Source organism: Microchirus variegatus (assembly GCF_963457635.1).
Source record: "Microchirus variegatus genome assembly, chromosome: 15".
NCBI lineage: Eukaryota > Metazoa > Chordata > Actinopteri > Pleuronectiformes > Soleidae > Microchirus > Microchirus variegatus.
This window is the reverse complement of record NC_139816.1, coordinates 21,810,881-21,882,969: the sequence shown is the minus strand read 5'-3', so window position 1 is coordinate 21,882,969 and position 72,089 is coordinate 21,810,881. Positions and strand designations below refer to the sequence as shown.

The following is a 72,089-nucleotide window of genomic DNA, read 5'->3' as shown; positions in this document are numbered from 1 at the left end:
GTAATGTCTTGTGTCACGGAGTCTCATTCTACATAAGTAAGCCTGACTAAAACAACACCAACTTTTTTGGTGCCTTTTGGTAAAGAATGCCTTTCTCTCCCTCTCTTTTGTTTCCCTAAATTTCAGAAATGACTCTACCGCTGAGCTTCTTGCTACAAAACACAGAAATTACACATTACTTTTAAATAATACAATAAGCAAGTTTCTATCAACAGCGAAATTTAGGAGACATCACATCAATATTAAACTGGGAAAACAACATAGCACTGTAATGTGTTTGAATACAGGCACACAGGTAAGATGCTTAACATATTTTCTAAGTTCAATTTTCTATAAAATAATTTTACCTGTGTTAGGTTGTGCATTACTGGCTGTGCTAGTGGTTGGCACCTCCTCTGCTTCATTTGACCAACTTTATGTTTCTCCCACACTGTGGACAAAAGCCAGGGGCAGAAGCCAGAGTCAGAGTTCCACCACAGAATGGACAGTACATCTCTGAAAAAAGGAATATGAGTGTTGGCAAAACATGACCTGTGACTATTTATTTTCTGTATATCTAAATGAAAAATATATACTATTACATAGCTTCAATGCATGAATTACAGTAGAATTAGGGGTCTAAAATGTGTCATGGAACTAGTAGCCTTACTAATATTAATATGTAACTATAATAATAATAATATAGTTTCTATCTTATAGCTTTCATTATGTTATATTTATCAATCAATCAATCAATCAATCAATCTTTATTTGTATAGCCCACAGTTTACAAAACATAGTTTGTCTCACGGGACTTCACAGGGTTGGTAACATCCTCTGTTATGAAGACAAACTGTACTTTCGACCATCTACCGTTCTGAAATCTACGTGTTTCAAAAATATCCTGTCAACAGCGGGTGCTTAAGTACTTCGCTACTACGTATACCATTGTAGTATTGCCAGAAGAAGTGCGTCCGGCAAGTATCTTCCAAAAGTTCCTTCACTTAGCCTCTCGGCAACTCAATAGTTTTTTGATAGTCGCCTAACAGTTCCTGTTAAATGGTATACCAGGAAAACACACTCTTTCACTACAAAACTATCACCTCTTTTATACATTCGGGAAAAACGAAAGCCACGTTTACTTAAAAGACACATTTTCATCACCTTTATCCATCACTTACCGGTATTTCAGTTTGGCCCAACACTGCGAGTGAAGAGGAAGGTCGAAGACCTGCACGACAGCGCCCCCACAGACCCGGAGCACTTCCGTTATGTTACTTGCTGGCATTTTGTTACTTGCTGGCGTTTTCTTATTTGCTGGCGTTTTCTTATTTGCTGGTGTTTTCTTATTTGCTGGCGTTTTGTTATTTGCTGGTGTTTTGGGGTTTGCAGTGCGTTTGCCCCTGTCGGCCACCGTACAAAAAAGCCCAAAATAAAGCTAGAGCTGCTTCTTCTTCTTCTTCTTTAATTGAAGAAAATAAGAATAATCACAGGTTTCTTTTCAGCACTGTAGCCAGGCTGACACAGAGCCACATCTCTACTGAACCATCTATTCCTTTAACACTGAGCAGTAGGGGTGTGACGAGATCTCGTGCCACATGATCTCACCAGATTAAACTTGAGGATATTTCTCGTCGCGGTAAAAAACTGTCCCGCGAGATTTGTGACCTAAAGAAGGAGAAGGAAAATAAGAATTTTTGTTTCAATTTGTGGAAGAAGAAGTTTATTAAAAGCTCATCCTTACATCAGGGTTTCCCCCAGTGTATTATAAGCCTGGCGGGTCGCCAGCGTTGCTTGTTTATTTATTTAAAATGGATTTTTTTTATACACCTCGGCTTTTTCTATACCGGGGAACAAGAGCGCACGTTCCCCCATGTAATCAGCGCAGCGCACGCTTGTCCAGGTGCCGATTGAAACCCTAGTCACCCTATCAAGTCCGTCATTATTAAGGTTACATTGTTCTTGTCAATAAAGATGTTATATTTAGGGATGCAGCGATAATTCGGCAGTCGAAACACGCACCTGTTAAACGCTGGAAAGTCTCTGCGCAAAAGTGAAACTTGGCTGCGTGCGGAGCAGATTATGAACTCCGCAACATTCACTTCACAGCAGAGAACATTCTCTCTCTTTGAGCAGTTAACTAAAGACATCAGCTCATCTGATGCATCTGTTATTCCCTTAATTACAGCGTTAAAGCGTCTTCTTTCACAAAGATTAAGACCACGGAGTGAAAACGATGAAAAGTGTGTTCTGCTCTTCAGAGTCTGTCACCATGTTTTACTCAGATCACCTGCACTTCATCATCGTCATAAAGATCATTATTCTTATGTGGGGATAAAACACGTAGAGAAATTATCCAGTCTGCTTTGGAAGAGACCGCTTGGAGACGCAGCAGCGCAGAGCGAGGAACAGCGCAGGGGCGGTGCGCAGAAATAAAACATAATTAAACATTTCCAGTGAACTTTTAATTTTTATTTTTTCTACAAAAAAACGGCTGCCAGTGGGCCTGAGAGATACCACAAGGCTTAGCCGGTTTTCTGGGGGGAACCCTGCGTTCATCATGCATGTAAAGAGTTATACATTTCAAAATGCATGTGCAACTTGTTTAAATAAATCTGTTGGTCCAGTCATATATATTGCCATTGTAATTTTCTCAAAATCTCGTCTCGTCTCGTTCTCATGAACCCAATATCCTGTCTCGTCTCGTCTCGTGAGCTGAGTGTATCGTCACAACCCTACTGAGCAGTAACCACTTTATGAACTTTTTGTGCATAAAATAACATCAATTCGAGAAAAAATCGATCATCTCCTCCTTTATAGTGGCACTGACTCATCTTTTAGCACAAGAGCTTTAGAAGCACCAGGTCTACAGACAGTTTCTCCCCTATAGATCTCCCTGAGTTAACATCATTAGTATAGTTTCATCATCCAAACCATCAACCTATCAGTTAGATCCCATCCCCACTAAACTGTTTAAAGATATTTTTCCTTTAATTAATAGCTCTATATTAAATCAAATTAATCTATCCTTGTTAACTATCCTTTAAAGTAGCAGTGATTAAACCCTCCTTAAAAAAGCGACCCTTGACCCAGATGTTTTAGCTAATTACAGACCTATATCTAATCTTCCCTGTATTTCTAAAATCTTAGAAAAGGCAGTTGCCAATCAATTATGTGAATATTTGCACATTAATGACACACAGTTATATTTATTAATGAGGCCGAATGAAATAAATCAGGTTGTTCAACTCCGGGAATGTCTCAGAGACATTAAGTCCTGGATGACCTGTAACTTTCTATTTTTAAACTCTTAAAAAGAAATAACTGAGGTCGTTAGACTCTGCCCTTACCCTGGATTTCCACTGGACGCGGAACGGCCGCGGAACGGCAGCGGCGCGGTCGCCATTGCAAATCGCTTCCATTCTAATCAATGAGAGCATTCCCACCGGCCGAGCTGCGTCGCGTCTCAGCAGCGGCCCAGAAGCGGCTCGCCGCGCCGCAGCGCTATCGATAGGAATCAGTTCTATTTTTTCCGTTGCCGCTGCTGAACCTCGTAAATTTCAACGAAGCAGATCGCACAAGACAGGAAGTCCGACACAGAATCAAAGTAAAACATTTCCGCCCCCCTTTCAAAATAAAACACAATACGCAGGTCATATAGCCTGTCACAACTTCGCATCAACATTACGTCGTGACCGGTGCTACCAGGTAAACAGTCAATTAATCAGAGCGTCTCTGAGAGTCATAATGTACGACGAGAGACTGATTGTTGAAGTGGAGAAACATAAATTCATTTATGACACCAGATCAACAGTTCTTCCACGTCGGAGAATGAAAAGAAGCTGTGTTGTTGTTGTTTACTTTATACACACAGTCTATCGCTGGATCTCGCGAACTCGCGTCCGTTCGAGATTATCACGCGATCTGTCGTGAATACCGCCGGCTCCCAAGGCTCCACGCCGCTGCCGTAACGCGCCCGGTTGGTATTGATGCCGGGCAGAGGACGAAGCAGAACCGCGCCGCTGCCGTTCAGCGGCCGTTCCGCCGCCGTTCCGCCGCCGTTCCGCGTCCAGTGGAAATCCGGGGTTAGAGAAAAACTCTCTGACCACACTGTCACTTTAGATGACATCACCATGGCTTCCAGTTCCACTGTGAGGAACCTTGGAGTAATTTTTGACCAGGACATGTCATTTGATTCACACATAAAACTAATTTCCAGAACAGCCTTCTTCCACCTACAGAACATTATGAAAATAAGAAACATCCTGTCCTTAAAGGACGATGAAAAACTAGTTCATGCCTTTGTCACATCTTGACTAGATTACTGTAATGCCTTATTATCAGGATGTTCCAACAAGTCTATTCAAAACCTTCAGTTAAAATAAAATGCTGCAGCACGAGTTCTGACAGGAACTAGAAAGAGAGACTATATATGTCCAGTGCTAGCTTCTCTACACTGGCTCCCTGTACAGTTTAGAATTCAATTTAAAATCCTCCTCCTCACGTACAAAGCACTTAATGGTCAGGCCCCTTCATACCGGAAAGACCTAGTTTTACCTTATCACCCTAACAGATCACTTAGGTCCCAAAATTCAGGCTTACTTGTGGTTCCCAGAGTCTGTAAGAACAGAATGGGAGGCAGAGCCTTCAGTTACCAGGCTCCTCTCCTGTGGAACCAGCTCCCAATGACAGTTCGAGAGGCGGACACTCTCTCTGTAAAGTTAGACTTAAAACTTTCCTTTTTGATAAATCTTAGTTAGTTAATTAGATAGTTAGAGCTGGCTCAGGGAAACTGGGACCATCTCTTAGTTATGCTGCTATAGACCGAGACTGCTGGGAGAATTCCTGTGGTGCACGCTCACTCACTCTCTCACACTCGGGGTATGAATATGAATATGACTTCATTGAGATTACTTGACTTGACTAATGTCGGGTGCCATTCTCCATCCGTCACCCGAACCACTGTAGCCGCCCAGAAGTTCCTGTCCTGCATAGCCTTCCCCATGCCATCAGCTTGTATACCGGTGTCTCTTTTCAGGACATCTATGTATGTTAGGGGAGGTCTTCCTCGCCTTCTTCTCCCATGTGTTGGGGACCATAACACTAATTCAGAGACTATTTCCTTGTTTCTAAGGCAGTGTCCGGCAAACCTTAAACGTCTGGCCCGTATCTTGTCTGATACTTTTGGGAGACCAGCGTAGAGTTCCTTGTTTGTCCAGTGCTGCTCCCATGTTATGTTGTGTACTCGTCTTAGCATCCTGGTATAACAGCCGTCCAGCTGCTTCTTTAGTTTAGGGGTGACTGTCCAGGCTTCACAGCCGTACAAGAGCACCGACTCCACTGTTGAAAGAAAAAGAGTATCTTGAGTTTCCTCGGTAGGTCCGACTTCCAGATCTTCTCAAGCTTGTTACAGGCTCTCCATGCTGCTGCCTTGCGAGAGTTGATGTAGAGTTGCTTTCCATGTGGGACCCCAGATACCTGAAGTCCTCCACTTTCTCAAGTGTGGTTCCATCTGTGGTCTTCAAACATACTGGATTCTGCTGGTTGTAGGCCATGAACTTGGTTTTCCCTGCATTCATCTGAAGGCCTACTCTTGCAACTGAGGATTATACCTTCCCGAGTAGTTCCTGGGCTTACTGGACTTGCTCAGAAATGAGTGCGATGTCGTCAGCAAAGTCAAAGTCCATCACTGTTCTTGACCCAATTCTCCTACTCCTTCTCCTCACCAGTTGGAAGCCTAACTCCTCTTCTCTCCCTTCTATGGCCACCCTGAGTGTGTAGTCCAACACTATTACAAACAGGTATATTGCCAGGGTGTCTCCTTGCAGCACTTCTGCTTGTATCTCAAAAGGCCTGGTGTCCCCGTCTGGAGTTGTCACTTTTGCTCTTGTGCCTTCATATAGACTGCCAATGGCGCTGACGATCCGTTCTGGGGTACCGTAAGCTTTCAAAATCCTCAGCATCTTGTTCCTATGTATGGTATTGAATACCTTCCTAAAGTCTATGAAGGTGATAATGGCAGGTAGGTTGTGACTTCTTATCCCCTCTATCAGTCTGCATAGAGCAAGTATGTGCCCCATTGTCGACCTTCCTTCTCGGAAAACCCGTTTTGGTTGCATCTCAGTAGTTCATCCACAGCTGGCCTTATTCGGTTTAGTATCATCTTGTTGAAGGTTTTGGCTACAAGTGAGCTCAGGCTGATTCCCCTGTAGTTGCTACCCAGTCTAAGGTCTCCCGATTTGGGTATGGGAACGATGTTTAGCAAGGACCACTGCTCCGGCTGTTCCCCCTTCTTCAGTACTCGGTCACAAAAGTCCAGGATGACCTTGTCCAACCCTTCACATCTCTTCAGAAAAACTTTCTGAAGATTCTGAAGAATTGAGATTAACCTTGTTCTTTCTCTACCAAGTTTGTGTTTTTCCTTCCTTTCCCATCTCTCTCTCTCTCTGTGTCCTCATCTCGCAGGTTGCAGGATTCAGATCCAGTTTTGAGGCTACTACTACTATTATTATTATTACCATACATGTCATCACCATGGCCCTGTGATGGACTGGCGAACTGTCCAGGGTGTTCCCTGCCTATCGCTCTATGTCAGCTGAGATAGGCACAGCGAACCTCCAGTGGAGCATAAAGCGGTAGATGATAGATGGATGGAGTTAAATGCAGAGATTAAATTCACTGTCACTAATTGGTGTGTGTGCAAAATAACTAATTATAATTCTACTTCTGAATATGTTTGCCATTGTATCTTACTATAGGATAGCCTTATCTGACTGGTAAGTCACTGATTTTACATCACAGCATGCAGGGGTAGGTGATCTAATGTTGCCTTCTCTGGTAAGTTTCAATGTATATTTCTGTGACTTAGGTGTGTGAAATATTTAATAAAAATTTTGAAGTGATGCAGACTTATCAAAGGAGACGGCAGTACACCAGCTTTCTGTGTCTCAGAAAGCTAAAATTGCAGATTTCCTCTATTTCTTTTGTATGGAGTGTGCAAAATGCTGGTTTGGTCTGGTAGAGTGAGTGGATTTCAAACTTCAGTTTCCAGTCAGTCTCGTGGTGAGATGAAGTCCATCCAGCCGATAGGCGGGGTACACCCTGGACAGTTCGCCAGTCCATGGGCCACATAGAGTGTAACAAATATCTTAAGTAGGTGCAGATTATATCCGTTTGTTAGTAGCAAATAACAGTTTTTTTCAAGTGTGATATTAGTGTGTCGAGAAAAGCACAAGTTCATGAGCATAACTTATTTCGTTTTATTTTGTTAAAGAGTTTTTTAAGTTAAAGATTTTGTCAATAAAATTTCAAAAGTCATTAAACTGGTTTTCGTGATAATTCAGGTTCAGTATCACTACACTTAGGGTTTCGCTTTCACAAAACTAAAGTGCAAATTAATACAAGAAAAAAACAAGAGTGATACTGTTTTGGTATAAATATCACAACCACAATATAGTGTTATATTTATATCAATAATAGTCAAGTACCGGCTAGTTTGAGGTGGTAGGCCCCCAAATCAAATTCAGCCTTGAGCCCCATAAAGGCTTTGGCCAGCACTGGTAATAACACATCGATAGCATAGTATCTACTGTTTTTCAGAGCAGAGGAGAGAAGGAGGAGGAGGAGGCGGAGGAGGAGGAGGAGGAGGAGGATGCCATCCCAGAAGACTCCTCAGTCTGAAGCAGAGTCTTCTCCATGATGCAGTCCTCACACCATCTGAAAATCGTGTTGACGCAGTTGAGGAGAAGAAGGGAGATTCACGTCAGGAGGAGAATCAATGAAAATGTTGCAAGAGCTTCAGTTTTTACTCAGAACATGGACTGAGAACACTGACGATGGACTAGCCATCACTGGATGCATCTGTGTGAAATCACCATGAGAAGTTCCAATTTCTTATTTAAAGGACCTTAAGGTAAGAATAAAAGTGTATTATCTGATGATCTTCTTTATAATATATATATATATATGCATTGTCCATTTTTAGTATGGTGTTAATCATTTTATTTATTCTTTTGTATGTTTTGGTGTGTAAAATTGTGAATTAGATTTGTTACTGCATGTCAACAAACAAAAACTCCAACTGCCTAAATCAGATAATTATTGATTTGCAATTAAAAGTAAGTCTTTTGAAATGTTACTAAAATTTCACTGTAAATGACAAAAACACATGCCTGTAATTACTATTAATTATTAAGTTCATTATGAATTTAACCGGCAGGAATTTAAATGTACTTATTATCGACATCATTTTATCATTTGCTTGCCTGCTGGTCTACATCACACACGTAAGTCATTGAATTAATCATGTAAATATAGGCAGATTAGAAGGTTTTATTTTATATTCATTTCCTCGGAAAACATGAATACAAAATGTGTTACAAAAACTAAAAGATGAACAGCATTTTCACCTCTCACTCACAGAAATAAGACGCATAAATAAAAGTATTTCTGATAAATTAGTACATTTAAGGGGGATTTCACAGATTTTTATAAACGGCACTTTATAAAGGACATAATACACATTCTGGTTTCCTGAGAGATGTGAATCTTGAGGGAGAGCAGCTGAATGGCTCACTAAGCCACAGAGCCTGTGTGCGTGTGCGCGCTTGTGTTTGTTGTCGTTAATGATCCACCAATTAGTCACACAATGATAACAGTCGTCTAACACCTGTCTGCACTGCGAAGGGTTGAAAGCGTATCCCTGCCCCTATAGATGTGAGGACTGTCTATATGGACATGTGATAGAGACACACATATGTAGATTTTGCCTCATATTATTATTAACATATGAAATATCCATCTATTAAATACTATTGTTAAAAGTTTCTGTACATACAGAACATCAGAAATAGGAATATTTTAGTGAGGACACTCATTGACATAATTCATTCCCGAGCTCCTTACCATAACCTTAACCATCACAACTAAATGCCTAAGCCTAACCCTAAACCCTAAGATCTCGAGGACCAGACAAAAAGATCAGTTTGTAGGTTTTTTTGGACCTCGCAAAGAAATGAATACTTGTACATACACATAGTACATAACAGGCCTAACAATTCAAAAGTCACTGCAGCATGTGACTGTGATGAATTCCCGTTGTAGTTTGCTTTTGTTGCCACAACAACCATCTGCTGTGTGTCGGACCAGTTGAGTTAAGGGACTGTGGCAGACAGTCCCAGTCGTTCCCCAGTCTATTGTCAGTCCCCTGACAATAATCTGTCACATACACCATAAACACTGAGGCTGTAAACTGTAAACACATCCCTATCTCCTACTACTGCATCTTCTACTGACAAGTCAACCACAAACAGGGCTGTTATGTTATGTTATTATTTTTCATTAAATTTCTAGAGCGCTTTTCTAGACACGGAAAGCGCATACAAATTACCCATTATTAATGAACACATTCTCACTGGTGGTGATAAGCTATGGCTGTAGCCACAGCTCCTCTGGAGCAAACTGATGGAAGCGTGGCTGGCAATGTGTTTTTTTTTTATGTTGACTTTTCTGTAATTCTATTGGATTTTACTTTTTGGAAGATAAGAAAGCAATGGGAAAAAATGTGAATAGTTAGTTGATTTGTTATTACACAATGAGTTAAAACATGTATGATATGACAGAGCTGTGTGAAAGTCTTAGGTCACCTCTGGCTTTGATCCTGCTTTACTGACGCAAAATGACCAATTAGTGTCTGTGAAATTCAGGGGTCCTTGGCATTTTTATTAGCATGATGTGGTTGAAAGCTGGCCTGTTTCAACAATCTTCCAATGAGTTGAACTCATTGGAAGATTGTTGTACATGTGTATGTGATGCTCAGGCATGTTTTGAATAAACCTGGATGGTGTAATAGAGCTTTTGACATGCAGTTTTTTTGCATGAAATAATAGAACAAATGCTATGATATATAGATTAGGTTTGAAAGAGCCAAAGTCCTGCTATCATTCATGTGCAAGAGTGAGGTTGCATTAAATACTTAACACTTAAGCCTTTTAAAAGTTATTTTGATTCGGTATTCATATTTCCTCTATATTCTAGTTGTATTCTAATTAATTTAAAATGTTAACTGATGAAAATATCATTGTCATTGCACAGAGAACACAACAGTGAAAAACTGGCAACGAAATGCCGGTGTTTTGAGGTGTTACTGTTAAAACAATTAATCAAGAGAAAATAAAACAAAACAAAAACAACATTAACAAACAAATATTGCTAAAACAAAATAAAAAATCAAATTTCTAATCTAAGACTACACAGTACTGTACAAAACATTTCTTTTTTTAACCTGTCCTGCCCAGTACCTGGGACATGTAGTATGGTTAACTGCATGACCTGTGGTGTTATGCAGATTTGCTGTGCACAGGGCAAGTCTCTGATACTTGGCCTGCAGTGTTTTTATTCTTATTTATTTGTCTTATGATCGTGGTAACCGGACCAGACAGGGGGACGGGGAGTGGACAGACGAGGGAAGGGATTAGGTGGGGGGGGGAGGAAGAGAGAGAGAGAGAGAGAGATGTGCAGACAACATTAACAGTGACAGTGTAGTACAGTGCAGACAGAACATACTTCACATAAACAACACTAAACAATTAAGGTACTACAAAATAGACAGAACATGCTTCACAGGACAGAACATAAACAACATTAAACAATTAAATTAATACTGAACATACTTCACAGAACATAACATTTGACTGACATTCATTTGTATAACAGGTATGGTTTCTAATAATCGTTAACGACCATATCAAGAGAGGGTATCCAGGTTTGCAACAGCTACATCAGTTCAGTTTCATCTTATAGTGTAGTGGGGTGCGTGTGTGTGTGTGAGCATGAGCGCACACGTGTGTAAAATGTGCAGGTGTTGTCATTAGATGTGGTTGGAATCTGAGTGGGGGACATTGTCAGAGTCATTGTCCGACCAACCCTCAGCAGCGAGCCAGAAAGGACCCCGATGCCCGGGACACCCAGCGGTCGTGCAGGGCAGGAGGAGCCCGCTGCCATGGCCCCCAGGATAGCCACGCATCCACCCCACAGGAGACCAGCCGGAGGGGTGCGGGGCGGAAGCCCCCCCATGCAGGGTCAGCCCACGAGGGCAGACGGCGGCAAAGCTACGGACAGAGGCCCAGCCACCCCACACCCAGGTAGATCGAAGAGGTCCAGGCCTCCCGCACCCAGAGCCCACTAGCGCCCCGGGGCGGGGGCGGCCCACCACCGGTGGGGGCAGAGCCCCCCCAGACCGCCCACCGGGAAAGCGGGGAAGAGCAACCACAACCACCCCCGCCACCCAACAGTGACCGACCGCAAGCCCCCCATCCCCAGGAGGGGCAGGTAGAGGCCCACACAGGACCCCGAAGACGGAAGACCCCCAAGCCAGTCCAGGGCAGAGCTCCCAATCATAGGTGGGGGCAGAGGTCCGAGGAACTGCCATGTCCAAGCCCGCGGCGCCCCAGCCAGGGGCCCCACCAAACATCCAAGAGTGCCGATGCCCAGCGCCAGCCCCCGCGGGTAAGCAGTCAGCCGCCCACCACCGCACCTTCCAGGAGGTGCGCCGTGATGGACAGCAGCAGTGCCCCCCAGTCGCCCCCCAGTCCCCCCCCAGCCGAGCGTAGGCGACCTGGTCCCCCACATCCAGTGATACCCCCAAGCCACCGTAGCCACCCCCCACCCAAACAGCCAGCCCCCAACTCGACCGAAGAGTGAGCAGGGGTCAGGTAACCGGGAGAGTACTCATGCCCAAGCCCCCAGCCCCCGCCCTCCAGGGATGACTTGGTGGTGAGTGTGTGTGTGATATAGGGTATGGGATATGAGGTATGTTGGAAACTAGTGTGAAATTAAAAAGGAGGGGGAAGGCATGGCACGGACGCCCCACTGCTGGCGGACAGTGGACGTCAACGTGCTCCCTCACCCACCAGACCCTGTTGTCTATGATTCGATAAAATTAGGGGGAGAGCGGCAGATCGTCAGGGGCCGTGGAGAGGGGCCCCACCATGGACATGTATTTCTAATATAATATGTACAGTTTTACGATAGGTATTTTATATGTTTTAAACCTGTATCCCCATATACAGAGGATGAATATTTAAAGAAACACAATATGAAAATGTCTTTAAATTATGGTCCGAAATCTTAAATGTTTTCCTTTTTTAAATTCACAATTGCTAAACATTTAGAAGTTCAGAAATACTACCCAATTGAAATATAAAAAATAGCTTCTGTCTGAAGTTTACCTCAACAGATTATGACACACAATATAATGGTATGAGATCACTAATTTTAGAAAGAATAGCATTAGATTTAGACGAATTCACTTTGATTTATTCTGTTAGTCCTTGATCTATGTATAATGACTCCCAATTATTTTGGGAATTATTTTTGTCTCATAATCTTTCAATTCAACTCCATGTAATATCACAATTTGCACATGAACATGAAATATAATACATTTAGTTTTGAATTTAATTGAATATTAACTCATTATTCAATTATTCTTTTTTTTATTTCAATGATTTTACGATTCCGTCATGTCATCACCAGTATGTTACTTTTGTTTATCTATTTTTTCTTGGTGATTGGTTTCCTATTGTTTACCTCGAATTCATTCATTCTTCATCATCGTCATCTTCATTAGATCTGAAGATGACGGGCCAGACAGCAGAGAAGGATCGCTCTCCCCACAATCTGTCAGTGAAGACCACGCTGGAGGAGGAGATCGAGAGAGCTGAGAGTATTCTCAGCAGGTGAGACCCACACATGCATGTTGGGATGTACTTATAATTTGAAGAGAACTTTGTTCCTTCATTATTCAATCAAACAGAATAGATTTGAAACCAAATTAGTGACTATCAAAAAAAATGTTTTAAGATCGAAACAGGACAGGTTGTAATTGAAAAAAAAAAATATATACATACATATATATATATATACATATATATATATGTATATATATGAGAGAATACTTCAAATTCAATCAAAAATAATGTTTGTAAGTAAAAACATACAACAATTTTGCTTATAAATCAGTGCTTTCAATTTAAAAGCCTTTGTTTGCAAATCAGTCAAATTCAAAAGTTTTGGTTGCAAATTCAACTGCACTTGATGGGCGGGCCTACGCTGGTGGATGAGAGAAGAGCTTCTATTGGTTGGTTTGACCTGGCTCTAGCGCTACGTCTTCCACATTACACCCACTTCTCCCTTGTGCTGTGCTGCTACAACGAAGGGCTGTGATCTAAGCATTTAATGTTGCATGGTACTCACGGTAGTGAAGGGAACGGCAGTTCATCTGAGTGTACTGAATCCCTAGAATCCATTCATTACAATGATTCGTTCAAAAGAATTGTTCACCGAATCGTTCAGTGCTTAGCAGGAGCCCAGTGCCCTGCTACGTGACTCACGTGCTCCCTGAGTGCAGTACGTCCGTGGGTCAGTAAGTGAGTGACAGCGCGAACAAGATTCACCTCTGCAGCCACAGTTCTCCAGTGTCAGTACGTTTGCGAACGAGATTCACGTCCTCAGCCCACAGTTCTCTGTGTCAGTACGTTTCGCGAGCGAGATTCACGTCCTCAGCCACAGTTCTCCAGTGTCAGTACGTTTCGCGAACGAGATTCACGTCTTCAGCCCACAGTTCTCTGTGTGTCAGTACGTTTCGCGAGCGAGATTCACGTCCTCAGCCACAGTTCTCTGTGTGTCAGTACGTTTGCGAACGAGATTCACGTCCTCAGCCCACAGTTCTCTGTGTGTGTCTGTGTCAGTACCTGCAACGGGTTAGTAAGTGAGTGACAACGCGAACGGAATTCACCTTCTCAGCCCACAGTTCTCCTGTGCCAGTCATGGATGTATAATATGAACTGGATAGAGCACTCTGCCTTAAACACAATTTTTACATGGTGGCCACTGTGGGTACTGCAACAAAAAATCCCATTGACCACAATAGTAAAAGAGATGCCTGTAAAAGTGTCCAAAGGACTTCTCGAGATGTGGACACAGGTTTTTATAGATATTTCTATTCTTTATTTTTAATTCATGGAGTTTCATATTTGAAAAACATTCCTAAAGGCCATAAAAATCCCAGACAAATCTTATTTCCCAGAGTGACGTCACAGCTGTGTACGAGCACAGCAAAGTGTGGTCATGTGGCTTCTCAGTAACAGCACTACTGTCAGTGAAACGTGACATGAAAACTTTATGAGAAATGTGAATAAAGACGATAAGGGTCTTTCATTTATATTTTTTTAAATATTATGACAAAGCAGGTTGTAGTATTTTATTCGTTGCTCATTAGCATTTATTTTCAAACTTATTATCTATGTATTAGGGTCAATGACATGACGTGTATATTTTTGTGTCCAAGTCCATTATATATAAAAAAACATAATTTAATCTTTTTATGACATCTATCACTTTATTCTATAAAACCTATTAATTTTCATAATTTTTTCAGTAAATTCAAATAATTATATTATTTTATGTTTTGGCTTCTCAAACCCCTACGATATCAGGTGATGCAGCTGTCCGAGCAAGTGAGCAGACTAAGAAAACTATTAAAAAAATGTTTTAATAATGTTAAAACTTTCCCTAATATCAATAGTTTTAAAGCTGCTAAATTAACTGCAAGACTTTTGTCCAGCAATTTACATTTCCTAAATATCAGGGTGATGCAACCATAAACATTGGACTTAGGTAGATAGATAGATAGATAGATAGATAGATAGATAGATAGATAGATAGATAGATAGATAGATAGATAGATAGATAGATAGATAGATAGATAGATAGATAGATAGATAGATAGATACTTTATTCATCTCACAGAGAAATTCACAAGTCAAGACACAGTAGCTGTAAACTAAATGTTGCATCAGCCAGAGGAACCCCAGAGACCCTGGGACTAAGCTAAAAGGTTTGTAGATCTCTGTCAAATACTGATACTGAAAAAAAAACTACTTTCAACTATATGTAGGTTGGTACACTTTCCATGTCAGGTGGAAAACTAATGCAAACCAATGTAAAACAAGAAAAAAATTATTTTATCATAAAACTCTTTGTTTGTTAAAAAAGTGTTCTGTGTGAACTTCATGACAAGGGTAGAAAATAATGCCTGCATCCAAACAGAAGCTGTTTAATTTGAGTTTAGTTGCAATTGTCAGGTGGCACAACTGTTAATCAGGTGGCACAACTGCAAGGAATGTCACTATATAATGCTATTCAAAGCTCTAAGGTTATCCATGACACTTCTATAATGTTTATTAGTTTTGAATGGAAAGATATTACACACTTTAAATCATTTTGCATGATAATTTGTACATTTTAGATGCCACTATCACTATCAAAATTAGCATGACACAGGGCAAGTATTAACAATGATCCAGCTGATAACTGTGCTTTCATTACGAACTACACATGGTCCATGGACTTAGTCAAAACATCTAGCACATATAGTTTCACCTGCTGGAAAATCTACAACAGTTATTATTATTATTACAGGGTTTCCCCCAGTGCATTATAAGCCTGGTGGGCCGCCAGGGTTTACTTGCCCCCCACCAGGCTAAGAGTTGTTGTTTATTTATTTTAAATAAAAAAAATTTATACACCACACATTTTTCTAAACCGGTGATTAAGGCCGCTGCACCCCCATGTAATTTGCAAGCGCTCTCTTGTCCATGTGCTGATTGAAACTCAAGTCACACCATCAAGTATGTCATTATTACGGTTACATTGTTCTTGTCAATAAAGATTTTAAATTTAGGGATGCACTGATAATTAGGTGGCCGAAACACAGCAAGTTCACTGTGGAACAGCACCTATTCAATGCTGGAACGTCTCTTTGTGCTAAAGCGAAACTTACGGAGCAGATTATGAACTCCCTGCGACATTGACTTCACACCAGAGAACATTCTCTCTCTTTGAGCAGTTAACTAAAGAGATCAGCTCATCTGATGCATCTGTTATTCCCTTAATTGCAGCGCTAAAGTGTCTTCTACACAAAGATTGACAAAATGGAGTTAACACAATGAAAAGTGAGCTCTGCTCTTTAAGAGTCTGTCACCACGTTTTATTAACATCTACCCAGATCCCCTGCACTTCATCACGACTGTACTCGATCATCATAAAGATGTAATGTTATGTGAATTGTTTTTGATGGGTTAGGGTTAGGTTTAACTGATGACTAAAACACATGTTACTATTTGAAATGAAAATGCATTTTTTCACCATATTTCATGTCATAACTAATAGGTTTAGGTGGTGCAACCAATATATGTCAAGTGGTGCAACCAATTTAAACCAATAAATGATACGTCAAAGTGACCAAATGGTTTATAAATGTAATTTGTGTAGTTATTATACTGAATATATGAATTTGTGTATCTATATATTATTTTCCTGTCTTTAAATGTAAAATTGGATGTTAAGGAGGCTTAAAACCTGACCTTCAGAGAGCAAAAATCTTAAATTATTGTAAAAAAAAACCCACAATGATAAAAATAATAATGTTTATGTATATATTTTTTTTATAAATGGTTGGTTGTGCCACCTGACATTTATTATGTTGTGAAGTTAAAAATACTGTTAAAAAAAACGAGTTAAAACAGTTAGAATAGTTATTCAATATATGAGAAATGTTAAAACACATTGTTCAGGACTCAAAAATATGCATTACATCCATTTCGAAAAATACTTAAAAAAATACCTTTTTAGAAGCTTTATTTGTCATTGACCCATTAAGGAGCTGCTGTGTGGATTCATTGAGGAGAGGAGACTGACATGCTGCACTTTATAGTGCAGCACTAGTGTTGTGTCGTTCATGAATGATTTGTTGGACTGGGATCCCTTCATGAACTGATTCGTTCCTTTCTTAGTTCAGTTGAGCTCAGCAGCGAGCGTGGTGGCCGGGAGTGGAACTGCTGCGTTCTGCGAATCACTTGTGAAGTCGTTCGCCGGCGCTCACTCGTGAATCTTCGGCAAACGCCGCCAGGCAACGTGTTGTTAGATGATTAACAGTCCTTCTTGTGTCCACTAGATGGCAACTTGATAAACAAAAATGTCTAAACAAACAGTTCAGCCACTGCTGAGAACGCTGTGTTTTATTGTAATCTCGGGCTCAGCGAGATCTCTGAAAAATCCCGGTCCGGTTACGTAAACATCGGTTCTCCTGAACAGCAGATCCTCCTGCTCCGGGCACTAGTCCGGGCACATCCGGTTGCGTACATTGAACCGCAGAAAAAGAATAACGTCCGTTGTGGAGGTGTTTCACGAGCGACAGTGTCTTCTGACTCTGGGTCTGACTCCGGGTCAAAGTCATAAAAGGGACTAAGGCGGGGAGTCGTGAAGAAGCTTTTTTTAAACACTGTTAAAACAATGTTTTCATAATGAGGAGCAGTGCATCCACCGTTCCAGAGGGGGGAGCTGTACTTCTGAGAGCTGGTGTGCTGAATAGTACTGGCCAATCACAAGACTCTGTCTTCTGTCTTGCGGCTTGGAAACACCATCAGAAAAGCGGATTTCTATCGGCTCGTTTACAGCAACTAGGAGGTTTTTGACCATAAAAACAAGTTAATGTATGTAAGTAGACCTCCATAACTAACATATATATGCAACAGGACCACTCTTTTTTTTCAATTGCAACCTGTTCTGTTTCGATCTCAAAATGTTTGTTTTTTTTGATTGCCACTCACAGTTTTTTGTTGACAAATCTTTTTTTTGGTTTCAAATCTATTCTATTTGATTGAAGTATAAAGGAACACAATTATCTCCATACATACCAGGAACTGATAAAATGTTACAACGACACTGACATTTCAAACTGTTACTGTTCGGGTTTTTCAAGTATGAATGCATGAGATCTTAATACATAGGCTGCATTTACACTGCATGGTGGTGCAAGTGACCCAATTCTGATCTTTTCCACCTTTGTGGCACAAATCAGATATGACTTTTGACAGTGTAAGCAGGGAAAAAGCATGGATTTAGATATCGTCCTGTCAATATTCTCAAACAACACTTTTCACAAATCAAACAACACTATTCAGAAGCAAAAAAATTATTGATTTAATAATTCAAAAATATATTCTTTTATTGTTTGGAAATACATTTGTTCTTTGCCCTCCCTGATATGTTATTTGCGCTCCCAAACTTGTTCTTTGCTCCGTGGTTTTTTGTCTGCAGGCAGGCCTTAGGAAGCTGTCTGCTGATTGGCTACTGAGTAACAGCACAATGGACTGGAAACCGTCACAGGCTCGGTGTTGCAGAGATTAAAAGTTTTAAATATATACGAGAAATAAAGTCGCAGATTTATGAGATTAAAAGTACATTTCCATATACAGTATATATTGAAATATAGTGACTCACACCCGCGATTTCTCCCACTGTCTATGTGTTTTAAACATATGAGCCGTATCTATATTGACTGATCAGTTCAGTCTGTGTGTGTCACATGCTGCTGGCCCTCACTCACTGCGCAGGGTGAAGAAATAAAGTCAATTAATTAGTTAAACACTCAAACAGAGTATGACCACAGTCCTGTTAATACTCTATACACCTGATTTACAGTTCCAGTCAGAGCTCTGTCACATGCAGAAATACTCAGACGATAGTGTGATAATGGGATGCATTCAGGGTGGAGAGGAGGGGGAGTATAGGAGGGGGAGTATAGGAGGGGGAGTATAGGGGCCTGGTGGAGGATTTTGCTGAATGGTGCAGGGCTAACAAGCTGCAGCTCAACACGTCAAACACCAAGGAGATGGTGGTCGACTTCAGGAGGAACAGACTCCGTCCCACACAGGTCTCCATTAAGTGGTCAAGACTTACAAGTACCTGGGTCTGCAGCTGGATGACAGACTGGACTGGTCAGTGAACACCAACACCATCTACAGGAAGACACAGAGTTGTCTGTAATTCCTGGGGTTGCTGGGGTCCTTTAACATCTGCAAACAAACAGCTGCTGATGTTCTACCAGACTGTTGTAGCCAGTGTCCTCTTCTATGCCATGGTTTGCTGGGGAGGCAGCATCAAGAAGAGGGACGCAAAGAAAAAGAAAGGACGGCTGGCCAGACTGGTGCGGGGGGCAGGATCTGTGGTAGACACAGAGCTCGACTCTATGGTGTCAGTGGCAGAGAAAAGGATAAGATCCTGTCCATCCTGGATTACGCCTCCCACCCTCCGCATAGGACTGATCAGTCAGAGGAGTGTGTTCGGCGCCAGGCTGTTGTCTCTGACCTGCTCAACAAACAGACTCAGGAACTCATTTGGTCCCCTTTGCCATTCGACTCTACAACACATCTCTAGGTGTTCAGGGGTCACGATCCCAGCGACAGCCTGAGCCCGTTTTTTGCACAATTTAACGGCACTTAACCCATGTTGTGGGTAGTAATCTGTTTTTCATCTGTTTACGATATGATACGTTATACCTTTATTGTCCCACAATGAGGAAATTCCCAGTGTTACAGCAGCAAAGTACGGAGCCCCGGACATGACATGGTCAAAAAAAAATTAATTGTGGCCACGAAATGCTATTTTGAGGCCACAAAGTAGGTATAATGTGCGAACTAAGTAATATTATTATCATTCCTGGACAGCTGGGTAAGCAAATTGAGTGCACCTTCTCAAACGTCTCAGGTAGAGGCAGAGGGGCGACAGCTACGCGATGGAAAGGGAAAAACGTTAATATGATTGAATTTTATTTTAGGCTGGGAATGAGCTACAGAGATATTCTAAAAAGCCTGGCATTGCAAAGAACCATTTTTATCGAGAGATATTTAAACAGAGCCTGGTTGCTTTACCAGTGGAGGTACGACTTGGACGCCGGGATAGATTTCATTGTTGACCAACTGTAAGGGCCTGGAAAGGATCATGGTTACCGGGTGGATGTATACAAAGTGTAAATAACACGGCATTTCTATCAGGAAAGAAGACATGAGGATCCTCCTCTCTCTGCTGGACTCATGGATGTATAATATGAACTGGATAGAGCTCCGCCCCCTCAGCCTTGAAGACAATTTTTACATTGTGGCCACTGTGGGTACTGCAACAAAAAATCCCATGGGGCCCAAAAAGCAATTTTCCCATTGACCGCAATAGTAAAAGAGACGCCTGTAAAAGTGTCCACAGGACACCTCGAGACATGGACACAGCCTTTTATAGATCTTTATATATATAATAAAATAGTAAATGGTAGGTGATATATATATATAATATAGAATATTATAGAGGAGACTGACATGCTGCACTTTATCAGTGTTCAGTCCCGGACAACGGACACTGATGACGGTGTGGACTCCGGAGCTGTGACCGTGTGATGCACTGAGACCTGCGGTCACTTCACCACTGATTCCCGTCTTGTCTTATCGCTACTATCGGTTCATGAAGTAACTGAAGTTCACCTGAGAACAACTTTCAATTAAGGAGACATTTACAGAAAAAAAAAGTATAAAATTTGCTTGACAGAATTTGATAACTAGCTCAAAAATGTTGTATGTAATGACATTCAGACTATTAGTTTTATTGGGAACGACTATTCCGCATGCATAAGTATAGTTTCATTTGACTGACATGACATAAGCAAATGATAATGTTATAAAACAGCAGAGAATTGTATGAAAGCAACTGATACATGTCCAAAAGCATTTGCAATTTGTTCAGAGGAAGGAGAAATTGCTACTATGGTGTGCACAAATGACTTATGAGAATTTTCATTCAGATCTGAGAAAAGCATCAAAGCAACTGAGAAAAACTGGAAAAACGTGAGCCACTTCATCTCACTGAAAACTCGCACTCTCATGCCATACTAAGTCGAGAAAATCAGTGTTTGTGACTTGGTCTTTTTCTGCCTTGTGTAGTCTGTTTGTGTCACTAAGGTAAATCCAAACGCAAGGATTTCAAACATTGATGTGACAATATGACACATTTGAAAATACTGATGGAGGCAGCAGAGGATCAACAACTCCTGTGTGCTGTGTTGCAAAATTGCTCATTCTCTCGATAGAGAGGTTTACAAATGCCAGTTTTCAGTCAGAAAGTTTCTTACAACAAAATTAAGCAGTGAACATATGCTTAATATTCTGCAGTTCAAAGTCCATTCATTCTAATCATTACTTCCTCATGTTGGCCCATTGCAGAACAAGGTCTCCTTTATCCTTATCCGTGTTCCTTAATCCCTCCTGGATTCTTCATCTCTATTAAAGCTCCTCTTGTGTCTCTAGTCCCAGATCCTTCCCTATTTTATTTAAATTAGTTCACACAGTCTGAATAAGCCTGTCAGCTCCACACACATCACTCTCTGATACTTCGTGCACCGGTTAGTGAGACAGGGACACCACCACCCCACCGCGTCGATCCGGTCAGCAGGCACAGGCAGCACCGAAGAGCCCTGCAGGGCAGAGCAGACCCGATGGCAAACCATCCCGCGGATAACCACATCCCGCCACCAGGGCAGAACAGCAAAGGACCACCAAGGGGGTTCCTGCAGCAAAAGGGACCAGCACCAGATGGGTAGGGACCGCACATTCCCAGCCCCTCCAGAAGCCAGGCACCCCAAGGACTGGCATGCCAGGGCACGAGGCCCCACCAGTCCGAGAGTGCACACCCCCCCGACCCGGGGCCCGCCACCACCAGAGAAGCCGGACCAGACCACGGCCCAAGGGAGAGAGCAAGGGCCCAACCCAAGAGCCCTGCGGCACCCAGGATGCCACATGCTGCCCGCCCAATGGGAGGGGTGGCGAGACGAGAGAGCCAACTTATACACACTCAAATCACAAACACCCATTCACAACACATTCACACCACATGTGTCTTCTCATACTAACCACACACACACACACACACACACACACACACACACACACACACACACACACACACACACACACACACACACACACACACACGCACACGCACACTCTCTCTCTCTTAATCCACCCCAACACAGGGATTTTGGTGGAGCAGCACTGCACCCCGAGCTCCACAGTGCACCAGTAGAGGCCCCCACCCTCCCCCCAAGGACAGAAGTCCGCAGGCCCCGGCCCCCCCAATGCAGACAGGCCCCCGGCCCGGGGGAAGCACGACCTCCGGCCAAGCGGGGCAACCCCGCCCGGACACACCCGCACCCAGAGATGCAGGCAATCCAAGAGAGGCCAAGAACACAGGCCCCCCCCCACCCGGACCTGCACCCACCTGCGATCACCCACCCCAGCCATCCCCCACCCCAAGTTACGGACCCAGGCCGCCACGTGACTGCAACCCCCCACAAAGCCACCAGACAACCCCGATCCCCCCACGCCACACATCGCCAGCCACCCAGACCAAAAGCAGCAAGGCCGATCCGTCCCCTTCCCCTTATGGAAGAGACAATTGGGGACCAGAGAATTTGAAATTCTTCAAATTTATTCTTTGAGACAGCTGATATTCTCTTTAAGCTAATATGGTCTAATAAAAGACTCCTGAACTGGGTACTAGTAAGTTTTTTCCTTGATTTCCAGTTCATGAGGATAGTTTTCTTAGCGATGCAGAGTGTAGTGAGAAGTAAATTTGATATTTTTGCACCCATGTCAGAGAAATTTAGGACACCAAGCACACATGGAGGGGGAAGCTGTTACAGGCTGTCGGAACCAGTCCGAGAGGTCCTCACATACCACATGCCAGAACCTATTGACAGGTGGGCAGTTCCACATAGCGTGCATGTAGCTGTTGGGAATATTTTCAGTGCAGTGTTCACAGATGTCAGAATCTCTCAGACCCATTTTGAACATTCTTTGTCCTGTGTAATGAACTCTGTGTAGAATGTTGTATTGTACAAGTTGAAGATTTGGATTTTTAGTCATTTTAAATGTGTTTACACATACATTCGTCCAAAAGTCTTGGTCTGGTCTGATGGATAAATCCATCTCCCATTTCAAATATGGTAGTGATAGAGATATATCTATGCTGGATATTATGTGAATAATTTTTGATATTATTTTCGGATCCGATAAACTTAAAAATGTTTTAGTTATTGGAGAAAGTTCTAGGCTGGTTTTATTATTCATAAACCTCTTATTAATTATAGATTTTATCTACTCATAAGGTTTAAGTCATAACAGAGCAGGCCAGGTAGAAGCATTGTAGTGGTCATTACTTAGAGATAAAGGTTACCAACTGGAACTTTTTTGTGCACAATCACATGATTGTATAAATTTTCGTTTTTCATTACCCCAGAATGAGCCATTTATATTTATGTGATTCGGCTTAGCGCTACTGAGGCCGCCATTTTGAACCGCCATGTGTTTACAATAGCCCAATCAACAAACTAAACATTTGTTGAGTTTTGATGCTAACTAAAGTCTACATAGGTTATGTTCTCCAACTCACTTGGAAGGGTGAGTGAGCTATTGGTGCTTTCTATTTTTAGTTGGAACTTCAAGGAATTCTGAGTTAGAATGTTGTTATCGACTGCTGTTGCTAACCATGGCTTACGATGGTTAGCCCGAGGTATGTTTGCGTTTCCGACTACTGAACTGAAATATGGCAAACTCAGGGGTGACAACAACCCCAGGTTTTTTGGTGTAAATGGAATACAGTGTATAGCTCCAGCAGTCAACCTTTTAACTTCCTACGACACACAAAGCAATCGAAAATCCTCCTGTAGGTCATCACAGACCATTCTATGGTCTAGCTTTCAAGACAAAGGTGAGCAAGGCTTTTTGTTTTCGGCCCCACAATTGTGGAATGTCCTGATGGAAGAAGACACGTCTTTTGTTTGACATGCTTTTTATTGATGATTGTATGTTTTGTTTTTATTATCATTTAACTTCTTTGTCAAGTGCTTTATAATTTAAATAGATAAATGTAATATTTGTTTTATTTATTATGGGTCACACACCCCCAGGGGCCCTGGACCCCCATTGTGAGAACAACTGTTTTATGAGAAGCAAACTCACAAGTGTGTGTTCATCTGGTTTGTTATCCCAGGGTGCCATCTGTGTGTGATGACACATCCTCAGAGCTACAAAGAGTCGCTGCTCTCGACCCTCGTGGAAACAATTCCCGCAATTCTTTTCAAAGGATTGGTGCTGTCTCAAGGTAAAACTGCAAAAAGGCTTATGAACCCAGCGATTATTATGTTGCTTCTGCTGTATTCTTTCAAGCAAGAAGATAATTATTCTGGCATTGTGGCATTTTGTATCCCAAAGTCTTCAGAAAGTAATACCTTTTTGTTTGCTTCATTTGAAAAGACAATTTGTTTTATTAATTTGTTATTAGAGACATTTTAAGTGGTGGTTGTATGAGGTACTGATAAATGTTTTTTGTGGGTGACAACAAAAGTGACACGTAGACTGATCAAATTGTTGATCAAATTGAAGGTTGTGGGCTTGATTCCTGTCTACATGCCGATGAGTCCTTGGGCAACTTAATCACTTAATCCCATGTTGTCCCTAAGGGCAGCGTGTGAATGGGTCTGAAAGATGAGTGATAGGAAATGCGTTGTATGAAAGTGTGGGTGTGGGTGTGAATAGTTGAATGGCAAAGCTGTAGTGTAAAGCAGCTTTAAATTGTCAAGACTAGAAAAGCTCTATATAAATACAAAACTTTTGAGGCATGCACTGAATTCTGGAGATTCTCCAAAGTTGATGTGTTGGCGAAATCAGGAGAAATCTGTGTCACCTGGATCCTCTGAAGATCCTCCTGCTGTTGTAAGGATGTCTCATCCAGTCACTCTCCTCATGTCGTCACTATGTGAACAGCAAACTCCAGAGTCAAATCTCTGCACATTCCCTATGTCAGAAGGCTATCTAACAGCGAGATAAAGTGGCAGATATGTTCTGAAGTCTGTTAAGTGACTAAAATCTGTTTCCCTTGTGTGAATGCACATTCATTGCTGACTCTGTGTCAGTGTCTCAAACAACCACATTTCAAAAAACTCAAACTATCCCTTTAATATGGTTCTGAATTATTGTGTATCTACTCTCCGTTTCTGTGTGTGTGTGTGTGTGTGTGTAAGACTGGTGAGCCTGGTGGTCAGACTCAGAGAATGGGCACACAGGAGTCTGCTGGAGGAGGAGCGGCCAGACTCTTTCCTGGAGCGCTTTCGAGGTCCTGAGCTAAGAACAGCTCCCAGCCGCCACAGCAACACACAACCGGATGCTAATGGAAACGATGCTAAAGGGATCTTCAGGTAGGCTCACCTGAGCCATTACCATGCACTATTGATGAACAATATATTCTTTGTAGTAGTGTTTGCTAAGGTTTTTAGACAAGGACTTAATAAAAAAGATGATAAACCATCTTCATTAGTTCAAAATCAAATTGTGACAAGAGCAAATTGAATACAATGTTTACTGCCATATTTGTAACATTCAATAGATATTTACAGTATATATACTACTAGGGTGCGATTTGTCATAAAACCAGAAGGGGGATGTTTTTATTATTGTTATTATTATTATTATTTCTTTTTTTTATTCAAGGGTTAGGTGTCAAGAGGGGCCAGGGGTTCATTAATGTTTTTATTAATGTTATAGTCAGACAAATACAAAAAAAAAATCACCAATCATCAATACAACACCCTAGGAAGTCAAGTAGCACACACATTCTGTACTTGGACCAATTAACAAAAAATAAATAAATAAATTATACAGAGGTAAGTAACGCCAACCTTTCATATCCAGCAATTGAGCTAGGAATGGGCCTCATACTTCATTAAGTAAATCTTCCCTCCCAGCAACTCTATAGATGAATTGCGTTTGAGCTTAATACATCTATCCATTCCTTAAAAGTAGACAGAGAAAGGGATTTCCAGTGGCGTAAAATTATCCTGCACCCTGTTATCATAGCTAAACGACACCATGATTTTCGGCGTTTTGACAATTGAATATTATCTGCTAGTAATCTCAAGAGACACAATGAAGGTTTTTTGACCAAGTGCGTACCTAACATCTTATTCAAGAACAAAATTATTGCATTACACATGTTGTTAGTTTTGTCACACTCATATAACATGTGCACCAGAGTTCCCACATCTCCAACATAAATCACTGTTTCTGAGTTTCAGTCTTGCCAACTTGGAAGGAGTCCAGTAGGATCTATTTAATATTTTATAACAAATAAGTTGTGTCTGTCCCGTGAGTAACAGTACCAAGATGCACATAGTTCCTTCCAAACATGCTCTGGAATCTCCTGTGCAAAGTCCCTATCCTAGCATCCCTTTAGACCAACCAATTGTGGCACTAATGTGGTGTCTAATAAGTTCATAGAATTTTGACGCTATCTTACAAGATATTTCCCTGAATTACAGTTACACTGTGCTGGATATGTTTGTTCTTTGAGAGAATGCAATGTCTAATTTGAAGAAATCTCCAAAATTCTGTATTACCCTAATTATATTTATTTTTAATCTGGTCAAAGGATCTAAATCCAATATCTCCCATCACATTCTCAACAATGTGAATACCAGACCTAATCCATTTATCCCAACAAAAACTCTTCTTATCTATTAACAGCTTCTTGTTATACCATATGGAGGATATGCATGATAAATAAGTAATTCCAACCACTTCCTAAATACTCATCCAAATCATTTAGCGTTGTTCCATAGCATATTTTCATGCGTTGTCGGTGTCGCACACCATTCCTCCGCTGGTCCCCGCTGTCCCCTCATCTTCATGGCAGGTTAGAAATGCTTTGGCAGCTGCACATGAAACCTCGTGTCGCCGGTTGTCCAGTGAAAAAGTAATTAATGCTGGATATCGCAATGCATATTCCATATTACGCTTACGGAGAATTCGTCTCCTCATATTTTTTGCGCTTCTTTTGTATCTCCTGAGCATATTCTTGAAAGAAAAAAATCCTCGCACCGTTCCAGGTAACTTGCTTCTTTTTTCTCGCCGCCAATAACACGGCAGCATTGGCTTTGTCACATAGGAACCGGACAATGATGTGCCTTGGCCTGGCGGTGTCTCCAGGTCTGGGCCGACCCAGTGTATCCTGTCCACTTGATACCAGTCGTCGACATTAATATCCAATGCCTCCAATAACAGCGTTTTCATAAAGCCATCCCAGTCGCGACCTTCCATTCCTTCTTTCACCCACGCAATATGTATGTTTTTTTCGCGCCGGGAAAAGCCTTCCAATGCCGTTATTTTCTCCTTCAGAATGTGATTCTGTCTGGCTAGGTCATTCACAACCGGGGCCCTTTTTTCCTCTTCGTCCTCCAGTTTGGATATTCTGGATTCTGCCCTGGTAATTCTACAGCCCAAACTCTTCACCGTCTCATAAAAGAAAAAGCTAACAGATTTTCAAGCGCAACCTACCAGCTATATTTTCATTCAGAATGGGCATTCGCAAATTGCTGAAAAAGTCAGAAACTAAACCGTTAGCGTCCTGGAGCCTGGCAGCAGCAGCAGGAGAACCTGAGAAGCCTCTGCTTCAAGATAATATCTATTTAGCAGTTATAGATCTCAAGTGATATAACGAAACAGGAAGTGGGTGAGGATATGCCGATGCAGCTGTGCCAGGTGAGGACAGTTGCTTCAAGGCGAGAGTCAGAGTTCGTTGGCTAGTTCCATCTTGAAAAAACTCACTCAGAGCAGGAGTATGTGGAGAGAATCCCAGGAGTCGAGGGAGACGCTGGCGAAGACTCGTGCCTCTTGCCGAGTGGACGATGAGGAGACGACGGCGGGGTCGAGAAGAGAAAATCCCAAAAGAGGGAATCTTCTGGCGAAGAACCGTGTCCCTCGTGGAGCAGGAGAGGAGAAGACGATGGTGGAGTTGAGCGAAGAGGGAACCAGGAGACAAGTGAAGTCGCTGGCGAGTGTGGTGAAAGTGGGATCGTGTAACTCACGGTCCTGTAGATGTATATCAAACCAACATATTCCGACATATTCCAACACATTTCGACATTGTAAACGAAATAGTTCCTCGGCAGATGTTGCCACCATCTTTGTTGAAAGATATCCGCCTGTTCGCTGAATTTGCAAAGCATCATGGGTAAATTCATCTTCCACTTCGTTTTAAGCCCGCATCAGAGCTAACTACATTTGAGCGTTGATTATAAGGGCACAATCGCACTTCCCCTTGCTTCCCCCGACACGTGAACACGCAAAATTTAGGGTTAGAGCAAAGATGTAGGGTTAGGGGAGGTATTGGGACGGTGCCTTAAGCTCTTTGTTTCAACTGTGAGGAACATTGGGAGGAATTGGAAGACCACAGACACAGTTCTAGTTAAGGCCTGAAGTGGCAGACCAAGAAAAATCTCAGATAAGCAGAGGTGAAGGATGGTGAGAACAGTCACAGTCAACCCACAGACCAGCTCCAAAGACCTACAACATCATCTTGCTGCAGATAGTGTCACTGTGCATCGTTCAACTATTCAGCGCACTTTACACAAGGAGATGCTGTATGGAAGAGTAATGCAGAAAAAGTATTTTCTCTGCAACCGCCACAGAGTCACTTGAGGTATGCTTAAGCACATTTGGACAAGCCAGCTCCATTTTGGAATAAGGTGCTGTGGACAGATGAAACTAAAATTACTTAGTTATTTGGATAAAACAGGGGCGTTATGCATGCCACAAAAAGAACACAGCATTCCAAGAAAAACACTTGCTACCTAAAGTAAAATTTGGTGGCGGTTCCATCATGCTGTGGGGCTGTGTGGCCAGTGCAGGGACTAGGAATCTTGTTAAAGTTGGGGTCGCATGGATTCCGCTCAATATCAGCAGATTCTGGAGAACAATGTCCAGGAATCAGTGACAAAGCTGAAGTTGCACCAGGGCTGGATCTTTCAACAAGACAATGACCCTAAACAATGCTCAAAATCTAGGCATTCATGCATGGGAACAAATACAGCATTCTGGAATGGTCATCTCATTCCCCGAACTGAATATTATTGAACATTTGTGGTGTGATTTAAAGTGGACTGTCCATGCTCAGAAACCATCAAACCTGACTGAACTGGAGATGTTTTGTAAAGAAGAATGATCCAAAATACCTTCCGCCAGAATCCAGACTCTAGTGGGAAGCTATAGCAAGCGTTTAGATGCTGTTATTTCTGCAAAAGGAGGATGCACAAAATGTTTCTTTTGTGGTGTCTAAATTTATGCACATGCCTAATATTGTTTATATAATTCTTGCACACTTTCTGTAAACCATATAAACTTTATTTCTCCTTTATATCTATATATATATATATATGTTATTGTCATCTCAATATGTTATGTCATCTCTCCCTCTTTTAGGAAAAAGTGGGAATTGTTTGTGGTGTCGCCATCCGATGACGCCTACTACCGCTGGTTATTTGTAATCGCCACTGCGGTGCTGTACAACTGGTTCCTTGTTGTCGCAAGGTAATAACACCAAAGTGGTTGTCTTTGTCATAACTGGATGCATTGTCTATAATGTCTGTAATCTTTCTGCTTTATTTCATTAGGGCATGCTTTGATGAGTTACAGGTGAGTAATTACATCTGTTGGCTGGTGTTGGACTATCTCTCAGATACCATATATCTCATGGACTCATGCGTCCGTCTTCGCACAGGTAATCTGAAACTTCAAGATACAACCTCATCCCTCGAGACACAATGCAGATTTATTACACAGCAACAAGTGCTAAGCCTAAACTGGATTTTGAAAATCTGAAGAATATGTTACTTGTGCCACTTTATCTTGCCTATAGATAACCTTATTTGGACTGGAAACTGAAGTTTGTCTTGCTTTGTCCAGAGAGAAACACAACAATTTTTCATAACAGAACATAGTAGTTGTTGATTCATTGCTGCCTCCATCAATATGTTTATTTGTGTTATTTTGTGACTGCAGTGTTAGAAATCCTTTGTTAAGATTTCCCTAAGATACACAAATATACCATAGCAGTAGACCAGCAGCTCCTGTGTTCCTGAAAGCTAAAAACACAGATTTTCTCTTTGGACTTTGTTGCAGACTGAGCAGTTTCTTTTAGCTAGTTTCCTGTCAGGAAAGTGGATTGGTGAGATAAAGCAGTGAACATATTTTAAAGATATAGATTTAATAGATTCAAATGGCTTAAGTCTGTTTCCTTGTGTTCTCACTGGCAGCAATATGTCTGAAGCTGGTTCTTGGCACACACCACTGATATGTCAGTACCTCATATATCCACATTTCAAAAAAACATAACTATCCCTTTAAGGTTTGCAATGAAGTGATTTTCAGAGAGCAAACAATACACTTAGACCTGTAATGACTGACCAGCTGAAATTGTGCCTTGGTTATCTTTTTACAGGATTCCTGGAACAGGGTCTGCTGGTGAAGGACCATGCCAAGTTAAGAGACAGCTACATTCACACATTGCAGTTCAAGCTGGACGTGCTGTCCATCCTGCCGACTGACCTGGCTTACATTACCACAGGCATCCACACACCCCAGCTCAGGTTCAACCGTCTGCTGCGCTTCCCACGCATGTTTGAGTTCTTTGACCGCACGGAAACACGCACAAACTATCCCAATATCTTCCGGATCTGTAACTTGGTTCTTTATATCCTGGTCATCATTCACTGGAATGCCTGCATCTACTATGCTATATCCAAGTCTTTGGGATTTGGCTCTGACACTTGGGTGTTCCCTAACAACACCAGACGTGAGTTTCAGACACTAACTCAGAGTTATGTCTACTGCCTGTACTGGTCAACTCTTACTCTGACCACCATTGGGGAAATGCCTGCACCTGTGCGAGATGAGGAGTACCTATTTGTGGTCTTTGACTTTCTTGTTGGGGTACTGATCTTTGCCACAATTGTTGGAAATGTCGGCTCCATGATTGCCAACATGAATGCTACCCGTGCTGAGTTTCAAGCCCGGATTGATGCCATTAAACACTACATGCATTTCCGCAAAGTCAGTAGAGAATTGGAGACACGTGTCATTAAATGGTTTGACTACCTTTGGACAAACAAGAAAGCAGTAGATGAGCAGGAGGTTCTGAAGAACTTGCCAAATAAACTGCGGGCTGAGATTGCTATTAATGTCCACCTGGACACCCTGAAGAAAGTCCGCATCTTTCAAGACTGTGAGGCAGGACTGCTGGTGGAACTTGTGCTCAAACTGCGACCACAGGTCTTCAGTCCAGGGGACTACATCTGCAGAAAAGGGGACATTGGTAAGGAGATGTATATCATTAAGGAGGGGAAGCTGGCTGTGGTGGCTGATGATGGGGTCACCCAGTATGCTCTCCTTACTGCTGGCAGTTGCTTTGGGGAAATCAGCATTCTTAATATAAAAGGTAGTAAAATGGGGAATCGAAGGACTGCCAACATTCGCAGCTTGGGTTATTCTGATCTCTTCTGCCTCTCTAAGGATGATTTGATGGAGGCAGTGACTGAGTATCCAGATGCTAAGACTGTGCTGGAAGAGAGGGGCCGGGAGATCCTGATGAAGGAGGGTCTTTTGGATGAGAACATAGAGAGTGGTGGGATGCAGAAGGAGGACACAGAGGAGAAGGTGGAGAGGCTGGAGTCCTCTCTGGACACACTTCAAACTCGCTTTGCTCGTTTACTTAGTGAATACACACACACCCAGCAACGGCTGAAGCAGCGGATCACTCTCCTGGAGCGGCAGCTGAATCAAACAGATTGTGGTGCAGATGCAGACCATGGCACTGGTGCACATGCAGAGGTTGCTAATGAAACATACCCTGTGGCTGGTGCCGTCAAAGAGGAGTCTCCACATGAGGATGATGTGCAAAGAGAGGACAAGACGAACTTAACGTCAAAACACTAGCTGTTTCACTGAGGACGTTTATATGAAATACTGTGATTTCAGCCCATTCTCATTCCAAGAGCACCTCTCTATCACATCCTTTGGCGGAGTACACAGGGTATCCTGTGTCCATCTACAATTCACTGTGAGCATCAAGCTGGTACTAAGCAGTCACTCACATGTAAAATATTTACTATTTATTCATTCATCCGTTGTCTCCCACATCATTCTACACATGTGGTAAGGCTGCTAAAGCCAATCCCAGCTGACACAGGGTGAGAGGTGGGGTACACTCTGGGCAGGTCATCAGTCCGTCGCAAGGCCAACAACCATTCACTCCCGCATTCACACCTACAGTTAATTTAGAGTGTCCATTTAACCGTTTTTGGACTGTGGGAGGAATCTGGTAAAACCCAACTGCACACATGGAGAACATGCAAACTCCATGCAGAAAGGCATTCATTCAGACCGGGTCCCAAACCCCGGTCTTTTTCTAGCAAGGTAACAGTGCTAACCGCTATGCCTAAATATATCCTAGCTCATTGTTACAGTTTACAATAAAGTGTACCCATTTTATTAGTTAACTCTATCAAATAAAATAAAAATATGTTTATGTCATATTTAGATACAGTAGTCATTCCACAACTGCTGTAATACATTGATGGAAACAGTAGGTAGTCACACTTTGCACATGCGCAGAACAAATCAGGTTTACCGCAACAGAACAGGCAGTGAAAATGGGTGGACCACAGTAACACAGACCACAATGGAGTATGTCGAATCCTGGCGCGACCAAGGGCCTTTGTGTGTGGAGTTTGCATGTTTTCCCTGTTTTCACGTGGGTTATTTCTGGGTAACTGTGGAGTGTTAGAGTGTTCATCTCTGTATGTTGGCCCTGTGATGTGGGCCCATGAAGGTTATATTTGGACTGACAATATGGGTCCCAAGCAGATTTGTCCATGGTCCAGCCGTGTCCCATGTGGGGCCCATTTTACTAGGCCAATGCCACTTATTACCCACTTCGTACCCAGGTAGCCTGGAAAGGGTTTTAAGTAAGGGATGAAACCACTTGAGTATCTACCGATACTGATATTAGTCAGATACAGTATTTTAGACATTTATGAACTATGAAAAGCACATTTGTGCTGAGTAATTTCAAAGCCACAATTCTCTTCAACTGTGTAAAAATATTGTTCTCCCAAAAAGAAGAAATAAACAGCCCAAACATGACTCAGCTAAAATGCTTTTGCAGATTGTATTTACATTTGTATCTGTCTGATATCAGATCCAGTGATTTTGACTAGTGTTCTGTTACTTGCCGATACTGATTCGCATCCCTTGTATTAAGTGGGCATGGGCTTGAAGTAGACAAACACAGGGGGAGCCACCATGGAAACCACAAAAAAACCTGCTTTTGACTCATACTGTCACCCCACCTATAACCCTAATGGGGCCAGGGGTCCACATGGACATGGTGGCTGGGCTGTACCCCGGCTTTCACCCCATATCAAGTGGGATTGCCTTCAGCTCCCCCATGACCATCGTGGGGGATAAAGCCATAGAAAATGAGCAAGAGAAAGACTTGGAACTTGGAGAACGATGCTGACGATTGCACTGCTGCACACAACACCACCCACAAAGCAATGGATTCAGGACATAGTTCATCAACATATGACAAACCTAGTCCCATTTAAAGTGGCATTTCAGTTGAAGTATCCACCGGGTACATGTATGAGTGCAGTCCAAGAGTACAAACAAATCATGACATTATGTTTTAAAAGAGCAATGATGACCTTTTTTTTATCAGTGTCAAGAATTTTCTGCATGTCAATAAACATGAAAAAAAAAAAAACTGACAACACTGCAAAGCCCAAACAGTTTTTGAGTTGCCAAAACCACCAACGATTCTCAGCATATGCTAAATTATGGAATACATTGATGAACAAAACATGTGAACAACACATCTGGCACACAAATTTGATACTGTCATTTTTAAGAAAAAACTAACTTTTGTAAAGTGGTAGTCACTTGTAAACACCTTGTGTTGGTTGCATCAGCAGAGGGATTCAGTCCTCCTGACATACATTACACTTATGCTCTGCTCACCTCGTCTCTAGCTGCTCCTCCAGGGAGCAAAGTCCAAGGAGAGGTGCGAGAAGGTGATTTGCTGGTTCACACACACAAACACAGTTATTTTCCAGTGTCCTTAATAGAGGTTTGGTTAGATCTGAAGATTATGATTATTAAAAGTCTTCTCATTTTGGGTTTTGTTGCGACAAAGCAAATTGGGTTTTCCTCACTTATTATCATTGATTTACCATAACACCTTTGCCAGTCTTGTGTTAAAATGAAAAAGCCACTTAGTCTCCGTTAGTTGCTCACATTTCATTACATATAAATGCTCTTTCAATTTAAGCAGTGGGGATTTTCCGGTTATTCAGCCTCGACATTCCAGGAACAAGTCAACCCTGTGAGCAGTTACGATAAGCACAGACTGAATAATGAGTCTGCAGCAGAGCTGGCTGCAATTAAGAAGCAGGAGGTTGTTTGTGTGTATCCCTTGCAGTCCTGGCAGGAGTGTGGACAGATCTCCAGTTAACATCTGTAAACTAGTCAAGAAACATACATCAACTGTATGATACCACATCCGTTTGGTAAAAATAAAAATAGCTGGTGAAGATGCATGGAGTAGAGGGTTGGCTGGAGGGGGCAGAGCTGACGATGCTGAGATTTTCATTAGGATGGACCAGTGTTGTTCTCGTCAACGATGACAATGACAAAATCATTTCGTTGACGCCACTTTTTTTCATGACGATAACGAGACGGTGACGAGATAAACATGACTCTTTGATGACGAAAATGGACGAAAATGTCAGTGGGTGTGGTCTGTCAGACGTTTGAAACGCATGACATTTCGTTTTTCGGCCAATCACCTGACGGTCACGGAGAAAATGGCTACTTAATATGCCCGTCCCCCGCTACTGCTTCTGCAGTGTGTGTGTGTGTGTGTGTGTGTGTGTTCACCGTTGAATGAGGATGGATAAGGAATCCCACAGAGGGACTGAACTGCGGCTGTACTTCTTCTAACCCGACACTTATGTAAGTGGAGTCGTTAGCATTTTAAGCTAGCGATCTTTATGCTAACGTGTTAGCAAACAACAGATAGATGGATTATTTAGGGACATGACAATAACTGGACACAGTTGTTAGTAGTAGTGGCTAAAGTTAGCTTTTGTTACGCTAACGTCAATTCATTATGTGTGTGTGTTTCTTCAGCAGCATGTTTAGCCATGTTTACATTCAGTGACAGTGTGATCATCTCTTTGTGTGTAATAATAGCCAATCTGCAAGCTCACAGTGTGTTGAACTTATAGATCTGCTGCTATTTTCACAACTTATTTGCGACACTGCCCAACAACAATCTCCAATAATTATTGACCTAAATACATTTGTTAAAAGACTATACTTCTTTTTTTGACTAAAACTAGACTAAATCCTTTTTGAGTTTTCGTCGACTAAAACTAGACTAAAACCCTTTTGAGTTTTCGTCGACTAAAACTCGACTGAACCTATCACATATAGAAGTGACTAAAATGTGACTAAAACTAATAAGCATTTTCGTCCAAAAAACTAAATCTAAGATGGTTGTCAAAAACAACACTGGGATGGACAGGATTAGGTATTAGCATATTTGAGGGACAGTCTGTTTAACGGTTTGGAGATAAGTCAGACAATGGTTGAGAAGGTCTGCCTCCATCTTGTGCTTCTTCTAATTTTTAGAGGAGATTCTCCCATTTCAAAAAGTAAGTCTGGGGACAGACGTTCTTGGAAAAGGCCCTCAACCAATTCTTAGAGACTAAAGCAGGGATGCCATGGTTACAGCCCGCAGGCCGGACCCGGCCCAACTGTACGTCACATCCAGCCCGTTGGGTGATAAGGGGATTTTTTTTTTTCTAATTTTAAAATATAATATAAAAATATAATTTCCGGACTATAAGCCGTTACCTTTTTTTCACACGGCTTGGATGACCAGTGGCGAGAAAGTCATTCACCGGGGCTGGTCGCATGCGTGGAGCCGCTTTTGCTCGGGTCTGCCGGTGGATGCTGACAGTGTGGGGGCAGTGTGGAAAAGTCCGCGATCACCAGCGGGTTTCGGGGGGCTGGACAGCTGCGTGATGAAGAGCATGAAGGGCACACGCACAAATTTGCCTCGGGACGAGGGTGGCGGTGGGAGCGGCGGGCGAGGGAGAGACTGTGACTGACGGAGTTGTTCTGGGGTTGTTCGGTTCCGGCGCTGAAGAAGACGACTTAAGTGGTTTTAGTGTGTGGCTGATATTCAGATGCGCTCAATAGTCCAGAAATTACAGTATATATATATATTTAATTTTCATTGGAATCTTCATCTGCAGCTGTGCTGGTAGTGCTGACGATGACTAGTCATCTTTTAATTGGCTTTCATGGTTTTCATGTGCAAGCCTTTAAAGGGGAAGTAAGTAGTTTATAGTGACATCTAGAGGAGAGGCTGAAATTTACAACAAAGACCTGCTGCTCTGCTCACCCCCTCCCTTCCCTGAGCGCTACAGTATCCGCAGCTGGTCAAATGTGGTCCTCGTCGTCTTTCTCCGTGTCAGCAGATGAGGTTCGTGAGGCGAGGGAGAGGGCGAGCTACCGCGGCCGTAGCAGACAAAGCGGAGAGAGAGGAGGCGGGACTTCGGCTACAAGTAAAGAGACGCTTGATTTGTTCTCTCGCGTTTGTCCTTACAGACTCCGGTAGAAACATGGCGTCTCTCTGCTAACAGTGGCTATGCAACCGTGGCCCGTGACCATGTTATTTTAAATGACTTTTTGAAATACTACGAAAATGAAACAAAGAATATTATACAGCGACTAGACAATGCAGGAGCACATAATATGTATACAAAAGTGGATTTTGGGTAATATAAACCCATATATACTACATATTGTCCCTTTAATAAATATAATAAAATTAACAGTTTAGACTTTTATTAGACTGTTATTTAAAGGAAATGTGTTTTGTTGGCACCTAGTCTATTTTGTTGCATTTCGATTTTTAAATGTAGGCTACTTGCATGGATAGGACAATGTTAAGTTTTTAGAGGGTAACTGTCTCCTGCTTTTGGCTGTAATTGTGCGGCTATTTTGGTGCCAATGCAATTTCTTTTTGATGTGTAGGCCTTCATGAATAATTTCAAATCGCCAACCTATCCATTTGTTGAGTCAGTCTTTGGCCTTTTCAGTCCGAAAGTGTAATCTGGCCCCCTGAGATCTCACTTGAAAAGAATCTGGCCCCCTGTCCAATTTCACCCTGATTTCCACCTGGTGCGTTATGGCAGCGGAACATCAGCAACACGTTTTTGCACCATCCTCGCATCCGCGCGTTACGGCAACACAGCGGTGCCTTGGGAGGCAGTGGTATTCATGGAAGATCACGGGATAATTCTGAACAGACGGGAGATCCCGTGATAGACTGTGTGTATAAAGGAAACAACAACAACACAGCTTATTTTATTCTCCGACATGGAAGAACTGTGGATCTGTGGTGTCATAAATGATTTTGTTTCTCCGCTTTAACTATCAGTCTCTCGTCGTCCATCGTGACTTTGAAAGGGGGGCAGAAGTGTTTTTGATTCTGTGACGGACTTGCTGTCTGGTGCGATCTGCTCTGTTGAGCTTGGCGCGATCTAGCAACGGCAATGGCAAAAATAGAACTGCTACCTATCGATAGTGCTGGGAACGCTGCTGAGACATGCTGCTGAAATGCTCACATTGATTAGAATGGAAGCGATCAGCATCGGCAACCGCGCCGCTGGCGTTCCGCTGCCGTAACGTGTCCGGTGGAAATCAGGCTTTAGCCTTAGATTCATCTATGTGGCTCTGCTATGGACTGGTGAAATGTCCAGGGACAGTTCAAGGACAAGGAGCTGTGAGATAGCTGTCATAGATAGATAGATAGATCGCAGGGAGAGCGATAGGCGGGGTACACCCTGGACAGTTCGCCAGTCCATTGCAGGTCCACAGGGACAAACAACCATTCACTCTCACGCCTACGGTCAATTTAGAGTGACCAATTTACCTAATCCCCATATTGCATGTTTTTGGACTGTGGGAGGAAGCCGTGTTGATAACACCTACCATACAGTACCTTGTATAGCTTCCCCAACTGCCTCTGTCTCGCAGTCTGCTCCAGATCCTGAACCAATGCAACTTGACCGAGCCAAGCTCACTCAAGAGGAGAGACAGTTTAGAAAGGTAAAAGGACTGACTCAGCAGTAGTGGTATGGATTAGTGATGCGCGGGGCAGGTTTTTTTCCAACCCGCGGGTCCCGCATTTATTTAATCATTTGACCCGCACCATCCTGACAAATGTGCTTGAACACAGCCCATAGAGTGGCACTGGAAACGACAAATTAAAATCTTAATTAAAAAAATATATATAGCCTACGTATAAAAATAAACAATAAATAAATAAATAAATCATACAGCACGGAATCCATCGCCAGAAACAATGTCAAATGGCGGCAGATCTTGACAGCACAATTCAACACAGGCGTCGGTGACCTCAGATTTGACTTGCGTTGGAATTTTGTTACTTTTTAGGAAGCCGGTTACACTACTCTGAGACGCGTCCTTGCGGGTTACGGGTTGGCCCGCGCATCACTAGCTCATGCTTCCCTCTCGTAACTAAACCAAACATTTCCCCTTTCTGCACTCATTAATTAAAGGGATGATGAGAGTTTTTAGATAGTAATTTAGTATCCCAATCAACTATAGATTCAGTACCATTTGATTCATCAATTGATCCCAGTACCCTCAATGGTGAGCTTCTCACCCGTTTCACAAAAAGACTGTGCCTTTATCCCTCACAGTCTTACAATGTAACAACCCTCCAATTGATTGGATTACTGGGAAGGAAATGTCCTAGTAAATTCTGTCATAGTAATTGCCTGCACTCTGCACCCACACTAGTCCCAACTGTAACCCAGTCATTTCAAGATTCACCAGATTTGTTTCCTGTGTCCGAGATTTATCATTACCATGCCCATACTTCCAGTAAACATCCAGCTCTGTCCATAATGTCCATAAACCCATACACCCCTTCCCTCCTGGAAAGTTCAATGGATGACACCTCAACCAGACTAATGGCCTGTCTGGGTTGTTAAAATGAAGTTTAAGTTTAAGTTTTGAACTTAAAATAGCTTGAACTTAAAATATACAGGTAACACTTATAATATATAGAATTGCAAAGAGTGAGGGGGAGAGTGGGCACCCTTGACGAGTGCCCCTGTGGAGATTGAATCTTAGTGAGATTTCATTTGTTCTCACTGATGCACTTGGGGAGCTGTATAGTATTCTGATCTAGTCTATGAAGGAGTTTCCAAATCCAAATTTGTGAAGGACAGCAAAGAGAAATTTCCAATTCACCCTGTCAAATGCCTATTCTGCATCTAAGGATACAGTAGTGGTTTCCACATTGTTAATAACAGAATAGTCAATCAAGTCGATAAGCCTCCGAGTGTTATTGGCTGAGTGTCAACCTTTAATGAATCCTGTTCGGTCATGATGTATTAAATGGGAATATAGATATATATATAGAGTAACTAATTCTAATCTCTTTGCTAGGGTTTAACAGATAATTTTAAGATATACATTTATAAGAGATATTATGGAAGCAAATCAGTGCCATTATCCAAATTAAAAGACAAATCAAACAGAGAAATGCTTTTTAGTTTTCATGTTCGCCACAAAAAGTGTTTCATAATTCAAATGAGTTCGAAATACGGAGCGGTGCAGGATAGTGACGTCACTGGTCACTCCCCTTGTCCTTCCAATCGTGCTGAGCATAGATATGTAAACTATAGATGTCTTACGGCAGAGTGTCAAACGACAGTATTGGCCAGCAGCGCGGACGACACATCTACCCTTTACATATCTATGGTGCTGAACAGGTACTATATGACTGCCGACGACTGATTGACCAGAGTGCTGTCACAGGAAAAACAAATATTACACAACTGCAGATGAGTTAAAACTAGTGTAACAATCCCAAAAACATGGGTTAATCTCCAACAATTACCGGGGGAAACGTCTAACATCTCATTAAGGAGTCTGGTGTGTTTAGGGACAGCACCGCTGACTGTTTGTGTGTGTGCTGTGAGTCTGCGATCCTGAGAACTCCGACACATGGATCGAGGCAAACAGTAATGCTGAACTGTAGATCAGTTAAAACTACTTTAACAACGTGGGTTAATCTCAGGGAAATGTCTGACATTTCAATATTTAACCTTTAAAGAAGTCTGGTTCGCGATGGTCCTCCACTCGTTTGTGTGAGTGTGTAGCAGAGCCAGAAGAAGGGGAGTGGCCAGTGACGTCACTATCCTGCGCCGCTCCGTATTGCGAACTCATTTTTGAATTATGAGACACTTTTTGCGGCGAACATGAAAAACGAAAAAGCATTTCTCTGTTTGCTTTGTCTTTTAATTAAGGCACAGAATGAGCAGTCTTGAAGTTGAAAATTAAAATGCAGTTTGGAATATTGATTATTAATTTTATGAGTTAAAAAATTTGAAAATGAAAAAGCATTTCTGTTAATGCATTTTGATTTTAAAATTTGACATTTCAAATTGGAATTTGTTAACTTTTTGCTAGAGGATGTTTTGAAAATGAAATCTTAAATGTCATTTTCTTTATCATTTTAATTAAGACACAGAATGAGCAGTCTTGAATTTGAAAAATGAAAATTCATTTTGAAATATTGATTATTAATTTTATTTATGAGTCACAAAATGCAGCTCCATTTTGAAAATGAAAAAGCATTTCTGTTAATGCATTTTAATTTGGATAATGGCACACATTTGCTTCCATAAGATATGGGACGATAGCTAGATGGCAGTGTTGGATCTTTACCCGGTTTAAAAGCGCCATCTGTAACAATGTGGCCAAAAACGGTTACTACACTCAAATTCAAAATACTGTTGCGAGTCGTATTTTTTCTTGTTTCTTTGTGTGTGATGAGTATGAGATTATTTTACCTCTCATTACTGTTTCCCAAACAGTAATGAGAACACATAATGAGATTTCAGGTGAATCATTTATTTCCAGGAATGTGTCCCATTTGCTTATAAAGTAGTTAATAAAGTATTTATCTTGAAGCAATGAAGTATTAAATCTCCAGTTTGTAGGTGATAGTGCCGTTCTCTTTAGTAGTTTAGTAGTATCTCCTTTGGTCCACCTTAAAGGTCCGACGTAAAAAAAAAGGTGAAATTAAACTTGAGGGACAGGAAATTACATCAGCCACAGAGGTTACTGGGAGCTAGTTAGCATATAACATGGATCCACTGGACAGATGAGTCCTCTGAGGCTGGAAGTTTGTGTAGGACTCTGTGCTGTGCTGAGTCAAGAATAGAACTTTTTGCGGACTTCGCAGACTTCCTCAGACAAAGCTGACCACAAAAACATGAGTGAGTCATCTTTTTTCACACTTTGCCGACTGATAGGGCCTCCAAATATAAGAATTTAAATGATTAAAAAGTTGATTTTGCATTAAGGGGATATATTATGTCTGTCAACACGTTTTACTAAGATCTACTCGGATTCCCTGCACTTCACGAGATTCCAACAAGATGTGAGTACACGGTGGAACAGTTCCTATTAAATGCTGGAAAGTCTCTTTGCGCAAAAGCGAAACTTGGCTGCAGCGCAGCGCAGATTATGAACTCCCTGCGACACTCTCTTCTCTCTCTCTCTCTCTTGGAGCAGTTAACTAAAGAGATCAGCTGATCTGATGCATCCGTTATTCCCTTAATTACAGCGCTAAAGAGTCTTCTAAAGAAAGAATGAGACCACGGAGTGAAAACAATGAAAGGTGCGCTCTTGAGAGTCTCAACAGTTTACTAAGATCTACTTGGAGCCCCTGTATTTCATCGCGATTGTACTCGATCCTCGTCATAAAGATCATTATGTACGTGGCATATATGGATGTGTGGATAAAATTGCACACAGAGAAATTATCCATTCTGCGTTGGATATGAAGGATCTGCTTACAGCGGCGCACAATGCAGGAGAGAGAAGAGCAGAGTCAGCAGAGGCGGTGCACAGAAAAAAAAGGCCTGCACCAAATGAGGGGGACCCTCTATAATGGCAATGCCTTGACTTTAGTGATGTCAGTACACACAATCCCAGCCATAACAACAAAATTAGATAAAAATAAATAAATAAATGTTATTTACAGTATTTTATTTGTTCTATATATTTCTATTGTCTTATAATGTGGGTTCTTTACAATGTAATGTTTATTTTTTTAAGTTTGTATAGGTTTTTTAAAAGGTTATTTACATTATGTTATTGTTCTTTACATTTTTATTTTTATTTGAATTATTCTGGCATATTTACGAATGGTAATTAATTGTGATTGATCCACAGCTACCCTGTGATTGATCTGAATAAAAATTTTAATCTTTTGACAGCCCTAAATATAATATACTATAATTGCAATGCCTTGACTTTAGTGAGGTAAGTACAGTCTATGTCATAACAGTCCCAGCCATAACAACAAAATTTGATAAAAAAAAAAAACAATGGTACAGAATTGGCATAATTATTTATTTCGGTTTCGGTTTTCGGCCTTGTGTTTCTGATTTTCGGTTTCGGCCAACTGAAAATCATTATGGTGCATCCATAATTTCAACCCTTCGCATTTTGCTCCTAAAATAAATCCATACAAAGTGGATCGAACTAGGATAATATTTTCACACATCTGCATAAAAATCAACAAGTCATAGCCTAAAACATCTTTCTTTTTTCACATTGATAACCACTCTCGTGATAACACTCGATGACGTCAGCCACACAAGCTGCGCTCACTGACATAGCTATTTGTTATCAGTTAGATACTCGCCTTAGGAAAGGCTCGAGAAAGTTGACTGATGTTGTGTCCGGTCAAAAGTGAAGAAAATCGAGTCGTATTTTCAAAGTGGAACCAAGGAGGGAGAGGAAATTGGTGAGAGTTGCATGAGAAAATGCGATAACTGACAGTGTTGAGCCAGAGGCGATCGCTAGCAGTAGGCCTTATGATGGCAATGTGTGTATTAGTGTTACTGTGTATGTTGTTTGAGTGTTAATAAAATGGTGTTATTTAAGAAATGTCATAGTGCTCCTACATTTTTTTTGTGCTCCTATTTTTTTTTAAAGCTAAGCATACAGCCCTGATTGCAACATTAAAAAAAATAAATAAAATTGTTTTGTCAGACATTCTGTGGTATATGATTGTGTCATCCAGGGCCAGGATTGACGGAGTATTACTGAATTTTAAGAAGTACGAATAAATGGCATTCAAGACAAGCTGTGATGTTTCCTGATTTCTAATCTGAAATAAAATGGAACAATTATTTTTTTCTGTTTGGTTTTCTTAAATTTAAGTAAATTTGATTATTTTTAATATATTAAGTATAATAATGGGGTGAAAATAATTTGTAGTATTTGTAGTATATTAAAAGTTGAATCTGTTTTATGATATAAACACATTCTCTGGTGATGAAGTGTTTACACTTTAGATTGGCGGCTGCAAAAGCACTTGCACTTGCTTCTTTCATTACATAACAAATCATTAGCCAAACATTTACTAATGATTCAATAATGAATATTTCAAAATGAACTAATCAGTTGTAGATGACTTACAACATATCTGTGATAAGTTAACAGCATTAATTAATAATGTCAATTCATTATAATCACTTTTATTGGCTCACAAGTCATTCATAATATATCAGCAAATCATCAAGTAATCATTTACTCATGATTTGTTCATGAATATTTCATGGTTAACAAATCGTTTTCAGATGACTTACAACATATTTAATTTAGTATGAACTAATGATTTGCAAATGTTTATTCATGTTTTGTTCATGATTTGTTCATCATTACACAAGTCTTATAAAGGACTTACTAATGATTGTGATTATGAAGTGTTACTAATATGGGTACACACTCACGAATGTACACCTTTTAAAATTAAATTCTAAAACAATTAAAAACGGTTTAATAAGCAGAGCAAAAAAGAATACTTTGAAAAGCACAAACAAATATGTGTGGAGTCTGTCTTGAATATATAGTATTATTAAGCTGGTCAAGTTTGAGTGTTTTCTGAAGTTTCTTAGGCACATAAAGGGAGAAGGCAGTCCTTCCTAACTCTGTTTTTATGTGGAACAGACCATATCATGTAATCCTGTGAGTGTTTCTCATAACTTGACCTAAAAAGAGTGGACAGGTATGGAGGAGTACACTACAAAGTGCTTCGTAAATAGATAGAAGCAGTGTGTGAAGTGGGAAATGCCAGTGCCAGTACTCCCCTTATCCATATGAGGTGTGTATATCTTAAGGTGGCTGGAAATGCAAACCATTATTACAAAACATAAATCCCTTTTCCAAATCCCAAAACAAATTAACAAAGGTTACTGTCCTTACAGAAAGGGAACGTGTCAAAAGCTGCATGGTTCAAATTATGGGAAATTAGAACATCTTGTCCTTGTAATCGGTACAATGAAACGTTTAAGTGCAATATAGGGCTCCTCCAAACGTTATGGTGTAATTCAAACACTGTCCAAAACTATACAGAATTGTATCATTCACATGGTTATGGGTGTTACAATGTGGGAATGATGTTAAGTAATGATGTTGAGGCCTGTCTCGATGAGACGCGTAGTCACTAGTGGCGTCACTAGGAATGTGTCTGAAGCCGCCCCTAGAATATTCTTAAGCCCCCCTAAATAGTTATAGAGTTTTTATTTTATTTAAAAAGAAATTTTACAAAAAAAAGTGCAGACAAATTCTATATAAAATGGCCATAATCTGTTTAAATAAACAATGATGTAACCTATCATTATTCCCTTAAATATGATCATAAATCTGTCCGTTTCTCTTCACTTCATAGTGTAAGGCAGAGAGAGCCCCTTCAGTGCGTCGTTATCCAATCCATTCCACTTGTTAGAGAACGCCCACATCACTGAAAATCAATCCATGTTTTCCCTGCGACCTTGCTTGCACTCCTGCAGTGTGTTTGCACCTTGAAGCACACAGAGCGAATACAGCAGCTTAGCAGAATAACGGATGTATAATAATGGATATCAGACAGTGGCGGAGCTAGACTTATCTTTGGGGTGGCAAGGGGGGGGGGGGGGGCAAGGCTATTTCAGGGGGTCCACAGTCTATGACAATTAATTTGTTTCTCGAGCAATGAGTCTCAATCCGAGTCTCTTAAAGTTAAAATGTACATGCTAAGCACACAGGAGATCAGTTTTGTGTGTATAATTTGCAGTTTATTAACAATTTACTAAATGTATTTAATATAGTTACAACATTTTTCAATAATAACATAATTTTTACAAAAATGATGAAAATGCTCTCTCTCTGGTACTCACTCACTTAATGTTAACGTTAACTTTATACCCAAAGCAAAACAATCTTTTATCTGAACACAAAAGTGATTTTAAACAGCGACTCATTAGGAGTAGTGCTGTCAAGCGATTAAAAAAATTGAGCGATTAATTAATCTCATTTTTAATCTCACCTAAAAATTGCTGAGAAAAGCCCTCAACTTGAGGTATTTTCATTTAAATTCATTATTACATTATTTACATTTACATTCTGCTGTGTTATTGTCAAACTCTAGATAATTAGGAAACACAAATAAAAATCAGGTCCATATAATGTGGAAGTGTAGTTCTTCATGAGAAGCAGTTTTGTTCCAGTGGAAATAACTTGTTTTGATAAACAGCAAAGGTAAGACAACATTTCCGCTTGTATTTCTTGAAAGTCAGTTGTTTTGCTCTTATTTTGGGGCTGGATCCGTGAATCGCTTTTCAGTGTGTGCGCTGTAACGGTGTTTTCTGCTCCTACAGGTTTGATCCACCTGTGTTTTAACTGTGTTTTGTGAACGTAAGAATGGTTTATATGAGCTTTTAGCTGAGTTTCTGTGAGTATGCAGCATGTCTGTGTTTGTTAAAGTTAGATATGGTTTTATGACGTTTGTGACGCTGGTACCGGGGGCAACACGTTAAATATGACTGTAATTAATTAATCGCATTTAACACGATAATTTAACACCCCTAATTAGGACACACCGTAAAACTTCCTTTAGAATGAGGATTTCACTGTCCATGAAGTCTATTTAGCCTACATCTCTTCTTCTTTATCGACGTGTCATGTTAATCTTCTGTCCTGTTCTTCTAGCTCAACACACTCTCCCAACGATCAGCGGTCCTCTCCATGGATGTATAATATGAACTGGATAGTTCATATAATAGATAGAGCCAGTTCATATAGTCCGCCCCTTCGCTTCCGTTCATTCCTATGAAGCTGCTCACCCAGCGCATATGCCCAAAAAGTTTGTGACTTCCGCGTTTATTGCCGGTTTATGGGGCCCATAGAGCATGCGCAGTAGTGTCACTCCCATAATGCCTCTCGGCTATGTGAACGAGCCGTCCGCGTTATAAACTTGCTTGGCGCGTACATGAACAGCGAAAGGCATGATGGGAATACGCTAATGACGTGCGCACTTGGGGAGTCCAATCAGATTTCAGGGGGGTCCAGTGCCACATAGGCCTCCCCTCTACTGTTATCAGAAAGATTTTCAGTAAGTATTCATCACTGCTGGTAGTAACAGTTAGTTAGCTCCTTCCCCCAGCTAACAGCTAACAGCTAACAGCAAGTCCCATGTAGGTAATGAACCAAGTGCTCCCTGTTTGAAAAATAAAAACCTAGCTTGTTGTTTTGCGGTCAAAAGGTACATTCCAGGTCTTTTATGGAACTCAATATGAATATGAGATATGAAACATTTCAGTCAAGGGGCACCAAAAAAAAGACTTATTTAACTTTAGCTTTCATTGAGGAGAGTAATGATTAGAAAGTGGAGAAAGCCAAGATATTTATATAAAAGCCAAATTAGCCTGACCCAAATATCACAGCATCTTAATATTACTTTCATTTAAGTAATTAAGTTATATTTTTCAGGGCTTGAAATCACAACCATTTTAGTTATGTGCCCAAAATGTAATCTATGCGAGCAAACAATTACTTTGTTGTGAGGGAAAGTCGTGGCATTAGCCGCTATGTTGATCAGTTACTCAGTTTCACTGCGCGGAGTAATGATGCACGACTCCGTTCAGGAAATCCATTCCACAGTTTACAGCCAGCTAGCAGGCGACATGGATGTATGGCTGCCGGAAAAAAATATCACCGGCCAAAATGCCCGGAGAAATCAATGATTAATACAGAGATGGTATTTATGTATTTTATTTTTTTAAACGCCGGCATTGCATTGTGTTTCTCTGCGCTCACTGTGTGTGTGTGTGTGTGTGTATGTGTGTCGCTGTAAACGTTGTAAAAGTCGTACATATCAGACTTGCCTGTATAAAGGAGTTTATTAAAGCCTTATAATCAAAATGATGATATAACAATGATGATAATAATATTAACGCAAACAGAGCATCCATATCGGAATAGTATCGGTATCGGCAGATATCCAAATTCAGAATATCGGATTGGAGGTGAAAAAAGTGGATGGTGCATCCCTACAAAAAACCATTACAATATTATAGAGACAAGAGAAAACCCAACAGTTGACATGAGCAAACACTAGGAAAAAGGAAAGGAAAAATGGGGGACAGAGGAGAGGTGGGGGAGTGAAAGGGAAAGAGGGAGGCAAGGAGACAGAAGAGAGACTCTTTTTGAACTCCACCTTCTGCCATGGATGTATATGTTTTTGCCTGAGTTCGTTTGTTTGTCTGTCTGTCTGTCTGTCTGTTTATCTGTCTGTCTGTTAGCAGCAAAAGTCACAGCCGGATTTGGATGAAATTTGAAATGGGACCAGGAACAAGTGATTAAATTTTGGGCATGTTTAACATGGAAAACATTTGTACAAGTGTATGGATGTTCAAGTGTATGGCTTAGATAATAAACATATTGTTGAAAACTGGACCAGTATGCTGTTTGTGTTGTGTGATGCTAGTAAAAGCCAAGTTGCATAGGGTGTAAATTGAGTTAAATTAATTATATCACTTCAGAACTTATTCCTGCAACGTTTGATGGGAAGGTTCTTATTGATAGATAGATTACATGACATAAAGGCATGCATAATATTGATTTATCCATCCATCCATCCATCCATCTGTTTTCTACCGCTTTATCCTCCACCAGAGGGTCGCGGGGGGTGCTTTGCCTATCTCAGCAGACATTGGGCGATAGGCGGGGTACACCCTAGGCAGTTCGCCAGTCCCTCAGTCCCTCACAGGGCCACATATAGAGACAAACAACCATTCACTCACACTCCTACGGTCAATTTAGAGTGACCAATTCACCTAATCCCCATATTGCATGTTTTTGGACTGTGGGAGGAACCAGGAGAAAACCCACACACGTGTGGGACACCTAAAAAAGGGTAACCACAATTTTACATTATTTTTGTCATTGCAATTATTTTATAGAGAGAATTGTTTTCAATTATTTATCATTTAGTGGTGCAACACGATTATTGAGAGAGGCAGTGCGGAACCTTTGTTTCCCAAGAGTTACCCGGGGAATGGCTAGGGGGCGCAACCACTGCCGTTTCTCCTGAGACAACCTGTTATGGGGAAAAGCAACAACCGTGTCTTCACGTCTCTCTCCTTCACCTGCTTAATACAGGTACATATTTTTTAATGTGGTCTCACATCTCCGGGACCCGTAACACACACGGGGAGAATGTGCAAACTCCTTGCAGAAAGGCCCTTGTTCCAAAGTTGTTCTAAACGGGGGCTCAAACCCGTCCTGGTCTTCTTGCTGCAAAGGCAAGAGTGCTAACCACTAGACCAACCGCCGGCCATATTGCACATGTGTGTTATGGAGACACTTGCATACATTAACTTGTTTTTATGGTAAAAAAAAAATCTCCTAGTTGCTGTAAATGAGCCGATAGAAATATCTCCTCACTGAAGCTCTCATCAGCCGAGCTGTTTCAGATTGAAATCTCACCCCCAGAAGACAGAGTGTGTTGTGATTGGCCAGCCAGTGAGAGCTTTCCCAACTGTCTTGTGATTGGCCAATACCTGGAAGTGACGTAATTAGCACACCAGCTCTCAGAAGCGCAGCTCCCCCCTCTGGAACGGTGGATGCACTGCTACTCGTTATCAAAACATTGTTTTAACAATGTTTAAAAATAGCTTCTTCACGACTCCCGGCCGCAGTCCCTTTTATGACCTTTGACCCGGAGTCTGACCCAGAGTCAGAAGACACTGTCGCTCGTGAAACACCTACACAACGGACGTTATTCTTCTGCGGTTCAATGTACGCAACTGGATGTACCCGGACTAGTGCCCAGAGCAGGACGATCTGCTGTTCAGGAGAACCGCTGTTTACGTAACCAGAACAGGTTTTTTCAGAGATCTCGCTGAGCCAGAGATTACAATAAAACACAGCGTTTGTTTCGAACCTTCAGGGCTTCATAAACAAGGTAATGGCACAGATACACACCAAAAAAACAGCGTTAATACTTCCGTTCTATGGGAGCTTTAAAGCACTTTAAGACAACCACAGTGGACCAAAATCAAGTAACGTTATCCATCCTTCAATTTTCTACCGCTTTATCCTCCTGTGCCAATCTCAGCTGACATCGGGTGATAGGCGGGGTACACCCTGGACACCACCAGTCTATTACAGGATCAGATATAGAGACAAATGACCATTCAACCATTCACTCTCACACCTATGGTCAATTTAGAGTGTCCAATTTACCTAATATTGCATGTTGGAATGTGGGAGGAAGCCACACACACAGGGAGAACATGCAAACTCCATGCAGAAAGGCCCTTGTTCCAACCGTGTGGCCCCAAGTCAAGTCAATAGTTAATTTATTTATATAGCCCGGCAGTCTATAGGCCTATGGCAGTTTAACTAAGTAATGGATCAGAGTTCACTGAAACAAGCTCTAACTATAAGCTTTGAAGAGGACATTTTAAAGTTTAACTTTCAATATAGGGGTTGTGTCTGCCTCTGCAATCCAAAGTGGGAGCTATTTCCACAGGAGAGGAATACTGAATGGATAGTGACATTACCGTTTTGAACAATACTGTACAGACTAAGGGTTTTTAGTTATTAACTTTTGTGGACACTATTTTTGTATGTTTGTTTGTTAAAAAAAAAAAAAAAAACTGCACAAGAAAGTTAAAACCAACACAGTTCGTACGCTATGTTTGTGCCTCTGACAATCACAATAACTAGGTACAGTACATACTAGGTCCACATAGAGCTTCCATACATTTGCAGGAGGAAGAAATCAGCATGTCACACTATCACTATAACAGCAAAGAAAAACATTTGTAGGAAAACTTTACTAAGAACACACCATTCACTTTATTAAGACACTAGAGTAGAGGTCTCAATTTTGGGGCCCTCCTATTATAAGTGATAATGTAGTTTTTTTTACGCTCATATTGCTCACCCCTACTGAACAGATTCTCATTTGAGCAGCCCCCTAACTGACCAGACTCGATGCTCAGCGGCCCCCAGGTCATTTGAGTTTGAGACCCCTGCTGTACACTGGCCACATAATTAGGAAACACTACAGTGACTTTAATCACCTGATCACCATATTAGGAAACATTCAATGACACAGATCACATTATTAGAAACACTCCACAGACATTGTCCAGTATAGTAGAACACTATGTTATACTGAACAATAGTAATAATTATTATTATTGTGGAGAAGGATGCTTCTCTGCATAAATTATGCTGGATATAACTCGTAAGAACCTGCAGCAGCTGATCAGTAAGAATCACTCCAGTCTTTTTCTATCCATTTAATTTGCACCTACCCAAAAAATTCTTTACACCCAGTTGTCTGGTAGCACAGTGGTTCTGAAATAATAAACAAAATCATCATCATCTAACTGACTGAACACAAAGCAAATTAAACAATATGCCTTTATAAACTCAGTAATGAAATACAGTCTAACAACAGGTTGAGCCTATGGTGCCATCAACTGGCCACTAAAAATAATTACAGAATGACAACATGAAATATGTGTCCAGGCAAAAACTAGGCTAGCCGGTCTGAAAACCACTAACACATTGAGGCACACAATTAACACATGGTCATTTAAGGTAAATGGTCTGTATTTATATAGCACTTTTCATGATGACCGATTTAGCTGTTCCCTATTTCTATCTCTAATTTGATTACATTATGCTGAAAGGTTGTTGCCAATAGCCAAGTGAGTTGCCTGTTCAAGTCCCTGTCATGTCAAGGGCTGGGATACCCCTGAGCAAGTTACCCAATCCCATAACTCATTGTTGGACAATCTAAATTGACCCCAGCCACTGGGTACCACATCCAGTGTACTCCTTGTGCCAAATCAAGTATGCAAATCACCCCCTTTGGTGACCCCTTGAGAGGCAGAAGCAAAAGGAAAACAATGCTGAAAGGTTGTTACGGAATTATTTATATAACGGTAACAGTTTTCCTCGGCTAGCCTGTTTGACATCTGTTACACAACCATTAGTGTATTTTCTTTTTGTATAATGCATGTATAAAAATGTCAGTGCAAGATGGTGGCCCGAATAAAGCAAGTCCCCTGTCTACAGAACATACTGTATAAAGGCATTATGAAAATTAGAAACATACTGTCCTTAACCTCTTCTTCCCTGACCCTCTTTTTGGAGTCCCTGCTCGAAAATGACATGTCAGAACTAAATAGAGTAAATCTCTGCAGTTACGAGCTCTATGTGAATTATCTTGGTATCAAACTACAGATAACACTGGTGAGATTCCACCAGAGGTGTAAGTTTCACTGTAGATGTCACTGTGTCAGAGTAAATGTACATAGAACACAGCATAAATGAAGGATTTTTTTCTCTCGCCTAAAGAAATATTGCATTTTAAAGCAAATATCACCTTTAAATATGCAGGAGCTTAAAAACACATGGAGGTCATGTAACAACATGACATGAGCTGTGCAAAGTCTGATGCTGCTGAAATGAAGCAGAGTGAAATTACAGAGTGTAGTGGCATTCTTACTACCAAAAGGCCACTTGAGGGAATTGGAAGCTATTTCCAATGCTAGGTGGTGTACAACAATGATGTCCTCCATTGGCTTGAGTTTGACACTTTTATTAGCTTGCAAATCCTTTAAAAGTCAATTACTTGAAAACCAAAAAGACCAAAAGCTTGGTCCCAAAAGACTTAAAAACGAAAAAGAAATACTAATATTGTGACACAAAACAATTCAACTGCTGCACACACACAGACACGGTTGAAAAACTGTGTGGCTTCCCTGATCCTATAATTCCCATCTCCTCAGCTGTGTCTCCCCTATCTAACCTTTGTGTGACTAATTACCCAACCCATGCTCACAGGTGTGCAAGTAACCCATAACAACCAGTGCCTCACCAATGACACACCCACATTCACTCACACAAGCACACAGATCCAAATTGGCCACAACACAGAGGTTTTATTAAAGAGATGTCTAGGCGTTCTCTCTTTCGGCAGTTTGGCATTATCTGTGCCATTTGAGATTTCTTAGGTACCAAATGATTAAAAACCCATTTAATTTTATTTACATGTCACTACAGATCTAAAAAGAATTTGTTTTGAAGAAGAAAAAAAAGTATGATAACTCGCTCTAAATCGATGCTTCCTGTGTGGTGCGTAATAACAACTCTGTGACTCTGTAGCGTCTTCAGTTACGCAGCGCCATAGCTGTGGCTTACCTTAGTCAATTAGGGTGATTGACAGCTCGTTTTAAACCTCTAAACTGGTAGAATCAGACCCCGGTCTCCAAATGCGTGTCGGTCACTTCATTATCGAGTCAAAAAGACATAAATGCATGTGACGCATTTGTGCGGACATTCGCTTTTCTCTAATCTGAACGACCCCTCTGTAATGATCAAACAGACTGGTGGTTTTGTTTTCCGGTGGAAATAACTTGTTTTGATAAACAGCAAAGGTAAGACAACATTTCTGCTTGTATTTCTTGAAAGTCAGTTGTTGTTTTGCTCTTATTTTGGGGCTGGATCCGTGAATCTAAGCCCCCGGTATCGGGGGCAACCGTGAATAAGAGGTTAAAGGACACTGAATAACTAGTTCATGCCTTTGTCACACCTAGACTAGATTATTGTAATGCCTTAATATCAGGATGTTCCAACAAGTCTGTTTGAAAACCTTCAAGTTAATTCAAAATGCTGCAGCAAGAGTTCTGACAGGAACTAGAAAGAGAGACTATATAACTCCAGTGCTAGCTTCTCTACACTGGCTCCCTGTACAGTTTAGAATTCAATTTAAAATCCTTCTCCTCACGTACAAAGCACTTGTGGCACAAATGGTCAGGCCCCTTCATACCGGAAAGACCTAGTTTTACCTTATCACCCTAACAGATCACTTAGGTCCCAAAGTTCAGGCTTACTTGTGGTTCCCAGAGCCTTCAGTTACCAGGCTCCTCTCCTGTGGAACCAGCTCCCAATGACAGTTCGAGAGGCGGACACTCTCTCTGTATTTAAAGTTAGACTTAAAACTTTCCTTTTTGATAAATCTTATAGTTAGAGCTGGATCAGGGTAACCCGGATCATTTCTTAGTTATGCTGCTTTAGACCTAGACTGCTGTGGGAATTCCTGTGGCGCACGCACACTCACTCTCTCACACTCGGGGTATGAATATGGATTAATTGTCATTAACCTCATTCTTTCTCTCCCTAGTTTGTGTCTTTCCTTCCTTTCCTATCTCTCTCTCTCTCTCTCTCTGTGTGTGTGTCCTCGTCTTGCAGATTGCAGGATCCAGATCCAGTTTCGAGGCTACTACTATTATTATTATTATTATTATTATTATCATCATACATGTCATCACCATGGCCCTGCGATGGACTGGCGAACTGTCTATGTCTATGTCAGCTGAGGAAGGCTCAGCACCCCATGCGAGCCTCTGGTGGAGGATAAAGCGGTTAAAGTGTAACAGCCTAAAAACTCCTTCTGAACTGTGTCTGACAAAGTGTGACAGCAAAAGTAAACAAAGTATTGTTACATTGTTCTTTAATCTGCCAAGTTAGCACAAATATTTCAACAGAGCGTCACTGTTCAACAAGATACTGTAGAAATTAGACCCAAAGAAAATATGATTTCTCCAGTCATAACTGTGATTGAATGTAAAGATAAAGAAAAATACGGTACAAGGCTGCTCATGTGTTGCCGTCTACGGACTGATTGGCTGAGAGTATCCAGTGGGATATAGTGCAAACTAGCGCATTCTCATGTGCAAACTGTGTTTGGGTCCATCCACTCGCTCCAACTTCTCAAAGTGTTTTCTTGCATTACGGATGTTGATGAGCGTAGCTGCAGATGCTAGAGAAAAAAGATTAGGTTAATGTCTTGTTATGACGATTTGTTTTTTAAAATTTACATGCAAGACTGAGAAAGGCTCTCCACAGTACTTACGGATCGATGGGTCTGACATGATGACCATGACGTATGTGTTGGAGGTGAAGACGTCAATGAAGGCTGCAAAGTTGGAGTTCCTCACTTCCATGCTTTGGAAAGAGGCTGCGAGTTTGCTGGAATAAAAACAAAAGCATTAGAAAACACCACAAACCTACAGCAGTTGATGTGGGAAGTATAGAGCTCGAGATGTCACGCGACTCAGTTCAGTGTTACCATGACAGGCAAAGATGCAGTAAATTAACTAGACTGGCAATTAACTAGAATGGTGCTAGAGTTCACTACCCACTTTAAATCCAGGGAGATCCATCGATATATATTGTAAAACAACAAAATTAATATATCAGATCCTTATAATGCTTCTGGCATGCTTTTTACAAATTTAGGAACAGCCGAAACGGACATTATTCCAGAGATGTAGTATCCCAAAATCTGCAACTTCCGGATTGAATTGTAAATGGTTTATCTTTATATACCACTTTGATCAAAGTTCCTTTCTACTCCAGTTTGTCATTCACCCACACTTTCATACATTTATGTGTCACACATTGTTTCTATCACTTATCTTTCGGACCCTTTCAGACCCAGTCTTGCCCAAGGACACATCGGCATGTAGACTAGCGGAGCTGGAACTTGAACCCACAACCCATAACCTTCGAGATGAAAGATAACTCACTCTACCACTGAGCTTCCATTCAACGTCCTTACTCCAGAGAGTCACTGGAAGTTTACAAGAGCCTGAAGGGAAATAAATGAACGCTACCTGGTTTTGTGACAAACGTACTACTCTGGAGTCTACCTAAAAATAGTGTTGTTGTCACTGGATGAAGGGTAAATGTCATGTTGGAATAACATAGGACATCATTAGCATTACCACCGGGCAGTGTAATGGAAGTAACTTCTGACTAGCTCTTGGTAAATCTAGTCTGAGTCCATGATGCACCAAAAGCTAACCACCAAATCCGTTGCTTGTGTTTGTCCCCCTCGCTCTGTCTTTTTCTGCACACTGTGAGCATGTTTCAAAGCAGTGATTCCCCTCCACCATCTCTCAGGATCTGTCGTGATCCGGTAAAATGTTCTACCATTAGCTCCAACTGTTTTGACACAACATCTATCCACCATCTTCACTTTTATGATGAAAACAGCCGGAGAACAGAGGAGTTGTCTGACATATTGCCTGATTTATGAGTCCCTACATCGACATCGCCGTTGCCTGCCACAGAGGCATTACCTTGGTTGCGTGACGTCAGTTGCAGGAGCTCTAGAGATGCTGTTTTTGCAGGTTGAACTTACCTACAGCTGAGTTTGAACTGTTTGATAATGTTACTGATCTTCTCGAATCTGTGAGCATCACGCTGCTCTTTGCATTGATAGTGAGAGATCACCTGCATTTAAAAAAAATACCATGTCAGAATAAGAAGCAGCAGATCCAGATTTTCAGCCTGGTGCACCTGAGAAAATGTTTGCTCTTACCAGAAAGGTGGCTCTCTCAAACAGAAGAACTTCATCTGCCTCAATTATCTGTGCAAAATTCCTCAGGTTTGTCTCCAGCTGCTGGACATTTGGGATGAGCTGGTACACTATGCTGGACCAGGCCTGCAAAGACAAAGTCAAAATCTCTCTAAAGCTATAAGCTTTACGAGCTAAAAATTGAAAATACATATTACATTATATTACAATATATTATATGTGTTGATTCACAACCTTTGATTTGATTAGATTTAATTATTTTATTTATCTCAAACACTCAACATACTGTGACAGAAAAAAGTAATAATAATCCGAAAACACAAAAATAAACTTATTCAATTCTGTCACGCAAAACAAAATAAAGAAAATAAACAAAAACTATGCATTCGAGAAGGAGCAGGCAGAAGCATAATGCTTTTTTGGTCCTGCCCCCACTTTACAATATCATATAATGACACCATTAATATGTATATACCTTATACAGAGTTTCATCCCAGATTGATGTTCTGAAGCACGTGCAAGCCAAAGGTCTGGACAGTCTCTTTAGATCTTCTTCACGCTCTTTAAAGATCTGCAACAGTGATGTTAGTGAGTGACGGGAAATTTCACTATAAAGACCAATATCAATGTCCACACTAAACCCTTACACCCTGAAAGGAAGTTGTTGCTGGTGATGAAATAGCTATTTTTCCACCAAAGAGTGGAAAGCTAGCACTCTCTCTCTCTCGCTCTGGGATTGGTCAATGTCTCCAGTGATGCTACATATCATCGGGTAATTTTATTGTAAGACTGTAACCAGAGCACTGTGGAGCAAATTAGTTAATTTGATTAAAAATGTACCTTCATTAGCATATTCTTACATTGCTCTTTTTTTCTTGTAAAGTCAATATTGTGGTTGGCTGCAGCTTCATTGTCTGTGTGTTTTACGTTGCCGTCATAGGTTGTTGATTGGTTTGTTACACAAATGCATTGAACTACGGGTAATTTCTAGTGCCGGTATAACGGTTCATACTGAAAACTGGTATTTATATGACCAGCACAAATAATTTCCCTAAAACAACTTACCAAAATTGTCCATAAAGTATTCAAAAAAGGCAGTGAGAGAACCGAGTCCTGACTGTTAACACAATATATCTTAACATGACACATTTTTAATTTCAAATTTGATCTCTTATTTGAGTCTTTATTTAATCATAAGCTTACTTTGTTGTTTGACCTCGTCTGGCCATCAACTTGAACAAAGTTTTTAATACCGGCCCCTCTGTAATTGAGTTTGACATCCCTAAACTAAATATCAGAACCTGCAGACGCTGTTTTGTTGTTCTCTGAACTTTTCTTTTACATTTTAACATACATACAGTGGTATGCAAAAGTTTGGGCACCTCTTTAAATTTTTATGATTTTCCTTTATAAAACATTGGTTGTTTGAATAAGAAATTTCGCTAACTCGCTAACTGCAGGCACGTAACTGGTGCGTTCAAGGTGTTTTTCTAGCATAGGAATTTACATACACGATCAACAACAAAGGGCTTATGAAGCTTGTGAACATTTTTTTCATAAATAAAATATATCCACTGTACACAAAAATCCTCTGAGGCTAGAAGTTTGTGTAAAACACTGTGCTCCGCTGTGCAGCCACTCTTCCTCCCTCGCCTGCACTCTCGTATTTCACAGGGACAAGGGGGAGCTACAGTGGAGCTGTGAAGTACTCAACATTCACGGGGAAATGCTTGCTATGTCGTCATTCCGAGGGAGGTTTAAACATCGCATGTTTTATCGCCTATACTTACACTAAGTGGAACCACTAAGACATGACTGAGTCTTGTTTTTTCACATTTTGGGGACTGGTACGGCCCCCTGAGTCCCAAATATCAGTACTAAAATGATTAAAAAAGTTGATTTTGCACAATATGGGCCCTTTAAGTGTCCGTCACTCCGTCAAGGGACAACGGACTGTGGGTTGACTGTGACTGTTCTCACCATCATTCACCTCAGCTCATCTGAGATTTTTCTTGGTCTGCCACTTCGGGCCTTAACTAGAACTGTGCCTGTGGTCTTCCAATTCCTCACAATGTTCCTCAACGTTGAAACTGAGAGCTCAGGTCATTTGAGAGTTGTTTTGAGGTTCCCATGTTGCCACTCTTCAGAGAAGATGCAAAGAGGAGAAACACTTACAATTGACCTCCTTAAAAACACTTTCTCGTGATTGGATTCACCCGTGTATGGAGGTCAAGGGTCACTGAGGTTACCAAACCAATTTTGAGTTCCAATAATTAGTGCTAAAGGTATTAAAATCAATAAAATGATAAGGGTGCCTACCTTATTTGTTTAAATAATTCTTGCACACTTTCTGTAAATCATATAGACTTTTTTTCACTTCTCAAATATCACTGTGTTTGTCTCCTATATGATATATTTAACTGAAATTTCTTCATCCAATCCAAACAACCAATGATTTATAAAGGAAAATGGTGAAAATGTACAAACTTTTGCATACCACTGTACATCTTTCCTGTATTATCTGGACGTGTTCCAATAAAGTGATTAAGAAATAAATATATTGGATGGTCATTGTAGTACTGCTAAAACAACAAATCTAATGGTGGCCCAAGTACTGTATATATAATGCACAGTACTCTATATATCCATCCATCTTTTACCGCTTTATCCTGCACACAAGGGTTGCAGGGGGTGCTGTGCGAATATTAGTTGACAGGGCGATGGGCGGGGTACACCCTGGACAGTTCGCGAGTCCATCACCAGGCACACATACAGAGACAAACAACCATTCACTCTCATAATCACACCTAATCACAATTTAGAGTGTCAATCTATATATAATGTTCATATAATTACTTTATATCAACTTTATTGCCGATTGTGGCCTCAAGAATGTTACTCACAATTTATCCATCTCTACATATCAACACCCATTCTGCATCTTCCATTGAAAAAGAAAAACATAAATATGGCTGATGTTTCAATAATTAATCATTCGTTTATAATTATTAACTGGTGGATAGGTTTAGTTTTCGGAATACTCAACTGCCAATTTATTTTTAAGAAGCAAACTATTTCTTATCAATAAAATAATCAATAAAATGTTGAAATAAAAATAAAAATCACTTTAGTTTTAAGCAGATTATTAGTCGGTGTAAATATAACGACTAGAGCAACAAAGACCACATGACTAATAAAAGATGTATATAAAGTTTTTCCTCACCAGATCTCTCTGGTCTTCCTGGACCAGGTCCATTTTGTGCACAAGGCAGAAAACTTTAGCGTCAGGAGAGTTCTGCAGGATGGCCTCCAGACATGACTGGTAGTAGTGCATGTCTTTCTCCAGCTCACGGCTCTCCACATCAAATACGTAAATAAGAACCTCAACATTTCTGAAAATGTTGTCCCTCTGGCTGGTGAAGTAGTTCTCCATGAAGGTGTCTTGGCTGATGAGTAGAGAAGCACAGAGCAGTATTTAAAAAGGGACAGTTCAGGTTCATTGAAGTGTGGTTTAAAGAAGCACTGATCAGACTATAACATAGATGCTGTTAAAACATGTCTGCTAGCAGGGATGCAAGAAAGAAGAAGAAAAAAAAGTTCATAGCATCTACACCTACTTAAAAGCTTTAAGAATGGGATTAGACACAGATAAAATTTAATTTTACATTACAGCACACAGGATCCATTGTTCCATGTGAACATGGACATCACTGAGTTTAAAGTTGTGTCTTGTAGAACTGCATTGTGTGTTCATAATAAACAAAAAAGTACATTAATGCAACTACTTTTCTCTTTTATAGAATTTGCAGCATTGGTTCTATGAAAATCTCTTTAAAGTAAAATTGGTGTGGCAACTCAAAAATATCTAAATGAATCAATCTTGAATTGAAATTATTCAAACTAAATCAGATCGGGGCTGGAATTCAGCAGTTATACCCAGCCCTACTAGGTCCTTTTTTCGCAGTCGTCTGCATCTTAAGCTGCTTTGTGGTGCAGAGGGTGCACAAAGGGTGTCAGTACTGAATATGTAAAAAAAAACCTTTCCCTTCAACAGTGGTTTAATAATAGAGAGATGTACTTTACCCTCCACAGTCCCACAGGTTTAGAACCAGATTGCCAAGAAAGCGCACGTGGGAATGTTCCACATCAACTGCATTCAACAGAAGAGTGTCACATTTTATTTAGATGATGAAAAAGTCACAAACCACATTCAGAATGTATCATTATATTGTACATTTCATTAAAAATGCTCTTACTTGTAGCTCCAAGGCGACGTGTGTCTCTGGCTATGTAATTGGCAAAGATGATTGATCTCATACTGGTCTTTCCAGACCCACTTTTTCCCATCAGTAGTACCTGAAAACACATTTGTATATAAGTTGCAAATTGTTAAACAAGATGTAAATAGGAAGTCATCACATGGTTATTAGTTATTAAATTGTGTAGAAGGGCAAGATTTTTAATCTGGAGATGCTGTAGAGAATGTTCTGCAGCTGCAATATTCTCCAGCATGACCAGTTTGGTCGTGGTCAGTGATGGTCTGGGTAGGAATATCCTTGGAGGGCCGCACAGACCTCCATGTGCTAGTCAGAGGTACCCTGACTGCTGTTAGGTACTGGGATGAGATCCTCAGACCATGTTAGACCATATGCTGGTGCAGTGGGCCCTGGGTTCCTTCTGGTGCCTGACAATGCCCAAGCTAATGTGGTGTGCCAGCAGTTCCTGGATGACGGCAATATTGATGCTATTGACTGGCCCTCCTGTTCCTGAATCCAACTGAGTAGCCCTGGGACATCATGTATCCTTGTATCCATCACTGCCATGTCGCACCACAGACTGTCCGAGCTGAGTGGTGCTCTGATCCAGGTTTGGGAAGAGATTCCCCAGGAGACCATGTCTCGTCTCGTCTCATCAGGAGCCTGCCCAGACTTTGTAGGGAGTACATACAGGCATGTGGAGGCTGCAATGCTGTGGCACTACTTAGCCCCATTATGAGCCGTCTTGAGGAAATTCAGAGAAGTTGGATCAGCCTGTGATCTCAATTTTTCAAATTTTGAGTAAGACTCTAAATCCAGTGCTCAATGGGTTAATGGTTTTGGTTTACATTATCTTGTTCTCAACTAATGTAATCAAGATCTTCAATTGGAATATTTGATCAATCAAGATCTGGGAAATGTCCTCTTTAATTTTTGACCAGTGTAAATAAAAATGAAAAAGTAATGGTGGTGAGGGCACAGTACATACATCAATGAGGTAGCAGCCTATTCAGTTTTGGGGCCCTGAATCTTTTGAAAACGTCCTGGAGTGGGAAAATCTCAAAAAGCCACAGACAACCAACATGCTACTGTGGGAAAACAATGATGTCATAAACAGTCACCTTTTTCTTCATCGCTGAGCTTGACATCCCCCTAAGCAGCAGCAGCAGAAGCAGCAGACACTGTGTGTTGTGTGTTGTGTGAGCGGCAGGTCAGATGACGCTCTCTCTCTTTCCTTTTGCTGCGGAGTAAAGTGCAAACAAATCTTGATCTCACTCTGCTGCCAGTGAAAAACCCTGTGTTAGCCACAGAAGACAAATGTGTGACAAATGAGCTCAACACACGCAGGGGAAATTTGTATGAACATCTTACCAATGCTCGTCAAGCTCGTCTCCGTTCCGGAGTAAACATCTAAGCTAATGCTAATGCTAGCACGACAGACACTTACATGTCAGTTGGCTTAGCCAGGCTAAACGGCTAGCTTGCTGAATTCAAATTCAAAAGAGTGTCCTCTACTTACCGAGTTTCTTCTATTCACAGTCAAAGTGTGTCTCCTGGTTAGTTTTTAGGAAAACAGAGACACCCACATTAGTTTGTGGCAACAGCCAGTGAAGTCAGGATCAGCTGCTTCCTGTTTACGACAAAGTCACATGATGAGGTAAATGAATGTAACCCCGAGTTTCGTCTTACAAGTTTGTTTGTTTTAAATATTGTTTTATTAATACACGAAACGGTTTACAGTATATTCTCAGCAAACAACACAGTAAAACAGAAATAAAATAAAAGAGAAAAACATATAACGATTTTTTTTTTTTACATTTTGACATGATTAAGAGATTAATCAAATACATAGAGCTGCTTAATTGTGCTCTGTTTTCAAACAGGGCAAACACACATTCTTCCAAAACAACAAAACAAAAAAATCACAATGTTATTATGGATATTACAATGGAATAAGTGTTATTAAGTTTTATTTGAAAGTATTCAAGTGTTTATTAAGCGACTGGTAGCATCGGTTAACAGGGTAATGGTTCACTGTTTATGGGAGTACTGAATAAGCATTACTCAACTATAATTAAGCTATATTAATGCTCCTTGTTACCCTTGTTGTAGGATCATGTTTTGCTGAACAAAGATTTTCACAAATATATTAAACCATGTATTAAGGATTGTTAATCTTTACTAATGCTCCTTGTAAACCTTAAACAACCACACAGATACTAAACATTAATTTCCCACTTTTCAACGATCACCAGCAACATTTATAAATCCAATCAAATTTTATTCATAAAGCACATTTAAAAAAAGAAAAGCAGTTTACCAAAAATAACTAAACAGATGTAAAAAAATAAATAAATGAATTAGACACGACATCTCACCCATTAAATGCAGAACAACAGACATTGTCTCAAGGAGAACAAGTGAGTCTTTAAAGAGGTTTAAAATTGGACAGTGAATGAGCCTGTCTAATGTGCAATGGCAGTCCATTCTACAATTTAGGGGCTGCAACTGCGAAAGCTCCCCTCTGAGAAGCAGCTGCAATTTAGGTACCACTCAGATCAGCTGAGCCGCAGAGGCACATATGGCTGCAGCAAATCAGAGAGGTATGGTGGAGATAGACCATCAAGACATTTATACACAAATATATAATAAATGCTCTAGAATGATTTGGCACAATGGATACTGTAATACTTTTAAACGTTTGTTGTGAATGTACAAAATAATAAAAATATGTATGAGTGACAGTATGTGTGACAGTGTGTATAAGAGTATGAACAAATAACAATGAGTATTAATTAAATACAAAAGTATTACAGTATCCATAGAAGTAGAACAATCAAGTAGTAAAGCAAAGTTAATGGATGAAGACCCTATACCGCTGCCTAGAGGTCCAATGGTGGAACTCCTGGTGGGGTGAAATGGTTTCTGCAAAGATTGGGCTGGACTGTAGAGTAATGGAGCTCAGGTGAGCCCGAACTTTGTCTTAGTCATCAAAATGATGATTTCTATACTCGCAATACCATATTATTGTCCTACACAAAACAAATGTGAAAATCAAAAAAGGAATAACTACTTGTAATGATTTTAACCCAGTGATAGAATTTTGAAATTGCTTTTAAATGACTGCAAAAGACAAGTATTTATAATTTGATGTCACTACTATTCTTAATAATACATAGAACATGTTGTACATCAGATATCTTTACATGGAGAGGGTTTAGAAAAATAAACATATATCAGAATGTCTTGATACTAACTGTGGCACACTACAGGGTCCTATACTATCACCCTGAAGTGTAATTAGTCTGTGATAACTGGGCGTTTCCTCTTAAATTGGATCCAAAATCATATGTAATTTGTGTCATATTTGACAGGCTTTTATTCTGAAACTATAGATCAGAATGTCTTGATACTTACTGGGTCACACTATCAGGTCATGTACTATAATCCTGAAGTGGAAATATTCTTTGATAACAGGGCGTTTCCTTTTAAATTGAATCCAAATAACACACACAACGTCCGTACATTTCCGCTGACAGTATTTGCTTTAGATGATGGTCTTTCGCTGTTTACCCGACGGATGCTTTTATTTTGAAACCAGTTCTGAGACGTTGTTACCGTAAACCTGCTATAATCACGCACAGCAAAAAACTGGGTTGGCTGGCTTGACTGTCGTTCACGATGTGTCGGCTGGCTTGACCGCAGTTGTGAGGTCGAGACCCCGATGTGGTCAACGTGTGGTCAACGAGATTTACCTCCCGCAGGCGACTCCGGTCAAGCCCGCCGTGGTTCGCGTTTTCCTGGTCAAATCAGCGGCACGTTTTTTTCTAGTGCGCGAATCTACTAACGTTTACGGTAACCGCAATGAAACGGCACTGAAGAGCTGGGAGTGACAGTGAGTAGTTAAAGATTTATACTGCTGGACTGATCCAACTGCAGCCCCGGAGAGCAACAACAACACCCCGGCGTTATGGAAGTTTTTTCTAAGTACCTCCTAGACTACCTGCATGAATAATATCAAGTACTTTGACTGTGTACTTTTTGAGTAATCCTCTTTCAAAATCCTTTACAGAGGACAAGATAAAGTCGATTTCACCCAACTTTAACATGGAATAAATAGTTTTTTTTCCATAAGTAGTCCAAGATTCATACACTATTGAGCTAAGTACTTCCTAGACTACCTACCTGCATGAATAATATCAAGTACTTTAACTGTGTACTTTTTGAGTAATCATCTTTCAAAATCCTTTACAGAGGACAAGATAAAGTCGATTTCACCCAACTTTAACATGGAATAAAAAGCTTTTTTTTCCATAAGTAGTCCAAGATTCATACACTACTGAACTAAGTACTTCCTAGACTACCTGTATGAATAATATCAAGTACCTTTACTGTGTACTTTTTGAGTAATCTGCTGCGTAAAGCCCAATTAATACTTCTGCGTAAAGTGACTCGGCGTCGACGTAGAGCCTGTCGAAGAGCCTCTGCGTCGTCTCCGTCTGCACGGAATATTTTTTAAGTAAATGGTAAGTAATTGATATTATTCATGCAGGTAATCTAGGAAGTACTTAATGCAGTCGTGTATGAGTCTTTGACTGCTTTCGGGAAATAAGCATTTTATTCCATGTTAAAGTTGGCGAAATCGACTTAATCTTGTATGCTGTAAAGGATTTTGACAGAGCATTACTCAAAAAGTACTTCATATTATTCATGTATGTAGTCTAGGAGGGAATTAATTCAGTCGTGTATGAATCTTGGACTACTTATGGAAAATAAGCATTTTATTCCATGTTAAATTGGGGCGAAATCGACTTAATCTTGTCCTCTGTTAGGGATTTTGGCAGAGGATTACTCAAAAAGTACACAGTAAAAGTACTTGATATTATTCAGGCAGATAGTCTAGGAGGTAGTTGAGTCGTGAATGAATCTTGGACTACTTATGGGAAATAAGCTTTTTGTTCCATGACAAAGTTCGGAGAAATCGACTTGTCCTCTGTTAGGGATTTTGACAGGTACACAGTAAAAGTACTTCATATTATGCTTTCAGGTAGTCTGGGGAGTATTTAGTTCACTACTTTCTAGTTTTCTGTTCGTTTGTTCCTCTTCTTTGAGTTTTCTGGCGGAATCCTCCTTTTTCATATATTTTTGTTGAGTATAGTATTATTATTATTGCTAGGCTGCTGTTGTGCCCAGTTGTAGCTTCTGGAAATGAACATGAGAGGGCAAAGAACGTGAACGTCTAAACTCTATTACGGCACAGTTGCAATAAGATAATAGTGTATTAAATTTTGTAATAGGAAGGAAACATTACATTAAGAGTCTTAATATACTAAAGGACTTAATTTGCTCTAGAAATTAGATGGTCTGACTGTAAAACCATCTTAATCACCAATAGCTTGGTAACAACATTGAATAATGTGCTTGGGACATAAGGGTGGAAGGATTAAAAAAAAATGCAAAGCAATAAAAGTATTATAAAATTTTATTGTTTGCTTACTGTATTTAATCTTCAAACTGTAACCCGCTTCTCAGAGAGTCAATCAGTGAAAACACTTAAAGCCGAGCAGAGAAACGCTATTCAACTGCCATCTTCTTAGATCATCCATCAGAATTGAGTAGAACACAACATATCAACAGATGTCTATTCACTAGTGGGGGGGATTATTCACACTCATAATAGCATACATGTCTTCTGCAATCATGAACAAATCAACATAAACTTTAATATATCATCCAATATATAACCCTTAAGCTTCAACACTGCAAGTGTATGGAACACACATATAGACAATATTCTTAATATTATTGTAATGTATGGAATTTTAAAATACATATTTATGAATGACATTATTTATTAGTAATGATGCATATCTATGAATATATACTTTTTCCATTCCATTTCCATTCATTTATGGTGTCTGACTAATCATTCAAATTGTTGAGGTTTATTGTGGACACAGAACCAAGGGCATTATGTCAAAAAACAAAAAATGATACAGAAGTTTCCCAAAAGAGAGAGAGATTGAAAGTAGAGAATAGATGGAGTAGATAAAAAAGCATTAGGGAGTAATATTCAGGTTGTGTTGTCCACTGCAGTGTTCCTTTACATTTGATCTCTGAGTTTGGCCAGCCTTGAAGACAGTTCATCCTTTTAACAAGAGAAAGCAAATACAGACAGAATGAAGTAGATGATAATGACTAAACAATACATTTTTAAAAAGGGTTAACTGGAGAAAATGTTTCATTAGACAATTAACAATTGTTTGCTTCGACTGATTTGGAATTTTGTAGCTGGAATCACATTACAACCATTATTTTCACTACATCTAAATGACAAGTGAAAGTTTGGGATTTTTTTTATTCACTCTGTTTCAGGAACCAGTCTAATACACAAATGTGCACTTTCACTGAAAACATGGCTGCTGGCAAGGCCACATGGAAAAACAGATTGTAGCTCTAAACGTTCACCTAATAAAAACCTACACCTGTTTTACTCTTTTATCTTACCTTTTACCTTTACCTTAGGAATATACAGTACACACAACCACTTTTTTTTCTTTTTCTTTTTTTTTTAAATAATCAGGTGCATATACCAGTAATTGTAGCAAGGTTTTCTTCTTCATATAATCAGGATGATTTATGCCACATGTGAGCTTACTGAAAAATAAAATGAATGGCAATTGTTACCTGTTCTGCAGAGGCCACGCTGGTACCCACTGATCCCGTCTGTCCCTGTGGGAGCTCCATGTTCAGGTCCAACCTAAACATGATGAACCACCCAATTCAAACATACATTTACTATAATGCTTAAAGCTATGCTTACCTTTCTTGCATTTTTACACTTTTCTTTTGTAATCTTAAATTGCTCCTAATAAGCATATGGCACTATAAAACATAAGATTAACCCACCAGGTTTTGAAACTCATCATTATTTAATTATCATATTATTATGACAAAAGTATGACCAATTAAATTATTTGGACCGAATCAAATAATTGGCCGAGCTACCTGTCTGTCTTCTGCTGTTACCTCGACTCTGTCATCTGTCGCGCGCCTCACCGATGCTGTCACAGCTTGCGAGTCGCGTGCCTCTCTGACAGAGCAGTGTTGCCAACGTGGCGACTTTGCCGCTAAATCTGCCGAGTTTTTGTGGTGTTTGGAGACTCTCACATGAAAGCATGTATCACCCTGCAGTTACTGTGCTCAACAAGCAGCGTGTGTTGCCGGGATTAACACCCAAAGTACGGTAACCTTTGTAGTCCCAGCCTACAGTCAGAGCAGAGAGAACCTCTGCACTGCATCATAACTTCGTTTACGAAGCCCTGAAGTTTCGAAACAAACAGTTCAGCCATTGCTGAGAACGCTGCGTTTTAGTGTAATCTCGGGCTCAGCGAAATCTCCCTTCTGGTTACGCTAACAGCATCTCTCTTGAACAGCAGATCGTCCTGCTCCGGGCACTAGTCCGGGCACATTCGGTTGCGTACATTGAACCGCAGAAGAAGAATAACGTCCGTTGTGGAGGTGTTTCACGAGCGACAGTGTCTTCTGACTCTGGGTCTGACTCCGGGACAAAGTCGTCAAAGGGACTGCGGCGGGGAGTCGTGACAAAACTATTTTTAAACACTGTTAAAACAATGTTTTGATAATGAGTAGCAGTGCATCCACCGTTCCAGAGGGGGGAGCTGTGCTTCTGACAGCTGGTGTGCTAATTATGTCACTTCCGGGTACTGGCCAATTACAAGACAGTTGGGAAGGTTCTACGCTGGCTGGCCAATCACAACACACTCTGTCTTCTGGGTGTGAGATTTCAGTCTGAAACACCGCGGCTGAGGACAGCGTCAGTAAGGAGAGATTTCTATCGGCTCATTCACAGCAACTAGGAGGTTTTTGACCATAAAAACAAGTTAATGTATGCAAGTAGACCTCCATAACTAACATATATGTGCAACAGGACCACTCTATGTGAGCTTTAACTGAATAAATAAAAAGCTTACCCTGCTTCATCAGCCATTTCGTGCAGCAATGAGTCCACTTGATTCTGAGGCACAGATTTTTAATGTTAGTTTTACAGTGATCGTGTTTTATTTTTGAGTCACTGTAATAAAAACAGAAAAGACTTTGAAGAGTAGAGCAGAGAAATTCACCTGTGGAGTGGTGAGTGTTGTTGTGCTGCTCATGGTGTCTTCCATCTGGGCTGTCTGAACATCCAGAGTTTCAAACTGGTGTTCAAATTTGTCCATGAGTCCAGAAATCTGGGGGGGAGAAAAGGTGAATTGTTTGATGACGCAAATAATAAAAAAAGGGAGCGAACGTGTTCATGTTTAAACAAATATACCTTTTCCAGGTTCATACTCCTCAGAGTAGCATCCATGCCTTTTACCACTCCAGACATAGATTTTGTCACCTATGAAATTAAACACAATCAGTACCTCAGACACCTTCACGTTTAAGTTTTCAGAAGTCTGTTAGCGACCAACATTTTTATAATAGTAATAACAAGTAATGTGGTTGTAATTGTCACATTACTATATATATATATATGCACATATACACATGTATACACATACATGCGTGTGTGTATATATACACACACGCATGTATATATAACTAAATGTTGATTGTAATACATTTTGTCATTGGCTCCCAGTTCATTTGAGTTTGACACCCCTGCTTTAGCCTGTAACTGATTTGCTAGTATGGATTGAGCCTGATTTCAATGTACCTGGTTCATTGTGAGTGCAGATTGAACCCTTGCTGCCACTGCGTCCACCCGAGCGCTCATTCTTAGGTAGTTGACTGACTGGTTCTTCTGTCTGATGGCATTCTCTGCATGGATCCTCGCCACTTCCATATTCCCTTTCTGGATGGCCTACAGATGACACATCCATAGTGTCAAGTGCTTCAGTGTCATATTTCAACCTTATCTTGACCACTGGCTTCATTCAGAGGTGCAACTTACTTTCTTGACTTTAACCTTCTCTGCTTTTTCGTCTTTGTCACATTTCTTGGCATTTCTTTGTAGATCTTTAGCGGCAAACTTTAAATTGAAGAGATGTTCTGAAACATAGGTTAAAGAAAAACAACTACAAACAAACAGATCCATGTTTTTACCATCAGCTGCATCCTGTTGTTTGGGCTACAGAGCAATTCCAGGTCTCTTGTTTAAACCTGCATAATTATTGACCTACCATGTATTAAATCATGGAGGTACACATTAAGCTAAAGAAGAGCATTTGTATCACATCATTCAACGTATCTGGGAGGAAAATGTGTTACGATGCTTATGTGCCTGCTTCAGCTGACCACAAAATATTTGTCACACATTAAAAGGAGAATTCCGTTTGGATTTTTTAAATGGTAGGTATTGCAAATGCATGATATAATATATACAGTATGTGAGAAAATAGCGGTTGAGAACATGTGAAAACAATTACAGCTATGGAGTAAAGGTTCTGTTCAGTCTTCTGTTCATTAGGTGTGTATAAAAATATGGCTCGATGATGCCATAGTTACCAAAACTTTATTTTTATATGCAATAACACTGACGGAAAGTTGGTCCCTACTAAAGCGAGTGCGTTTGTGTTCGCCTCATCTATTGAACACGCTCCCAGCATTTCAGAGCAGAGAATGTTGCTGAATTATTATTATAATATTGAATTGAATTATATTCAAAACCATTTTTTTTTTTACTATTATTATTTAATCATTCAAATTTGGCAAGGTGGTTGGTATTATTTTCCTGGGGGGTGTCCAAGTCTGAATAGATATTTTTATTTCACTTTACACACGTGTAAATGTAACTGTATCAGGTTTTGACGAGGCTGAAACAAATAAATGACTAATCGATTTTTTATTTATTTTTTTAAATGATGGATTCATCAGTTTGTAATTTAAGCAATTAAAAAATCTTCTTCTCTCTGATTTTTGAGCTTCTTAAATGTGAAATTTATTGGGTTTATTTGTGTTGTATAAAAAGGAAATACATATTTATTTTGAATCTATTTTTTGCACACAGCACACATGCAATATGCTCAACGCCGTCTTCTCAAGTTTTGGTTTATTTCTGTACGCCATGTACAGACCTGACATATGTACTACAGCATTTAGAGTCTTTTTGGGGGTTTCATGTGGAAGAAGACATTTCCTGAAATGATGCCATGTTTACGGAAAACCTTTTCAAAAAGACAAGTAAAAATAAAAATATGGCCTAGGTCTTTTATTATTGTTTCGATTAAGAGACCCCAGTGACAGAAATGACATACTGTATTTAGGTTCTCATTCTTGCATTAGCCTACAGAGTACATCATATTTTTAAGATGCTTCATTACTTTTAAAACCTATTACATCATTAATTACATAACAATTGCAATGTCTGTGAGAAAATTCACAATCAGATATTTTTCCCAAATAATTTGTCTTGTGTGTAAAGTAGGGATGAGCCGGATATCAGACAGATATATAAAATCCGATACAATCTAAAAATCCTATATATCGGATGCTTCACTATGCTCAGATGTAAATGTAAATGAAAATCAGCAAAGAGCATTTTAGCTGTCATGTGGCAGAAGAATGTGTGAGAAGAATGTTTGTTACACAGTTGGAGAATTGTGTGTTTGAAATAGTTTTAAATTGCTGACAAATGTGTTATTAACAGCTTCATAGTTAATAACACATAGTTATAAAAGGTCTAAAATGACTGTAGCGTATTGATATCGGCTTCAGCAGACACTCAAGTTTGTGATATTGGTATCGGACAGGAAACATTGGTATTGTGCCATCCCTAGTGTAAAGCACAACTAGATTAATATGACAAGTTTAGTACTATATCTATACGTATTCATGGTCACAATTCTTTAAAAAAAACGGGATCAATCTTAATTTGTTGGTGTTAAAAAATCTTCAAACGATATATTTGTGTGTAGTCCTCTGTTGAATTACAGATTACCAGGTGAATTGAGTTACTGAAATAAAATCAACTTCGAGTATAAAGAGTGTGGTGGTCTAGTTCGATTCAGGTGTGATTCGTTGGATATTTCCACACATTAGCCTTCAGGCCTTCAGTCCAGTACTTGCCTATGTATGTACGACCTCTGGAACTGACTTAAACAGGACTGTGTTATTTAATTAAGCAGGGCTCGTTTTATCAACAGAAACGGTGACCTATTTATCAACGTTTCGTTGATTTAAAAGACAGAAATCTCACCAGCCTGCCGTGTTGTTGCTCTGTGAGGGCTATCTCGGTTGTTTCAGTCAAAGGATACTGTCCATTTTCGACATCTAGACGTAGCTGCTCCAAAACCTTCAATCGTAATTCTGTGAAAGTGTCCCGACAAGTGTTAACGAACAACAACAGTTAAATTAAACAAAACTCGTCAGTGAAACTTGAGGCTTTCCGTGGTTTCGGTCGTCGTCTCCTAACGTACTTCCTGGTGTCTTACCAAAATATCACGTACGTCATTAGTCACGTGGCGACGTTATTCTATTTGACGTCAGCAGGGGGCGGGGCTGACCCTTCCTGCTCCTTTGAATAAGAATGAAACTATAAATTGTATAATTTATATCATATTTATGTTATATTTTATAATGTAGTTAGCATTTTGTTGAGATGATGAAACATCTTCAATGTCATATATATTATATGTTTCTTTCATAGACACTTGAGTTTTCCTTATTTTTTTCAATTGTTCTCCAAGTCATTTGAGTTATAATAAATGATCTTTTCTAGACTTTGAATTTGTGTACGTTATCAACCCTTTCAAATAGTTTAATGCTGTGGTGTGAACAACTTGACAAGGTCGTGTCCTGCCTCAGTGTTTCTTGCACATTTAAAAGTAGAATTTATTAATCATGTCATAATTATTATCTTCTTAGTAGCTTAGATGATCAGCAAATTATTATATTTGATATGGTCAGGATTAACGGTGTCCTTCATAATGAGAACTCAAATCAAATCAAATTTTATTTATAGAGCCCACAGGGTAAGGAACAACTACCAGGGGAAAAAAAACCCTTTAACAGGGAAAAAGAAAGAGGTAGAAACCTTAGGGAGAACCACATGTGGAGGGATCCACTCCCTGGGTGGACAGATGTGCAGTTGAAAACATACAATACACAATTACAAAAAATAAAGAGTAAAAAGTGTTTAAATGCCAGCAGAAATACAAGCAGATACTTATCCATCATGCAATCAAATCAGGGAGGCATGTGATTTATTCTGCAGCAGGA

General features: G+C 40.5%; 3 protein-coding genes across 4 annotated transcripts; 1 reads left to right on the top strand and 2 right to left on the bottom strand.

Annotated features, from left to right (window-relative positions):
- Positions 1–12,615: 12,615 nt before the first annotated feature.
- Positions 12,616–31,685, top strand: LOC310937521 (cyclic nucleotide-gated cation channel-like; the record flags this gene model as incomplete). The annotated part of the gene is made up of 6 exons (XM_083901804.1): positions 12,616–12,716; positions 23,914–24,024; positions 24,944–25,117; positions 29,175–29,282; positions 29,366–29,472; positions 30,193–31,685. 6 exons carry the CDS (start codon positions 12,616–12,618, stop codon positions 31,683–31,685), a joined length of 2,094 nt encoding a protein of 697 aa, XP_083757930.1.
- Positions 31,686–53,660: 21,975 nt separating this feature from the next.
- On the bottom strand, positions 53,661–61,505 carry rraga (Ras-related GTP binding A). Of its 2 annotated transcripts, none has more exons than XM_083901687.1 (10): positions 61,384–61,505; positions 60,986–61,159; positions 59,865–59,964; positions 59,692–59,758; positions 58,832–59,054; positions 56,084–56,179; positions 55,612–55,734; positions 55,432–55,523; positions 54,139–54,254; positions 53,661–54,045 (listed from the first exon to the last, which is right to left on the bottom strand). In XM_083901687.1, exons 2-10 carry the CDS (start codon positions 61,010–61,012, stop codon positions 53,942–53,944), a joined length of 948 nt encoding a protein of 315 aa, XP_083757813.1. In that variant the 5' UTR covers positions 61,013–61,159; positions 61,384–61,505; the 3' UTR covers positions 53,661–53,941. The 2 variants fall into 2 exon arrangements, with proteins under 2 accessions (XP_083757813.1, XP_083757812.1); XM_083901686.1 differs by having other exon boundaries at positions 60,986–61,104.
- A 3,884-nt stretch (positions 61,506–65,389) lies between these two features.
- chmp1b (charged multivesicular body protein 1B) lies at positions 65,390–71,287 on the bottom strand. Its single transcript, XM_083901292.1, has 8 exons — positions 71,126–71,287; positions 68,824–68,921; positions 68,587–68,733; positions 68,200–68,268; positions 68,009–68,116; positions 67,859–67,902; positions 66,552–66,624; positions 65,390–66,012 (listed from the first exon to the last, which is right to left on the bottom strand). The coding sequence occupies exons 1-8, from the start codon at positions 71,139–71,141 to the stop codon at positions 65,968–65,970; spliced, it is 600 nt and encodes a 199-aa protein (XP_083757418.1). The 5' UTR covers positions 71,142–71,287; the 3' UTR covers positions 65,390–65,967.
- Positions 71,288–72,089: the final 802 nt, after the last annotated feature.

Coding starts and splice junctions, on each gene's coding strand:
- rraga (XM_083901687.1), bottom strand. CDS start 61,012: ATGTCAAGCTCAGCGATGAAGAAAAAG. Junction 55,735..56,083: donor GGGATGAAACTCTGTATAAG/GTATATACATAT, acceptor TTGTCTTTGCAG/GCCTGGTCCAGCATAGTGTA. Junction 54,255..55,431: donor CAGTTCAAACTCAGCTGTAG/GTAAGTTCAACC, acceptor TTTTTATTCCAG/CAAACTCGCAGCCTCTTTCC.
- chmp1b (XM_083901292.1), bottom strand. Junction 68,734..68,823: donor AGAAGGTTAAAGTCAAGAAA/GTAAGTTGCACC, acceptor TGTCATCTGTAG/GCCATCCAGAAAGGGAATAT. Junction 67,903..68,008: donor CAACACTCACCACTCCACAG/GTGAATTTCTCT, acceptor TCTGTGCCTCAG/AATCAAGTGGACTCATTGCT.